The sequence below is a fragment of the Achroia grisella genome, unplaced genomic scaffold, assembly GCF_030625045.1.
Source record: "Achroia grisella isolate CSIRO2021 unplaced genomic scaffold, CSIRO_AGI_Agris_v1 utg2471, whole genome shotgun sequence".
Classification (NCBI taxonomy): Eukaryota; Metazoa; Arthropoda; class Insecta; order Lepidoptera; family Pyralidae; genus Achroia; species Achroia grisella.
In genome coordinates this window covers 860,599-922,445 of record NW_026712739.1, presented here as the reverse complement: position 1 = coordinate 922,445, position 61,847 = coordinate 860,599, and the positions used below count along the sequence as shown (strand labels likewise).

Sequence of the window (61,847 nt, the reverse complement as noted above, 5' to 3'; positions counted from 1 at the left end):
GTAAACGATGTTGGCATTTACTCGATTAAATACGGTATAATCGAACACTATGCATGGAATGAATCGATAATTTTTTTTTATTTAAGGATGTATAATATTGTGTACCGTGTCTGAGCTAATGGTTTACGCTGGCGGGGCACCAGTGGAGGATGATAGAATGAGCATGAAATTGTCAGTTAGGTCATCGTGATGAATATGGTTGAGCTCTGTGTTTAATATGCTTACAAAAATATACATGTTATTCTGGAGACGTCTTAGGTGCTTTAGCATTCTACCTTACCTTCGATATCGCAGATTCAAATACTTATGTGATATAAATTTTGGTATTGTTACTGGTCTGAGGATTATCTATGTATATTATGTATCTATTTAAAAAAAATACCAATCTGCGGTATTACCTAATGCCCAATTTACACTCGGCCCGAGTGGGCAGGGAAGTGAGCAGCGCGCGTGTAGACACGAGTGGAAACACTTCCCATGCCATTGGCGCTGCCCGGCGCTCCCTCGATTGTCGGTTTTTCGTGCGCGAGTCAAAGGACTGGCAGCGTGTTTTTATATTCACGCCTTTCGCTCGGTTGTCGCCCGGCAATATTTCCGGCAGCGCGAGTAGCAGGGGAAGCGGCTGAATGTAAACGTAGCATAATACTCACACCACATTCTGTGCTTGGTTTCGAGCTAGATGGCGCTGTGGGAATTGTCATGGATGTCGTTTCTATAAATGTTAATTTTATGTACTATTGCTCTCTCAAACCATGACTTAGGTAAAATCACCGATCGAAATTGGTGGCGGCCATTTAAAATAAAAAAGAAGTACTTGCTTCAAGAGAGTCATTATAACATTTCTTACTAAATATGTCGAGTATAAAAAAATCCGATTATACGTAGTTATTAGTCTATACCTATAGAGTAAGTTATTCATTACTATTCATATACAATGTTACATACATTTTGCCAGACTATTACTTTTTTTTGGTGCAATCATTAAGAATTTGCGGCCATAAGTAATAATTTTAAAAAAGAAATTTCGTTTTTTTATTTTTTGGTGGAAACATTGTAAAGAATTTGGCGCCATGAGTAATAATTTAAAAAAAGGAATTTCCTTTCAATATTTTTTATCTTGGTGGAATCATTGTAAAGAATTTGGCGCCATAAGTATAAATTTTAAAAAAGAAATTTCCTTTCAATATTTTTTTTTTGGTGGAAATATTGTAAAGATTTTGGCGTCATGAGTAATAATTTAAAAAAATAAATTTCCTTTCAATATTTTTTTTTTGGTGGAAATATTGTAAAGATTTTGGCGCCATAAGTAATAATTTTAAAAAAGAAATTTTCTTTCAATATTTTTTTTTGGTGGAAATATTGTAAAGAATTTGGCGCCATGAGTAATTTTCAATAATATTTAAAAAAGGAATTTCCTTTCAATTGTTTACAGCAAGTGTTGTATATTACACAAATGTTTTAGCATTAAAATGTATCTAAGATTTTAATGTCAATTTTTTTTTATTATTTGCATCAAGTAGAAGATTATGGATGTTCCATTTTCAAATTTTGGCGCGAAAGTTTTTTTAATTCTTTTGGCACCACATTGTAGAGTATATGAATGTTTGTTGTATTATTAAGAGCCAGTCTAGGCTACTATTAAATCTCTAAGGTCATGACTGTTATGGCATCTCAGTATATGATAACTAAATAAAAATTACATGACATTAACTTGTATACAATAAAATTATACAATGTACTTTAATTATAACATGTATATATATACATTAGACACACATTAAGCGTTTAGTGACTATGTATATGTATATACTTATGTAAATTATGTCGCTATTACTGACTTTGTAGATAACTTACACTAGATAGATAGATAGATAGATAAAAATTTTATTTACGTTAAAGGCACACACACACACAAAATACACTGTAATAATAAGAACAAAAATAAAACAGATATACACATTACATTAGTGAAGTCAAACAAAATACAATACACAACAATTATACAGATAAAATAAAATGCAATACAGATAACAAAAAACGGTATGAGTAACGTAGTGTGTGTGCATAGCCCATACGTAAAATGGCAGCACCTCAGTTTATTGTTTGCAGCATCAGCGTACAAGCAGCAAACCACTGATATTCAGGCACTGCCCAGAGACATACGCGAGGACGCGTGTAACAAGACCACAGCTTGTAATCAGCCCTATTACATTATCATAAATATTAATATATTAAAAAAGAAAAAAAAAAAAACTATATTAAAACAAGAAATAGGTATAACATATAGGCATAAAATATATAGGAAATTATTATCAATTCATATAATAAAATAAATATGAAAAACAAAAGAGAAAATAGAATTATTGCATAAGAGTGTGAAGTGTTTAAAAGGAGTGTTGAGTGTTGAGTGTTGAGTGTTGAGTGTTGAGTGTTGAGTGTTACCACTATCAAGCAACCAAAACCACTAATCAAATATTGGGGAAAATGAAGAAATATATGTACATTATATGTATAACGGTTACAAAGACAAATCAACTTGACTTTTGTTCCTCCAACAACAAATCTTTTAATTTTTGCTTGAAAGTAAGTTTCGAGGGAATACTTCTAATTGGAGGGGGTATATTATTCCAACATTTGGTCGCTTGATAGCGGAAACATCCTCTAAACGCCATTGTTTTATGTGAGTGCGCTGCCAATGGTGGCCTCAGAGTCCTAGGTGTACCATCTCCATATTGGTCGTGGAACGTGCGAAACCTTAGCTTTTGGTAAAGATACTCTGGGCTTTTCAGCTTTGTAAGGTTGAACATAAGCATTGCAAGGTGTAATTTTCGACGTGATTCCATATTTAGCATTGAAGCCCTATTTATGAACGGAGATACATGTGTACGCGGAGGAATATCAAAACAGAATCTACAGCATGCATTCTGTACACGTTGAATCATTCGACGAGTTTTGTAAAGTAATCGAGGTCCGTACACCAAATCTCCATAATTTAGCCTAGACAAAATTAATGATTCGCATAGAGTGATGCGCGTTTTTTCATTTACACAATTTCTTATTTTATATAAAACTTTCAATTTATAAAAACAGTTCTTTACAAGATTCCGGATATGGCTCTCAAAACGGAGTTGGCAATCAAAAACAATACCCAGATTCCTGGCTTCACTAACCTCCTGTAAACAAGTATTTAAAATTTTTACAACGGGGTCGCTATTTTTGATCATTTCAATCTGTTTTTTACTACCAAGAATCATAAATTTAGACTTGGACGGATTAAGTTTGAGACAATTATTAGAAGACCAATCAGCTATTCTACCCAAATCCTCATTAAGGGCCTTCAATGTTTCTCTAATTTTTGTTGGCTTTAACGAGATATAAAGTTGTATATCGTCAGCGTAACAGTGATATTTGCAATGTTCAATAACGTTAGGTAGATCTGCACAATATATATTAAAGAGAAGAGGACCCAATATGGATCCTTGGGGAACTCCACGCTTTACTGGTTTCGGAGTGGATACCGAGTATGAGCCATCATGTCTACGTAGTTTTACGGATTGCCATCTGTTGCTCAAGTAACTTGTAAACCATTTGATTGCATGTGCATCGAATCCATAATAGGACAACTTGGAAAGAAGCAACCAGATATCAAGACTGTCAAATGCACGAGTGAAGTCGAGAAGAACAAGTACTGAACCACGTCCAACATCTTGTTCTGCAAGTATATCGTCTGTCACGTCTAGCAGCGCTGTAACAGTACCACGGCCCCTGCGGAATCCTGATTGATGTGACGGTAGTATATTAGTAGCAGTAACATAATGTACAACCTGATTATATACAGCCCTTTCCAGAATTTTTGAGAGAAATGGTAAAATACTTATGGGTCTGAGATCGTTATAATCATTGGGATGTTCAATTTTGGGCAATGGAGTGATTAGTGCCCTTTTCCATTGGGAAGGAAACAAGCCAGTAGTGAGTGACTCATTTACCATATCTGTGACAATAGACAAAGTTTGTGGAAGTGTAAGCAGTACCATATCACGGCTAATACAGTCACTTCCGATAGCATTGGACTTTATTGATAGTATGTAACGAGCAACATCACTTTCAGTGACTGGTTGTAATTTAAACTGGGGTTTTTGTGTGTCAAATTTGTGATATTCAAAAAATGTTAATTGAGATAAAGATACTGTATCTGACCCAGCTTGTGTTAAGAAGTGATCATTAATAATATCGGGGTCACTAAGGAAGTCTGGCAGACATTTTGCTTTACTAGGATCCACTAATATTTTTTCTTTAATATTCTTCCAAAATACCTTACTATTGTCAGCATTAGAATTGATAAAGTAATTAAAATAAGCACACTTTTCATTTTTAATACTATTGATTACCATTTTCTTAAGGTCTTTATAATATTGCTTTTGCACATCAGACCCAGAACGTCGATAAGTGTCATAAGCCCTATTACGTAATTCTATCATACTTCTGATTGTGTCCGTTATCCAAGGAAGAGACTGATCTTGCTTCACTGTCATAGATACTATTGGGGCATGCCTATCAAAAAGAGTCATAAGGAAGGAACTATATTTATCCACCATACAATCTATATTAGGCAAAATCTGAAGTACTCTCCAATTTAAGGCCATAAGATCCTGACTGAACCCTCTCAAATTTATCCTCTTGATAGCTCTATATTCAAAGGTACTTGGTGTTGTTTTGAGTTTTTTTAATGTTACATTAACATTTATCATGGCATGGCCGAGTGATCCAGTGATGTTTGAGACATTTACATCATGTATCCGGCAATTAGTGCATACAAGGTCTAGTAATGTGTGAGAATTAACCGAGAGATGAGTAGGTTCAGTCACCACCTGTTGTAGGTCTAAACATTGCAAAAAGTCTTCTATTTTCAAAGTGCTACTATGAGATCTATTAAGCATATCCACATTAAAATCACCAAGTAGGACAACGTAGTCATATTTAGAAAAGTGTGTAACTGTGTCTGTCAATGCATCTATGAACATATCAATATTCATCCATGGTGGCCTATATGCTGTTCCCACAATTAGACTATACCCGTTCGATCTCGTCGATAGCCATAATTGCTCAATGCCGACGTCAGCATGCTTTTCAAATCGGACCCTTAAGTCTTTTCGTACATAGAATGCAACACCGCCTCCCCTACCACCACGTATGTTTTGAGGGCGTGGTGCGTTACGTAGGCAATAGCCGGGAACCACTGGCGCTCGAGCCTCTTGACCTACTGGTAGCCATGTCTCATTTATCGCAACAATATCAGCTTTAAAACGATCCATTGCTATGAGAAAGTCGTCATGTCCAGTATTCAGAGAACCAGCATTATATAGTGCTAACTTAAGAAATTTAGTTTTATGATTGAATTTTACTGGTTAATAAAATACGTATATTACGATAGTGTATTAGATTTGAGAAATAATAATAATTGAGCTTAAAATACATGTGAATATTATATACAAAATAAACGGAAAAAGAACAGCCAAATAATTGAAAGAGAACATGAATTCGTACATTAGGATCCCATAAACTTTGCAACATTGCTGTGCACACACACTTACGTTTCTGCATAACACTCTTAGATACAACAAACATAACAAAAACATAAGTAGTCCAACAATTAAATATACCACAACGAGACTTCAATGAACCAATATGCTTATTTGTAGACATATTAAATAAAAATGAATCAAAAACAAAGAATAAAGAATAATAGCTATATATATGTTCCATTAAAGTTTCCATTTTGCAAATATAGCACTCTAACTGCTTATATACACTTTCCATTGTACGTACAAAATTATTATAAGATTCCCTATTGAAGAGTTTAGATAATTTAAAATATATATATAGGAAAAAAGTTTTTCTAACTGGTGTTACACAAGTTGACAAATAACTGTAATTGTACTTCATGCTGATTATACTCTTACTTATTAAAAAAATGATAAAAACAAAGTGTAAAATATGAAAATAACAAGTAAAATAGTCATCGCCAGATACGTCACTGGAAACATATCCACTCTTTAACTTAGTTAATGGCTGAAGAACGAAATGGATCTGGACCAAAAATGCGTTCGAGATCCTCCTCCGTTTTTAGGCGGAATCGCGGACAGTCATGGCCATGGAATTGACGTGCAAATATTCGACCACCTCTCGTCCACACGTAGCGCCAGTTAAGCCGCTCCGCTAATTCACGCGCTCGTCGAAACAACATCCTGTTAACTCTAGTCAATCTCTCGTTTATGTAAAACCGTCTCGGAACCCCTGGGAGGTGCAACCCCTCAGTAGTTGCACCACGGCGCACTCGAGCAGCTCTCAACAGCTCATCCCGTACTGCACGCCGTGCCAACCGCACCACAATGGTACGAGGGCGAGTAGAGGTCTCTTGGGTCGGTTTCGACGTGTCTGACTGCTGAAACTCCAACACGCGGCCCACGCGCTCCGTACTGATGACATCTTGATCGCTTATAGTAACTCCTAGCTTACTAGCCAAAGTTTTTAATATATGTGGCAGGCTTTCGCCACCGGTCTCCGGAACACAAGATATATCCAAGTCATTCAGTAAAAGGTCTTGGTCCCTTTCATTTATTTCGGCCTTTAACTGCTTAATGGACTCTGCTAGGGATTTGTTGCCAGGTTCATTATCTGTGTTTGTGTTGCACTCTAATAGAACCAAACGGTCATTGAGTTTATCAATGCGGTTTTCACATTCAGCTACCCTGCCTATGAGCGCAGACAAGGTATCTGTCATAACTTTAAGTTGTTCGCGGTTGACTCTCATATCCTCCCTCAGTTCCTCTTTAAACGATCGCATTTCAATAACAAGTGACTGGTAATCTGTCATTTCCACTGTCACATTATTGGCAGTGTCATTAAGATTCGATGTGAGTGACAGAGGCTGCTCCACTATAGACATATCGAGCTCCATAGGACTTTTTACTGCTGCTCCACGCTGCATTGTGATACTATCTACAGCAACACGAACGGGTGTATTGGTGTTATCTCTTTTGGGCTTCTTGCTAATACATTCCACACATCTCCAAGCGTCCCTGTGCTCCTTTGTGAGGGTATTATAAAAGCGCTGCTCAGAAACGTTAGCGCAAATTAAATCATAATACCCATTACAACCACCGCACAACAAATATCTTCTATCTCGAATAGTAGTTTGGCATCCATTACATATAATACTGTTAGAAGACATTTTATTATGACAAGATGAAGAAATTAAAGAAAAAACAAATTTGGCTTCGGTGGGATTTGAACCAGGGCCACCAAATGCACTGAAAGTATCAGTCAGACCACTATGCCAATAACTGATGTTTAGGTTTGTCGAAATATGTAATCTCTTGCACTTGCAATCCTATAGCGGCTAATGAACTATTGAAAGGTCAATAACTTATTAGTTCAACGCACAGTTCACTGTCACTCACAAAGCTGATTCAATTTATTTATAACGTTCACTTTTAATAACACTTTCGTCCAAAATGATATTTATCCGTGCATCACACAGTTTAAAGTTCACAATTTCAATTAGTTATTAGTATTGGAATAATATTACAGTTTAAAATTATCTTAAAATTGCAATATGATTAAGATTCGAATTAAATATAGCAGAGCAATCAAAACAGACGTGATATCGTTACCGCGTCCCGCGCGAGTGTTCCACTATGTGTTATACACTATGTTGTCTTCTTTTGGAAATTGCATTTATTTTTTTATTGTAACGTGTATATTTTTTTTATTGTGGGGTTTGGGTTATTGTCAGGTACTTTGACCTGTAGCACTGCGTCTTGCATAGATCTATTGTGCTCGCCCTTTTCAGAGTTCGCTACCTAGACGCGTCAGGGACAAGAATTGAAGGTTATTCTTAGAATCCATGATTTTCATCTCCTCAGGATAGAGTGTAAACTTTCCAAAGGAGATATTTCGTTCATGCATGAGTGGGCTACAACCACATTGTAACGTGTAAAAACACATATAGATTCTGTGCTTTTATTCCTAGTATGTAAGTTCATTAGTAGGGCTTAGTTAGTCAAATTTTACTTTATTTAATAAAGTAATATTTGCTTTGCTGTGTTTTTACACGTTGTGACATATCCACTATATATTTATACAAAATATCAACGTGTTGGATCTTAGATAAGTGATTTAAATGCGATCTATATAGATCACATAAGCTGGGTATTATTATAAAATGTGCTATTGTAATATGTACTGTATTCTAGGTGTATACAAAATTATTAATTGTATACATATTATATATACATCAAATTTTTAAATTCTTAAATAATAATCATCAATGTTGCTATTTCTTGTTATTTCCATTTGTGTAAATATATTTCTAAAGTATACAACTAATAATTTTGTATACATGTATACAATATAATTTAAGGCAGTACGGTAAAAGTGTCTGTATTATAATCGCTAAAAAAAAAACGATGAGATAAATTTATGAGTATGTAATGCTTATAAACTATTTAATAAAAAGACTTGATTATATATATATATATATGTATAATTTTGTGAATGTAAATTATATTGACTATTTTTTTATGTGTAACATCTTTCTTCTCGTTTTCTCGCAATATGTGTGTGATTTGTTAAAAAGGGACGGAAGTAGTAGAGGATACGCGCGTTTTTAGATTTGTTGCGCAGTGGTTGTTATGATACTGAGAGATTTTACACATTTTTATTTGGTTACATAATCAACTATTACCATTACATAACTCACACACTCATCTGTTATGTCAGAAAAAATTGTAATACGAAATTACACGTTGTAATATTACAGCGTATAATTTTGTATTACAATTTTTATGTTACGTTACATTATATGAATGTAAATTTTGGTTATTCATATGTTTTTGTTTGCATATGAAATCTAACAAGGTTTCTAATGTGTTTTAATCCATTCTACACAAGATTAAAGTAAAATATACGTCTACAATGTCTATTGTATGTTTTATTTGTGTATTCTAAAATGCATAGACTAATTTCTTTTTACACTTTCACGCAAAAACTATTGATCGGATTTCGATGAAACTACAGTAATATAGCTTAATATATCAGAATAACATATAGGTTATAAATTTCGGGCAAAACTAGTTAAATATAAAACAATTTTTTTAAAATATATATTTATTTAAAAACATAACATTTCCAATATTAAATAATGCAACAATAGTATTGGTTGGGTATTTTATAATGCGATTTGCTTGGACTTTATTAAACTGTATATTTTGAGTTTGTGTTAGAAGAATAATGGCAGAAATATATATTTTTTTTTCGGACTACTCTAATGTTGTTGGTCTTTACAGCTTCACCGGACGATAGGGGGTGAGTGCAAATGGCACTCCAAACCCGCGGAAGGACTTATGGAGCGGCTGAAGGCCAACTCCTACCTGACGGATACGACTTTAGTCTGAGGGCACCACTAGGGGTTCGAACCTCGGCTCAGGCCGTCGTAATATCGATCCCCGTTTGAATTGGACGGGGGATCGATTGAAGGGGATGGTAGAAATAAAAAACATTCACGTTAACCTATTTAATTTGTTTTAATTTCTAGTTAAATCTTTCTTTTCAATGGCAACTAAACGTACTTTCCCAAGAATGTTGCGATAAATTTTGCGTATTCTGTCGCATTTAGATCTTCAGTTATATCTATACATATAAATAAAATTGGAGTGTCTGTTTGGAATATTGATATAACAGTTTTTTACTACATGTATATGAATATAAATACGATTACATATACCTAAATAACATTTTTTTAAATTTTTGTCTGTCTGTCTGTCTGTTTGTTCCGGCTAATCTCTGAAATGGCTGGACAGATTTGACGGGACTATTTTTGGCAGGTAGCTGATGTAATAAGGAGTAATATAGGCTGCTTTTATTTTAGAAAAATAAAGTTATATTCCACGCGGACGAAGTCGCGTGCACACAGCTATTATGTAAATAAATGATTAATAAATAAATAAATAAATTATTTCAGCCATTTATAGGACAACGGTGACTGTTTACCATCAGATAGTATGTACACCACTAAAGAAAAGAAAAAAAACTTTATTTATAAGTTTTTTTTTACCCACAAATTTAAACTTTACAACACGGCTTCACTGGTTCTTCTTGCTTCTTTATTTCCTTATTACAACATCCTGAACAGTTCTTCTGGTTATTTTCCTTCTCTTCTCTTCTCCCTCTCCCCGCTAGGGGTTTGTCTCTCTCGTCCCATACTACGACGCCGTCGCATGCGCATATGCGTTTTGGATTTTGGAATACACCCGCTGATCGAGCAATTATGCCACACGCGACTCTGGAAGAAAGAAAAAAGAAAGAAAGAAAGAAAATAATGTCAACTAGACCCGTCTATTATAATAGATGTTTATTTCGTGCGAAGAATCGAACCCCCGACTATCGGAAGTAAAGCGGTATGTTACAACGCTAGACCACCGAGGCCGTCATAATAATAGAAAATATCCAGAATAGAATAGAATAGAAAATCATTTATTCAAATAAACTTAATTTAAGCACTTTTGAATAGTTATCACAATTTTTTTTATCTACCACTCGTTCGGAAAGCTGTCTTATCACAAGAAGAACGAGCAAGAAACTTGTGTGTTGCTCTTTTAAATAATCCTTGTAAGTTTACATTTACATGTCGAAACGTGTGAATAGAAACTACCAACCAGCACTATTTTTTTGGGTCAAATATAAATATACAATAAGATTAAATCAGTCGTAGTGATAAGAGCAGACCAGTCCCTACAAGCAGCACTCGTTCACGAGTATGACGGATGAGCCAGCCATCGCTGCGCTCGACCATATTTTAGAGAACCCAATGACCTGGCCCGCCACACCGCCACATGTCTGGACATTTTAGTGAGCACCTACTGTATGAAGAGTCGTGACTCATTAATTACAATAACATACCAAAGGATATATTGTAATTACCCTTAAATAAATTCAAAACATCTGTTAAATCATATTTACTAAGCAAAGCCTATTACTCACTAAACGATTACTTGAATGACGAGCGTGCATGGCAATAGTTGTTCATGCACTGAATTTTCATTTAATGTTAGACATAGACACCTATATAAATATACATTATAAAAAAAAAGTAATTCAATTGATTTCTTGCCAGTTCTTCTCAATTGGATCTATATACCGAACTGGACGGTACGGAAAAATTAAAATTATAATGTAAAAATTTGACGTTCATAAGCGGCTAAAATGTCCTACATGAATAAATTAATTTGAATTTAGCATAACTACTCATTCCAATCAACCACGTCATAGCTACTTAAATACATAACGTATACCAGCCTTATTATTCGAGAAAGAGGTCAATCGTCGAATCCAACTCGGATGGGCAGTGTTCGGGAAGCTCCGATATATCTTTTCGTCCAAATTTCCGCAGTGTCTCAAGATGACGGTTTACGACCAATGTGTGTTGCCAGTGATGAGTTACGGAACAGAGACGTGGTCGCTAACTATGGGCCCCAACAAGCTCAGAGTCACTCAGAGGGCAATGGAGAGGGCTATGCTTGGGGTTACTCTGCGTGATCGAAACAGAATTGAGGAGATCCGCAGAAGAACCAGAGTGACCGACATAGTCCGAAGAATTGCTACTCTGAAGTGGCAATGGGCAGGGCACATAGCTCGTAGGACAGATGGCCGTTGGGGCAGTAAAGTCCTCGAGTGGCGACCACGGACCGGAAGACGCAGCGTGGGAAGGCCTCCAGCAAGGTGGGGGAGGCCTATGTCCAGCAGTGGACGTCTTCCGGGCTGCGATGATGATGATGACCAGCCTTATTAGGGCCTTAAACACTGATGGTCGATTTTATAGTACACTTACGGGCCTCCACTGTCTCCGTTTATCTTGGATTGAGCCGACCCGCCTCGTCCCAGGTCATCTTGCCTCTCTGTCACAGCTACAGATCTACCTATGATGTCCCAGATCTATCAAAAATAAAATATGTTTATTCATGTATGTTTTATGTGTGATTTTTTAACTGTGCCCGCGGTTTTATCCGCGTTAAGTTTCAATAAAAAAATATAGTCTATGTGTTATTCTGATGCATAAGCTATATTACTGTAAAGTTCCATCAAAATCCGTTTAGTAGTTTTTGCGTGAAAGAGTCACGAACATCCATACTTACATATTATCGCGTTTATGATATTATTAAGATAGATGGTGCACCCGCCTGCGCTAACGGTTTACGCTGGCGGGGCACCAGTGGAGGATGATAAGATGAACATGAGGTCAGGTCAGGTGGTTTCCAGGGGGAACCGAGGTAAACCGCACGCGCAACTTGTTATTTTATATGACAGTAGCTGTACCCGCGACTGCATCCACGTGAAATTAAAAAAAAGATGATTAGAGAATCTTTCTAAAATAAAAGTAGCCTAAGTTACTCCTTATTACATCAAAATCGGTCCAGCCATTTCAGAGATTGTAAAAAATGATATTTTGGTGTATGTACCGTATTTATATTAATATGCGTGTAGTAAAAAACAGTATAGAATAGAAAAAGAATAGAAAATCATTTATTCAAATAAACTTACATTGAAGCACTTTTGAATAGTCATAACATTTTTTTTTTTTTTTAATCTACCGCTCATTCGGAATGCTGTCTCATCACAAGAAGAACAAGCAAGAAACTTGTGTGTTGCTCTTTTAAATAATTTATTCTTACTTACAATTTAAGTTTAAGTGTGTGAATACAAACCACCGATTAGCACTAATTCAATTAAATACTCAAAAAGAAAAAAATATTGAATACATAACCAACTGGTTAAACAATTAATAAGAGGAATCAGTCATAGTGATTAGAGCAGACCAGTCCCTACAAGCAGCACCCGTTCACGAGTATGACGGATGAGCCAGCCATCACTGCGCTCGACCATATTTTAGGGAGCCCAATGACCCGGCCCACCACGCCGCCACAAGTCTGGACATTTTAGTGAGCATGACTACTCAAAACACCAGACCACGTCATAGCTACTCACAATTGCCATCTGATGTTTATAGTATTCACATTTCACATAAGAATGCATGCGGCAATTAATACAAAACCCGCTACGCTTTCATATTTCTAAAATAATTGAATCAAGAAAGCAATGAGATAAACAAATTATAACGTTGTATGCTAATAAACTAATTATTTACTTGATATGTTGTCTTCTATGAATTCGTCTATCCTGTAATAGGCTTTCTTACATAAAAATTGTTTAATATAAGATTTGAATTGCCTCTCTGTCAGATTTAGTGCAGATTCTGGCAGTTTATTATAAAATCTTACGCAATTACCATAGAATGAATTACTGACTTTGTGCAGGCGGCATTTAGGTAAAATTAGCTTATTTTTATTGCGTAAGTTTCTATTTGTACAGTCTTTAAGTTTTCTAAAACTGTCTAAATTCTTCCGTGTATGCATGATATTCTCATAAATGTATTGTGAAGTAACGGTGAGGATATTTGAATCTTTAAAACACTGACGTAATGAATTTCAATATTACAAACAGACACTCCAATTTTATTTATATGTATAGATATGATGAGTTTGTGTGTGTGTATATATATTAAGACAATACCTTCAAATACTTACTTTCAGTACACTATCCTGTATTCTGAACGTGGCCCTTCCATGCTCATCTGCGACAATGTTCCCCAAATCGCCGGCGTGTCTCAGCTCTTTGGGGTCTTGCGGCCCGCCGTGTGGTGAATCGTACGGATTGAAATGATCACCTATAGATTGACAACCCTGGAATAATAAACCTGTTTTAATTAATAAAAATTTATATGTGTTAGAATATACAATAATAGTCGGAACTCTGCTAACCACTTTATTTAATATATTAATTACTAGCTGTTCCCGCGACTTCGTCCGCGTGGAATTTTGCAACATTACTTTATTTTTCTAAAATAAAAGTAGCCTAAGTTACTCGTTATTACATCAGCTACCTGCCAGTAAAAGTTCCGTTAAAATCGGTCCAGCCATTTCAGAGATTAGCCGGAACAAACAGACAGATAAAAATTATGAATATAGCTAATTTGGTGTATGTACCGTATTTATATTGATGTGCATGTAGTAAAAAACGGTTATTTCAATATTACAAACAGACACTTCAATATTTATATATATGTGTAGATTTCTCTGCCTAGGTTCATAGGCTTGTCCTAAGACATAGGCCTCCTCCAAAAGACTCCAGGCTCCTCCAAGGTGTTGGACCTTCCTTCTCCATGTTGGTCCCGCCACTGCCCTTATATCAACCAACCACCTTTTTTCTATCGGCCTGGTTCCTTCTTGGATACCAATCTAAGACATTCTATTACTATCCATTAAAAAAAATTACCAACCCTGCTAAGGTCACCAACTTCATGAACGTGCAGACCATGAGGGCCGGTGGTCAGACCGTCGATGCTGCCGTCCGCTACCAGCGCACCGTCGCCCGCCTGCTGGAACCTGACCACACCTACCACTTTACCACTGCAGCATGACTGGCTGGTGACCATGGCCACCGCTGATTGTGTATCTGTGGAAAAATAACAGATTAGTAGAATAGAAAATCATTTATTCAAATAAACTTAATTTAAGCACTTTTGAATAGTGATTCTTTAAATCTACCGCTCATTCGGAAAACTTCATCACAAGAAGAACGAGCAAGAAACTTGCGTGTAGCTCTTTTAAATAATCATTGTAACTTTACATTTCCAAATCAAATCAAATCAAATCAAATTTATTTGCACTAAACATAGGTTTACATTGGTTGTTATTGTAATATAATGTCCCATTATGTTTTGCCTCATTAGGCATGCAAAATGTACAAATAATAAATATTATTTAATTATTAAATCAATTGTCATCAGAGAATTATAAATACATATTATTATTATTACACTATTATTAATTTAAAACCTCGTTTACGGAGTAAAAACATTTGTCGAGTAACCAACTATTTAATTTATATGTCAATCGTCCTCGTGGAAGTGACTTTATATCATCTGGTATTTTATTATAAATTTTTATCGCCATATGGAAGACATTATTTTTGACCATACTTAATTTCGTTCCATGTATGTACAGCTTCGTTACTTCCTCCAATTCGAAACGTGTGAATACAAACCACCAACTAGCACCAAGTTATTAGCTTCAGATATTAAGTACACAATAGGATTAAAACAGTCGTAGTGATTAGAGCAGACCAGTCCCTACAAACAGCACTCGTTCACGAGTATGACGTATGAATAGAAATAGAATAGAAAATAATTTATTCAAATAAACTTAATTTAAGCACTTTTGAATAGTCATAATAATTTGTTTTTTATCTACCACTCGTTCGGAAAGCTGTCTCATCACAAGAAGAACAAGCAAGAAACTTGTGTGTTGCTCTTTTAAATAATCCTTGTAAGTTTACATTTACAAGTCGAAACGTGTGAATACAAACCACCAACTAGCACTAAGTTATTAGCTTCAGATATTAAGTACACAATAGGATTAAAACAGTCGTAGTGATTAGAGCAGACCAGTCCCTACAAGCAGCACTCGTTCATGAGTATGACGTATGAGCCAGCCATCACTGCGCTCGACCGTATTTTAGGGAGCTCAATGACCCGGCCCACCACGCCGCCACATGTCTGGACATTTTAGTGAGCATGACTAGTGAGCTGTGTATAGCTAATAATAATAATCTCAGAACAATTCACACAGCGCCATCTAGACCCAATTTCGGCTAGCTAAAGCTTGTATTTTTTCGTAAATACACACATATTATACATAGAAAACAACCAGAGAGATGACTGCGAACAGTGATGAATGGAAGAGAAAAACTTATTCGACCACAATGATTGGGATAAGGAAGATGGTAAATGATGTTGTTACCTCCAAAACCTTGCAAGACAGTCCGCTTTCCTGATGTTTTAGCCACTAAATCCAGTATAACGGAATTCGGAAGTGTTGTTTCAACCATGATTGCTCCATCCTTGTATATTGCCTGCAGCAGAATAAAACAAAATAATTGTTTAAGAGGCCTTTCACATTTTTTGGCGTAAAAGCGGGGTCTTTGGGGTTCTGGTTCTAAGAAATTAAGAGTCGGATATACATTTTGATTCCTGAATTATATAGATAGATATCTAATCTTAAAAACAACATCTTTGAAATGTTAATTTTCTCTTTGTTAGTCTTCCTAATTTCTAAAATAGTTTATTCAAAAACGCTAAGAGACAGAAGTTTGGGGTCGTCGTTCATTAATAAACAAACATAAATTGATATGATATCTGTACTAAAACTTGATAATTACTTTATAAATTGAGACAGCATCGTCCTTTTTTTCATTTTCAACTTAAATATCTAAAAAATTGATCATAATGAAACCCGAAATTTCAACAAAACTTTGCCATAATCATTTCTAATTTTCTCATAAATACAACGAAATTTTTGCATAAAAAAAACATAATAATAAAGTTAATATACTTGTAAATTAGAAATATAAAAAAATATATAAGTTTCTAAGAAAAAAATAAACAATAATAATAATTTAAAGTTGTATAAATTCCGTTGCGCCAAAAGTAAATTCTCAGTGCTGCGCTAGCGCTCGTCGAGGTAGGACCTATGCTATTTTTTACGACACCGCTACGATAAGACATTCGTAAACATTTGTCAGTGAACATTAGTATAGTGCGACTAAACAATTTTGATAATTTAAGTAATATTTAATTAATTTTGCTAATATATACTTATTTCTACGAATATTAATTTAAAGTTGTTGTTACATATATATATAATATTTATTTTAGCATGCCAAAACAAAAGTACAGTTATGCTACAAATAAAACCTACCTACCCTGCTGCACTATAAAAAGCACAAGAGCATGGTATTTCGTCACACTAATGGCAATTAATTGTTAAAATTAAAAAAGAGAACATTTTAGTATTTTTAAAAATAACGCTTATCTGAGAGAAAAATGTAAGGAAATGTAAACCAATTTTACTTTATGTTTATTTTGTAGTTTTTTTCTAAATTAAAATAGGGTTATTGTTTATAAAAATACCATTATTATTTTTACGTACATTTGTCTTGTGTTATATCATCTATCTGCAATGTGGATTGTAAATAAATTACCAAATTATATATAAATTATATTCCTTAATGTTTAGAGATATTTTATCCAATTTACTTTATTTTATTTTACACAATACAGATATTTCTAAATTGCAGCCATTCTGTTATTATACTCGTTGGACTTTCATTACTGTACAGTTATGTCAAATAATTATGCGTGTTTGGGTGAAAAGTCAACATTATAAATGTTTTTATTTAGAGACTAGCTTTTAGCTCGCGGCTTCGCCCGCGTGAATATGGGATATATAGGTTATCGCGCGTTTAAAGATCCGTGTACAATATTGGGACGTTATATATAAACCTTCCTCTTGAGTCTATCTATTCTGTTAACAACGAATCAAAATCTGCGTAGTTTTTTAAGATCAAAATACATAGATCTATTACATGTGTAGATGATATTTTAACTTTAAAATGGTATTGGCAGATCAGTTGGAATCGTCGGTATTCTTGGTATATGAGCTGGTTGCCCAGCTAACGTACCGGTTATAATGGTCTACAATTAAATTGTCTTTCAATTCTTTAGTAAGCAACATATCCAATGGGACGCCATTGCACATGTTCGGCGGGCTTAAACTTCATGATTGGAGCATGCTTTTGAGAAATTCCTTCCTCAAGTTTGAGCAGTTAGTGTGGGAAATCACTATCTGTGCTTCCATAAAGATGGGTTCTCAAATTTGTCAGTAGTTTTAAACTTTCAATTAAAGTCCATAAGGGAGACGATGTTAATGACACAGAGAGTCTTTCAGAAATCTCCAGCAAAAGTATAAAAGTAATCCCGCCAATGAGAGCAGAGGTGTTTCTAAGGTCTTTTAAGGTTCTGTCCAAAATCTCTATAGCTCATGGTGATTTCATTCCATATAATCAATGAGGCGTCTTGTAATAATCTATAAAAAGTTTTGATATTAACATGTAATTATTTATCAAGAATCAAGAATCGGCCAACCAAGAACGAGAAGCTGCAATATCAGCCAATCATGCGGCGACGTCAATGATGCAGGAACAGCAATGATAGCAGTTGAAGGTTTTTTTATACAACTTAGAATGGCAAACAAGCTGACGGCCGCCCATGCATTGCCATTCCTGAGAATGTGATGTTTTATTCCTGAGGTGTTATTCCCCTGTACCCTGTAAATTCACTGCCATATATATACACAGATAGTCTATATAGATAGGTATGCATATACACAGATAGTATACCCTGAGAAAGGTCATAGACTACTTTATAGTGCGAAAAAGGATTGTACGGGATTGAAAGCTGAGATGAAAGGTTGTATAAAAGTATCATCATTGTTTAAGTGAAACAATGAAACTTTTTTGGGTTATAATCTAAATATATTTCCTTTATTTGGTCAATTTCATTATACCACGTTGACGAAGTCGCGGCCACATCTAATATACATATAAGGATGGGAACTTTAAATCGAAATAAAGCCATGAAAACACAACTATTATATATAAGTAAAATAATTATTTGCCTAAGTTTAATATTTAGAACAAGTGAATATGGCAATAATGCATCCGACTCTTATAATAAATTATCTTGTATTTATTAATAAATAAATTTAATTAATATATAATAAGAATTAAATAGTACATTTATGTTATAGTAATTTCATCTTCCTGTCCTTATCCCAATTATTTGTTACTCATATTACTTAAGGTTTTGGCTTTTAGTTATACAATCGGCCAGCATCCTGACTTCAACCCTCTAGGAATAATATAATAAAAAAATATGGTCATTATTAGCACTTTGATAATTAAGATAAATCACGTTATTTAAAAAAATCCAATAAATAGTTTATGTTACTCAGTTAAGTAAAAACATATTACATTATTAATTAAAATATTACAAGGATCAAAATGGTTCATACTAAATCCACACCGATTGCGCTACACGGTTATTTGCGTCTGTGTGCGTGTACTACTGTGTGTGTGCGTAAATCCATACGATTAAACCTAAAGTTGAGCGGCATCATTTTGTAATAGTCCTCTTAAGAGCTTGAAGTGTAATATATAAAAATTCACATATATATGTATGTAAGTGTGTATTTAATTATAGGAGCCAACAGAATATCAGCGCTGCAGAGTTATCTGTAGCTTCATGCTGAGTTGGTTGCCTCTTCTTCATTGCGACACATAGAGCCACCTCCTCATTTTTATTTTATTTTGTAATATTTTTGCATTATTTAATTTGTAAACTTTATTTCTATTTATAAAATGTATCTCATGTATGTAATTGTTGAATAAAGCATTTATCTATCTATCTATGAAGACCTTTAATATAATGCCCTCTGTGATTATTTATATAAAAAAAACATCTATTAAAAAGAGCACACACAAGTTTCTAGCTCATTCTTCTTGTGATGAATCTGCGTTCCGAATGAGTGGTAGAATCAAAATATGACTATTCAAAAGTGCTTGTAATGAGTTTATTTGAATAAAGATTATTTCTGTTTCCAAAATATTTCTCTATCTTCACGCAACTTCTTTTATTGTTACTATTGAAACTCACTCTATATTTATCCCGGGAAAATAAATTTTAATCATATCAGATACAAACCTCTTTGACTCCATCCTGTGACTTCAGTTCTGTCAGTGTTTTGTCTAATAATTTTGATACGGGATTTGTTCCAAAATCCACAAGGACTTCCAACTGAAATAGAAAGTTTGTTTGTAGTTTTGAACCTAATGGTAACTGCACAAAATTGGTGAAGTTATTCAGAAATGGCAAAATTCAGAAATTTATGAGTTTTAATGTTATTTATACTATACCGAACCCTAATAAAATTGCCAAACTTCACTGAGCAAATAGAAATAAGCCACAGCTACATATTAGACTGTGTTTAACGGATCCAATAAAATAATACCACTTCCTTTCAGCCACTAGTGTTTAATATTAAGTAATTTACAAAATAAAAAATGAATTATTAATACGCCATGTTATAGTATCAAACTTTTGTTATAATAATTTTTAAAATTTCGAATTTCGAATCATTACGTAAATAAAAAGTAAAATATACTTAGATGGCCAAGACGGTTTTAAAATTCATACTTAATCAGACTGTGTCTCTCAAACAAATCACCGATCAAAATTGGTGGCGGCCATTTAAAATAAAGAAGAAGAAGAAACATATTAATCTTAGAAGATTAAAGTTCATAAATGCATAGACAAACAGACAAAGCACTGCACTGCAACCTGCATAGATATATTGTGCTTGCCCTTTATTTCAAAGTAAGATAGACTTACATATATATAAATTAATAATATAAATTATTGTTATAATGTTAATGTTAGTCTATAAGGTATCTAAATATATATAACTCAAAGGTGACTGACTGACATAATGATCTATCAATGCACAGTCCAAACCACTGGACAGATTGGGCTGAAATTTGGCATGCAGGTAGATGTTACATGTACATAGGCATTGTGTGAAACTTTGTCAATTTTAAACCGATCGGGCTGAAGCATGCATAAAGCTACTATGACATAGTATCCCCTAAGAAAGGATTTTGATAAATTCCACACCTAAGGGGTGGAATTAACGTGAGCGAAGCCGCGGTCAAAAGTTTTAATTTTCAATATGGGTCATTAGTAACCTAAATTGAGTAAATAAATAATAAATTAAAGTAATTATCACACAGTAAAAAAAACTAAAAACTTTGGTCCAACTTAAAAGAAGACTTTTAATATTTGAATTACTCAGTTACAGAAACTCGTGGCCGGGGCATCTTAGTTAATTAAAAAATACATTTAAATAACATTGTAATGGAAATTTCTAGAATATTGAAATTAGGGAGCCGGGTTAAATAGTAGATATATAAGTAAGTAATCAACTAGTTTACTTTTAAGTTACTGTATATAGTATGATAAAAGTGATTTTATACATGTTAATTATAATTAAATAACTACATTTAAACAAATAATTATTTGTCAAGGACATTTTCAGTTTTAATATTCTGTATTTGATTTGTTTACAATGTTAAACAACACTAAAATACTCAACATACCTTTGAAGTAATCATCTCTGGCTCTTTATTATGCAGAACAGATATATAATAATATTTTATATATGTTTAATTAAATAATAAAGTACAAATCAAGAATGTTTATTTAGAAAATGTGTAAATTATCAAAACAAAAAATAACAAACGTCAGTCAAAGTTATGACCTTGACACTTCTAACCTAACTTAATTTTTATTTTGGTACGGATTTCCCGTCTATGGGTAAGGCAAAAGGATGCAGCTCATACAGCCTATTGGGTAGTACAGCAAATCCAATATATATATAATAATAGATATTGAATTATAATTAGGTTCTTAGAAAGGGCATCAATAAAAGAGGACAGTAAAATATGCTATATTCACAGTTATATTTAATTTAAATTTACAGTCTTTATTTTCTATTGTTCTAACGATGACAAGGAATGTACAATTTTCAAATTTATATTTTCTTTATATAAAGTAAAGAGTTATTAATACAGCCAATGTCTTCAATAGTCTTTACAAATGATACCTCTTGAAATGTTTTTATTACGTAATCGAATATATATTAACTTATTGATAAGTTTCTATGTTCTTCAATAAATAATTTCATTCAATAGGGTGATTTCTTTTTTTTTTGTTCGATTTTCCCGTTTCAGAGAAAGGCAAAAGGAATGGGCCCAAACAGCCACTGTGCTCGGTAGTCTTCTGATATTATATATCCTTCAATTTATTGTCTTCACAATTCGACATATATTATTTTATGTATTATTGATAAAATAATATATATTGATAATATTATAAATAAAACAATACTTATAGTTCACAATCACTTTCTTATTTTTCAACAACAAAATTTTTGCCACATACACAAAAGCACACAATTCGCAACGCACGCCCCAATTTTATCATCTTAACTAGAGCTGTTACCGACAACATCGTCCGCGCAATATTTGACTTTATTCATTAATATTAAAAAATTTAAAACAAGTGAAGCTTACGTCATAAATTACCCCCTATGTCAGCTATTTGCAACGGAAAGTGCCGCTAAAATTGTCCAGTACATTTTTTTAGAATACATGTTATTTTTTATAGTTAAGTCGTATTGTGCACTGACTACACATCTAAATTAAACAAATGGAAGGGTGCCGAGTGTTGATAGATATATGCACAAGTATATACATACATTTACTAGTACCTGGAGTTGATTTTATTATAGTAGCTACCTACCTACCTTATCTTTCATCCTTTATAAAATTGAAGACTTTGTAAACGATATTTTTTTGGTAGAAAAATATAAAATTCATAGCGTTGACAATATTAGGTATCCGATTGCAGTGCGTAGCGGTTTCTATATTGATTATCGCATGCCGCTTACTTGTCATTGTGTATTATTTAAAATAGCATTTATTCAAAAGATCACACACAAGTCTCTTGCTCATTCTTCTTGCGCGTTCCGAATGAGTGGTAGAATAAAAAAATATGTATTGAGTTTACTTGCATAATGATTATTTCTATTTCTATTACATTAAAACAGCAAACACAGTTTGAAACAATATTTATTTATCACAACAGAAACAATAGAAAAATGGAACACAAAAGAATACAAAATTATATATAGAGTTGGCAGTTACCAATATGACTATCTATAACATTTGTTTGTTGTTATAACTGTATGTGTATTAATTTATTTTATTTCAATTTCATATCATATTTATAGTAACACTCTCTGCATACTCCTCAAGGGCTGACGTCAATGTAAATTAGTTTAAATGAACATTTCTTGTGGTTTCGGTTAAAACGAGGAAATCAAATGGTCAAAATAATAAATAAATAGTAAAAAAAATAATCTCAAGTTCACCATATTGGTTTTAGAGTTATGTAATTTTATTTTTAGTTGTCTTCTCAATACGCCTTTGCATTTCAAAACTCATCATGGAAGTGCATTAAAAAATTATTAATCCGCCATAATGGTTGATCGGCCATTTTGAATATTAGATCGACGCCATTAAGCATATACGCTATTATTATCCAAACCAAATATTATACATAAATATCAGCGCAATCCGTTGAATCCATTAGAAAAAAATAAATCCAATCGGTTGAGAGTAAACAGTTTAAAAATATATCTGTGAGATTTGACCACAATTAACATAAATATTGAAATTTAAAAATAGTTTGTAAAAATGTTGGATATAGCTGATTAATACTGATTTTAAGGCTGCAATTGTTGCGGGATGTCAAGATGGTGTTCGTTACTCATTCTGCCGAGGCACGGAGATATTGAGCGGCATTTCTATAAAAAAATTGTAATTATTAAATAATTTATCAAAATATAACAATTAACTAATAAAATTTATACAAAGTCTTCTGCCATTTTATTGTGAATTGTCGGGTGTTCTATGACTCATTTCCACTTAGATACCCGTCTATAGTCGACGGTCGACTATAGATAGGTAGAGGGATTGACATAAAATACCCGATCGTCGACTATAGACAAGTAGAGGAATTAACATAGAATAGTCGGGTATACTATGTTAATTCCTCTACTTGTCTATAGTCGTCCGTCGGGTATTCTACGTCAATCCCTCTACCTGTCGAGTATTCTACGTCATTTCCTCTACCTGTCTATAGTCGACCGTCGGGTATTCCACGTCATTTCCTCTATTTGTCTATTGTCGATCTCCGTTACAATAGGTGTAAGCGTATCATATACATAACTAGTAAAATAGAGTTTAGTAACAGGATTTGATAAGCTAGTGTCGGGTATTCTACGTCAATTCCTCTACCTGTCTATAGTCGACCGACGGATATTTTAAGTCAATTCCTCTACTCGTCTATAGTCGACCGTCAGGTATTCTACGTCAATTTCGTCTACCTGTCTATAGTCGACCAACGGATATTTTAAGTCAATTCCTCTACCTGTCTATAGTCGACCTTCGGGTATTTTAAGTCAATTCCTCTACCTGTCTATAGTCGACCTTCGGGTATTTTAAGTCAATTCCTCTACCTGTCTATAGTCGACCTCCGCTACAACAGGTGTGAGCATCTCAACACGCTTCACCGGCGTCTGATCCATGTTGTGGACCAGCTTGTACACATCGGAGTTCTGGAGGTGGTCCAGAGAGACTGGAGGCTTTTCGTACTTCATGAAGTTGATCCTATATAGAAAACAAATTGAATGAATGAAACGCCTATATAAAAATACATTGTAAATAAACTGGCTTTAAAAAAAAAAAGTAATTCAATTGAGTTTCTTGCCAGTTCTTCTCAATTGGATCTATATACCGAACTGGACGGTAGGGAAAAAATAAAATTATAATGTAAAAATTTGACGTTCATAAGCGGCTAAAATGTCCTACATGAATAAATGATTTTTGATGATGAAAAAATCTTTATTGTTTTCAGAAAAAAACAATGATTTATATAAACTGTTATGTATAAATATAGCATATATATATTTATAAGTGACGCAAAAGCTTCGTACCACTTTTTGCGAAAACTGCGCGGTCAGAGAAGTATGAAATTTAGCACACTTATAGTTCATATAGAGAAGGTGCGCAGAATGCATTTTTTTTTATTATGTATATAAAATACTATAAATTAGTAAAATAAACATTACGCACACTAGCCTGTATTTGACGCAGACATTATCTTTGGCAATAGAACCTTAATAATGTCCAAAATTATAATTTAATTATGGTCGAATTTCATTCATTGGGCGATCACTTCTTAATAATAATAATAACTCTTTATTGCGCATACATAAACATAGGACAGTAAGTACAATACAATGAAAATACACTTCTTATTATCTATTATTATTTATTTAGTTGTTAAATAATAGAATATACTTTAAAATTGTTCTAAAATTGATTATTTTTACAATGAAGGTGTGAAATTTCATTTATATACAATACATTGGTGCAATTTGTTTAGTGGACGATGAAACAAATTAGCAGAATTGTAATTGTACGTTAAAATTATTGACTTCTGTTTACGCTATAAAGATTTTTTTTTATCAAATTGTTGTTAACAAAATAAAAACGAAAAACAACCTATCGTATTGCTACAACAAATGGTAGAAGTTATTTATTCGATGTGATCTTAACTCGATTGCGTGCCATTCGTAGATCACTCGAATTTTCTGACTTTACAAAATATTTTTCAGTGTGCGTAATGTTTAGTTTTAATATGAACATACAAAACCCATGCAAAAACTACACTCACATTGACAATATTATTAAAATTGATCACATATTTGTCTTGCAGTGTATGAAAATCCACTAGGTGGCAGTTCGATTCCCTGGAATGGATTTAAATAAAAAATCAAACGATACATTTCTCGTCTATTTATAAGTGCCTATTTCTGAATTCATCCGTGTTAAATAATATTTATACTTTGTTTTCGGACTACTCTAATGCTCTTGGCCGCAGGTGGCCTTTATAGTTTCACCGGACGATAGCGGGCGAGTGCAGATGGCACTCCAAACCAAAGGAAGGACTTATGGAGCGGTTGAAGGATAACTCCTGCCTGACATTGATAGGTTGCCTAGGCTCTAGCGTAGGCAGACTAAAGTCCACCCTTGGAAGTAGGAAAGAACAATATAAAATAGAATTATATAATTATTATTATTTAATTACTTTGTATTCATAGAAAACATCAACTTAAAAATTATTCAAAAGAATTATTCAACATTAATCAAAAGTACAACACGCAAGTTTCTTGCTCGTTCTTCTTGTGATGAGTCTGTGTTCCGAATGAGTGGTAGAATAAAAAATATGACAATTCAAAAGTGCTTGTATTATATTTATTTGAATAAAGATTATTTCTATTTCTAAACTTACCTATTAGACAGTTTACAATTTGACTTAGTATCACGCCACGGCCAAATCTGATTCCAGTTTTCGATCTGCACCAGCGGACAAACATGCAAACAAACAGACAATAACAGTTAGTGACACTCACACCGACTGATCAACAACACAAAATGTTAGATGACTACAAAATATTTGTAATATCTAATGATAGAGCCAGTGACGCATACTGATACTGAAATGATATCATTTCTAAGTAATTTTAGGATGTCTGAGAATATAAATAATAATGCTCTATTACTTATATTCTCAGTTAGAATTCTATCCGCTAGTATTTACATTCTCAGAGCACCATTCGCTATTATTTATATTCTCAGTTAGAACACTATCCGGTAATATTTACATTCTCAGAGCACTATCCGCTATTATTTATATTCTCATTATATAATAATCTGTTATTATCTATATTCTCAGTTAGAACCCTATCCGCTAGTATTTACATTCTCAGAGCACTATCCGCTATTATTTATATTCTCATTATATAATAATCTGTTATTATCTATATTCTCAGTTAGAACACTATCCGCTAGTATTTACATTCTCAGAGCACTATCCGCTATTATTTATATTCTCATTATATAATAATCTGTTATTATTTATATTCTCATCGAACCAGCGATCATTAGAAGTAAAGCGATGTGCTAACCGCTAGACAACCGGGGATATCAATTACACTTGTACAAATATATAATCATCATATATTCAAAATATTAAGTTATTATTAAATATGTAAGTTATATTTCTAAGTTATATTTTATGAATTATGCTACATCTATACACAATATTAAAATACACTGTACATATTTATATAATGGTTTATGTATAACTATTCTAAATTATTAGTATATACAATATATAAGTATATATGAATTAACACGTTCACTAGATCGTCTCGACGGACCTACCACCAATGGTTGGCATTCGATTGTACTATTAGACAATGAATTAAAACTAAAATAATCAATAATTAAATAATAATAAATAGTCAATAAAAATAAATAATAATAAGTCGCACAATTTTTGCCTTGTTAAAATAATAATAAGGCAAAAATCGCGCGCCTTATTATTTTTTATTATTGTTTCATCGGGCGGCGCGTACCAGCGATGGTACGCATTTGATGGTGCTATTCGAAAAATAAATAGAAACTAAAATAATCAATAATCGGGTAATAATAAAGAATTAATAAAAATAAATAGATAATATAAAATAAATTTAATCAAATAATAATAAATAACTAGTACTAATGGTAATAATAAGGTGCGATTTTTGCCTTATTAAAATAATAATAAGGCAAAAATCGCGCGCCTTATTATTTTTTATTGATTATTTATTATTATTGTCTCATCGGGCGGCGCGTACCATCGATGGTACGCATTTGATGGTGCTATTCGTCAAATAAATAGAAACTAAAATAATCATTAATCGGGCAGTAATAAAGTATTGCATCATCTTTCCTTATGCGAGCAGCTAAGGAGTGGAACTCTCTACCAGCGTCTATTTTTCCTGCCTCTTACAACATTGGGTCTTTTAAGTCAAGAGTGAATAGGCATTATTTGAGCTTGCGTGTAACAGCTTAGACCACATCATCACTTAACATCAGGTGAGATTGCAGTTATGATATAAAAAAAAAGTATTAATAAAAATAAATAGATAATATAAAATAAATTTAATGAAATAATAATAAATAGCTAGTACTAATGGTAAAAATAAGGTGCGATTTTTGCCTTATTAAAATAATAATAAGGCAAAAATCGCGCGCCTTATTATTTTTTATTGATTATTTATTATTATTGCCTCCTCGGGAAGCGCGTACCAGCGATGGTACGCATTCAATGGTGCTGTTCGACGATGAATAGAAACTAAAATAATCAATAATCGGGTAATAATAAAGAATTAATAAAAATTAATAGATAATAATAGGGCGCGCGATTATTGCCTTATTAAAATAATATTGAGGCCGAAAGTTGCGTATGTTATGATTTCTCATTTTTTGTTATTCATTCATTATTATTGCCTCATCGGGCAGCGCATAACACCGGTGTAGGTGGTACGCCTTCGTTTCTGCTATTGGACAATGAATAAAATTAATATAATCAATCATCAAATAATAATAATGGTAAACATAAGGTGCGATTTTTGCTTTATTAAAATAATATTGAGGCAAAAATCGCGTGCCTTATAATTTTTCGTTTTTTTGTTATTCATTCATCGTTTATGCTATTGGACAATGAATAAAATTAATATAATCAAACATCAAATAATAATAATGGTAAACATAAGGTGCGATTTTTGCCTTATTAAAATAATAAAATATTTATAAATGATAATAATGGCAAAAGTTGTTATCTGATTGAACATTCCGGTTTCTAATTGTCGCAGCCTAATCCTTGTTGTTAATTAAATATAAGAATAAAAAAAATCTTGACTGTTTAAAAGTGCTTATATTAAGTTTATTTGAATAAAGATTATTTCTATTTCTATTTTCTTTTTTTTTATATTTAATAGCTAAAATTATAACCTTAAATTCAGCCAGAATTGAAACAAATGTTTTGCTGTTTTGGCGGTATTCAAGACTTTCCGGCGTAAGTCGAGGTAAGAATACACTAAGATACTAACTCTAATATAAATATTATTGAATATACAGATCAGTATTTAAGAGGTAAAATATAAGAAGAAAGTTTATATGAAAGGTACATATTATTTATAATTTATATACATATGTAATCGTTATAAACCCGTGCGAAGGGAGCATCCATTAATAACGTCATATATATTTTACGATTAAATGATCCGTCATCGTCATTATAATCATCCTTATCCTTGTCACAGTTGGTCACATTTGTGAGACTCCACCCCATAGTGTAACGTCACATATTTAACGATTTTAAATATGGAAATTATTTAATTTACCAATAAACACCACTATCCTAATAATATTTAGATTTTTCAATAAGACGTCACAAAATTCACTCCTCCCACTATTTGTCACTCTTTGTCACACAGTGTCACACTTCGTCAACCCCTTAAAGTGTGACGCAATTTATGGATGATCCCATAGCAGGGGCGTCTCAACTAGTATAATACAATTATAATAAAAATTTACAATTACATAATAATAAAAATAAATCTATAAATACATTTACATAGATAATTAATACATGCAAATGCTTCACATAAAATGACCAACCTCTCGTCGAATGGTAGCAGTGCACTTTCGTATGATATCCTATAAAAATGGTATACAATGAATTTTAAATAAAATGAGTCTAATAATGACTATCAATTGTAAATGTTGCATTGATATTAGTCCATCAATTTGTGTATTACGATGCCTTGCTACAGACAGATCTACTGACAAATGATTTACACATAAATGAGCAAATAGTATATTTTACTGTATGATATAATCTTATCTGTTTACTAAGAGGCCATCCATATAAAACGTCATAGGAATTGAATTAATTTTGAGCCTTGGATGTATTACACTTATTGAAAATGTTAATCATTATTACATAGTATAAAACAAAGTCGCTGTCGCTGTCTGCCCCTATGTATGCTTAAATCTTTAAAACAACGCAACGGATTTTAAAGCAGTTTTTTTAATAGATAGAGCGATTCAAGAGGAAGGTTTATATATAAATATTAGCTGTCCCGGCAAACATTGTTTTGCCTTAAAATAAAAAATAAAAATTAGGGGTGGGTGGTAGGGTGGGTACTACCCCTAACATTTAGGAGGATGAAAAATAGATATTGGCCTCAGACCTACTCAATAGGCTCATAAAATTTCATGAGTCGGTCAAGCCGTTTCGGAGGAGTATGGGAACGAAAACTGTGACACGAGAATTTTATACATAAGATAATACATGTACATCCGTACGAAGGCGGGGCGAGTAGCTAGTTTTACTATAAAAATTCAATTTAACGTTTTACTACTTAGATATTTAAATGTTAACATGTCACGTCATTATACTTTAGACTCCTCCCGTCTTTTGTCACACTATGTCACACTTCGTCAACCTCCTCCCCGTCCACTAGAGTACGACATAATATGACATAAATACAGATGGCCCATTATTTATATCTTAATTAAGAGTTTCTATAATTGAAATGCGAATGAACATAAATATTTTGAAATTATTTCTATACACTACATTATAAACCAATATTTTTTCAACTATAGAAAATAAATAAGGTCTAACTGAAATGGTGGTAAATATGGTCAAAATCAATTAACTATACTGTACGACTAAAATAAATATACCTAAATACAACCAGATTCCAAAAATACTTTGCACTCATCTAGTCTTCGGGCAAATCTGATAATAAAATATAATATTTAAAACAATATATATAGCTTAAAAACGTATATATAATAAAATAGCTGTTCCCGCGACTTCGTCCACGTGGAATTTACCTTTATTTTTCAAAAATAAAATTAGCTTAAAGACCTAAAAATTATTTTGTTCTTCTTAATTTATTCGTTCCATTAGGTACTGATAGGTTCAAACTAATACATTTACATTCTGCATCATCCCTTATTTTATCCCCATGGGGGTTGAATTTATCAAAATCCTATTTAAGCGAATGTCTTCATCATAGTAGCTCCAATCTTTAATTTCAGTTCCATCTGTCGAAAATCTAAGAAGATTTATTATACAAACTTTCAAGCCCTATTTTATCCCTTTAGGGTCCACCCCTAAGGGGATAAAATTAATCAAAATCCTTTCTTAGGGGATGCCTACGTCATAGTAGCTTTATGCATTCAAAGTCTCAGCCCGGTTTAAAATTGACAAAGTTTCGTACAATCTTTCATCCCCTATTTTATCCCCTTGGGGGTAGAATTAATCAAGATCCTTTCTTAGCGAATGCCTACGTCATAACATCTACCTGCATACATGCACTGTATTTCATTGTAAATTGCTGTGCCCAGGGTCTTTCATGCGCTTAGAAGATACTAGCTCAGTCCTCAAACGTTGTTTTGCCATATAAATTAAAATAGTTATTAAAAAGTAGAGGTTGATCGTAGAAGGGTGAAAATTTAGGGTTGTAGGGATTTTCTGTGCCACAATATTTGTCCAAAAAATAAAAACAATGTTAGGGGTGAACCCTTAATATAACTTAACTTAAGAGGTATGAAAAATAGATAGTAGCCGATTCTCAGACCTACTGAATATGCATATAAAATTTCATAAAAATCGGGCAATCCGTTTCGGAGGAGTATGATAACTAACATTGTGACACGAGAAATTATATGTAAGATTTTTATTTAGAATTGTTACTGATCATTGTTCTGGTAGCAATCGTATGTTCTCGCATATCTTATGATCTATCTTTATCACTTTATCAAATGTCAAACTAACTATACACCATACATAGGAATGATGTAATAAGGAGTAACTTAGGCTACTTTTATTTCCGAAAAATAATGTTAAATTCCAAGCCGACGAAGTCGTGGGAACTGCTAGTAGGTCAATAAAATCATGGATTAAAGAATATAATAGTTACTACTATAGACGCAGCCGAAATCGCGGTTAACAATTAGTTCTGTGTAACAACTGAATAAATATTTCCACTTTCTTTCAAAATAACCACCATTTTTGTTAGACCCCACACAATCAACTAAATCAGAACAAACCCTTTAGTTTTCCCTTGTATAAGCTCAGCTTGGGAGGTCAAGGTTTCAGCGAAGAATTGTTCGTTGTAGGCGTCCTTTGGCCCCCTCCATTTCCTACCTCCAGGTAAGACTAGAGGACGCTCTTGTGGCACGATAGGCCCAAACGCTGGTCTAGGCTTCCCAACACGAGGCGTGGGCCTTTGTTTCAACTGCCTAGATTCCTGTTCTTGCCTCATTTCTTCTATAATATCCTATTGAAGAATCCAGGCTACCTTATGTTAGGCACTTTCTTACATATTTTGGAAGAGCAAAAAACTACCAACTCAGCTGATTGTAAGTGGTAAGCGTCGTATATACATGAAGAGGACTACGGATATTATGTTATTTTATGACACCCGTGAGATTCCTGCGTTGTCATTCCAGAGTACTAACATGTTACGCCTCTTACCCTGTAATTTCACTTCCTAATCTGCACTCTACAACCGAAACTGCTTACAAAGCAAGCTGCTTGGCTGAAATAGGTGAGACTGAGGTACACACGCAGAGGAGTTTTAATTGTCTAACTCTGGTAACCTAATTATTTATTTTGTAGGCTTTAAACATTATTTAATAGTAAAGGACTTGGAAGACGTCGTTTTGTTCGGAAAAGCAACGTCAACTACCGGGTCCAAAATGTTTCTCAAGCATTCAGAATCCATTGCAGTATTCACATAAAATTTCATTCACATCGGTTCAGTAATATATAAGGAGTTAAGTTACAAACACATACAGAATAAATTATATATTAAGAAAAGTAACGTCAGCTGCAGGGTCCAAATATACGAGTATTATCATATCATTAAAAAATCCATTGAAATATTAACATAAAATTTCATTCAAATCGGTCCAGTCGTTTATGAGGAGTTAAGACAAATACACGTACAGAAGAATATATATATATACCTATATATACTAAGATTCTCCAATTAGTTCCAGTCCTATTATATAAAAAACAACTACTACATACCTTCTTCTGTTTCTCAATTCTCCTTTGCTCTTCCAACATTTCAGCTTCTTCTTTCCTCAATTTCTCTAACTCTTCCTGCGTTAGACTTGGCTGTTTCATCTCCGGTATTACATTCTCTTTCTCTTCTTGAACTATGTTTTGTTCTTCGACGCTTTCTTCTATGCCGTTCTCGTTTACTTCTTCTATGATAGTTGGTTCGATGTGATTTTCCACTGTGGAAATTAAAAATCAAAGTTTTATAAAGAGAAAATCTTTGTCCTATAGTTTCACGAATTGAGATTCTAAGATAGTCAGTTTTGTTTATTCTACCACTCCATCGGAACGCGGACTAATCACAAGAAGAATTAGCAAGATAAATAATAAATAAATAACCCTGGACAATTAACACAGCGCCATCTAGTCCCACGGTAAGCAGAGCTTGTGTTATGGGTACTAACAACTGATATAAATAAATAAGTAATATATTTTTTTAGTAAATACATATAAATAAATAAAAACCCTGACAATTAACAAACAATTATACTCATGAATACAAATGTTGGCACCATGCGAGGAATCGACAACTGATATAAAAAGTAACCGGTGTGACAATCAACACAGCGCCATCTAGTCCGTCAAAGCAGAGCTTGTGTTATGCTCTTATAAATAAATAAATAACCCATAAGACAATTAACACAGAAAAAAGTATTTGGGTAACAAAATATATCAATCATAGTTATTAGAGCAGACCATCCTACAAGCAGCACCCGTTCACGAGTATGACGGGCGAGAAAACGATCACTGCGCTCTTTTAGTGTCACTGCAGCTCTGATTATTTTAATTAATAATTATTATTACTGATTATCAATACGATTTCTTAATACATCAACTTACCTTCATTTTGCGCTATTACATTTTCAATCAACTGCTGATTAGCCACAGACTCCTGAAATAAATAGAATAGAATAGAAAATCATTTATTCAAATAAAAATAATTTAAGCACTTTTGAATAGTCATAACAATTTTTTTTATCTACCGCTAATTCGGAAAGCTGTCTCAACACAAGAAGAATGAGCAAGAAACTTGCGTGTTGCTCTTTTAAATAATCCTTGTAAGTTTACATTTACAAGTCGAAACGTGTGAATACAAACTACCAACCAGCACTAATTTTTTTGGGTCAAATATAAATATACAATAAGATTAAATCGGTCGTAGTGATAAGAGCAGACCAGTCCCTACAAGCAGTACACGTTCACGAGTATGACGGATGAGCCAGCCATCATTGCGCTCGACCACATTTTAGGAAGCCCAATGACCCGGCCCACCACGCCGCCACATGTCTGGACATTTTAGTGAGCATGACTACTCATTCCACTCGACCACGTCACGGCTACTTAAAATTACTATATGGTAGTTACAGTATTCGCACTTTACATGAGGATGCATGCGGCAATCAATACAAAAGCCGCTACGCTATCATATATCAAGAAAGCAGTATATTATAACGTTGTCCGCAAATAAACTTATTCTTGCTATATATTGCTATCATCTATAAATTCATCTATCCTATAATAGGCTTTTTTATATATGTTTAATATAAAATTTAAAATAATTTATACCTAAAAAAGACGTGACTTTTTTAGGTATAAATTATTTTAAGTCGAGAATAGAAAAGGTTGCAATTTTTTAACAGTACATTAACCGCTGTACCGCAATCGAAAATGGAAAATGAAGTTTGCTATTATGTAAATAGCAATACATTTTCTATTTTTATGTAAATATATAATTGATTTTCTTAGATTTATTTTTATAAAGCTCTATTCATTTTTAGTTTACATAAACGATCTTCCTTATATGGTAGAAAAGATAGCTGACATAGTTCTGTTATATATGTATTCAATCAATAACATATTGATGATATGGACGAAGTAAACGGTTCTCTCTCTTATGTTTTAAAATGGTTTACGGCAAATACCTAATGCTAAAATGCACTAAATGTATCAAATTTTCTCCCCAATGTAAGGCCGGTAGATTCAAAAATCGTATTGGACAATAAATCTATTAATTTTGTTGACGATACTGTATTTCTAGATCACATTAGATTCCAAGTTGCAATGGGGTTTTTACTAAATTGGCGAGTCGACATTAGTTCTGCCGCTTATGCGGTAAGAAGAATCAGACAATTAACATGGAAAAACTTGTCTATTTTAGCTATTTCTAGCATTATGTAAATTTTGTTATGGGGCAAAGCAGCTGATATAAATACAATATTTACTTTACAAAAGAGGGCCATTCGCTTTTATGGTATGGGTTCCAATATATAAGTGTTTTAAGAATCAAATTTCTTAATACATTTATGAAAATATCATCTATGCCAGAAGGAATATAGACAGTTTCAAAAGAGTTAGTGATTGCATAATAAAAGCTTACAACAATAACAAACTGATTTTACCTAAATGTCGTTTGGCTAAAGTTAGTAATTCGTTTTATGGCAATTGCGTAAGGTTTTACAATAAAATACCAGAGTCTGTTATAAATCTGCCAGAAAAAAGATTTAAATGTCAAATAAAACAGTTCCTTTGCAAAAAAGCTTACTATAAAATTGAAGAATTCGTTAACGATAATAATGTTTTTATAGAAAAACTTTAAATCTATGGCACTGACAATATTATCTGATTACATTAATAATGAGTGCGTAGCGACTTATATGTTGATTATCGCATGCCTCTTATTTGTTATACTGTAATTATTCATATGAAAAAAACATCTATTAAAAAGAGCAACACACAAGGCTCATTCTTCTTGTGATGAATCTGCATTCCGAATGAGTGGTAGAATCAAAATATGACTATTCAAAAGTGCTTGTAATGAGTTTATTTGATATATATATTTCTATTTTTATAAATACATCATTATTACATAGTATAAAATAAAGTCGCTGTCGGTGTCTGTCCCTATGTAAGTTTAAATATTTAAAACTACGCAACGGATTTTGAATAGAGTAATTCTAAAGGAAAGTTTATATATATAACTAACTAACCCGCGATATTGTCCGCGTGTAATTTAACTTTATTTTCTAGAATAAAAGAATTTTCAAAAAAAAAAATAGCCTAAGTTACTCCTTAACACCATCTACCTGCCAAAAAAAGTGCCGTCAAAAAAAATCGATTGTACAAAAAGAACTCTCCGGCGGGGAATCGAACCCCGGTCTCCCGCGTGACAGGCGGGGATACTGACCACTATACTACCGAAGATGTGAACATTAACCTCGAAATTACAAATGTCATTTAGATGGATGACTTTTTATCAGTATTGAATTATTTTTATCTCCTAACTAGCTTTTGCCCGCAGCTTCGCTCGCGTTAATTTATCCCCTTAGGGATGAAATTTATCAAAATCCTTTCTTAGGGGATATCTACGTCATAGTAGTTTTATGCATGCAAAGTCTCAGCCCGATCGGTTTAAAATTGACAAACTTTCATCCCCTATTTTATCCCCTTGAGGGTAGAATTAATCAAAATCCTTTCTTAGCGGATGCCTACGTCATAACATCTACCTGCATGCCAAATTTCAGCCCGATCTGTCCAGTGGTTTGGGCTGTGCGTTGATAGATCACTATGTCAGTCACCTTTGAGTTATATATTTTTAGATTATTAACGCCTGCATGTTTGTTAAAGGCAATACTCATATTATGCGTAGCAGATAGTAAGCATATAAATAAATAAATAACCCTGGACAATTAACACAGCGCCATCTAGTCCCACGGTAAGCAGAGCTTGTGTTATGGGTATATACAATGATATAAATAAATAAATAACCCTGGACAATTAACACAGCGCCATCTAGTCCCACGGTAAGCAGAGCTTGTGTTAGTACTAGACAGCTGATATTAATACATAGATATTTATTTTTTCGTAAATACATACATATTATACATAGAAAACACCTAGTCCGATACAAACAATCATACTCATGAATACAAATGATTGTACAGTACGAGGAATGGTACCCAGAACCATCTGATGTAAAGCGGTGTGCTAAATCTATATATCTACATGAAGAAAGAAAGAATTTAAATTAATAAAAGGTATACCTGGATCGTAATCTGGCTTAACTGCTTCGTCACCATTTCCAGGGTCTGCTGGATGACCCCTGGCAACTGGGCCAGTGCTGCTAGTTGAGCCCTCATTTGAGACAACTGCTGGTCCAGAGTAGCATTAGGGTCTACGAAAAATATATATATCATTTTTGACATGTTTTTTGTTTCTATTTTATCACTAGCAGTTCCCGCGACTTCGTCCGCGTTGAATTTAACTTTATCTATACATATAAATAAAATTGGAGTGTCCGTTTGTAATGCATGACTATAAATACTGTACATACACCAAAATAACATTTTTTACAATTTTTGTCTGCCTGTCTGTTTGTTCCGGCTAATCTCTGAAATAGCTGGACTGATTTTGACGGGTCTTTTATTGGCAGGTAGCTGATGTAATAAGAAGTAACTTAGGCTACTTTTATTTTTAAAAAAATAATTTAAATTTCACGCGGACAAAGTCGCGAGTACAGCTAGTGGGTACTAAACTAGATATATAGACACTTAAATACAGACGACCTCTGGAGTCTAGCGGTGTAGCACGATAGGGGGCGAGTGCAGATGGCACTCCAAACCAAAGGAAGGACATATGGAGCGGCTGAAGGACAACTCCCGCCTGACGGATACGACGCCAGTCTGAGGGCACCGCTAGGGTTTCGAATTTCGAGTCTAAGGGCACTAGGGGGTTCAAATCTCGGTTCAGGCCATCGTAGTTCCGTTCCACGTTTGAATGCATTCTAACTAACTAACTAACTAAAGGAAGGACTTATGGAACGGCTGAAGGACAGCTTCCGCCTGACGGATACGTGTATGTTCTCTTAACTTCTATCACCATTCAACTCACCAACAATACTTTGAACGCTGGCTATAAGCTGATTAGCTATTTTGTTCTCCATATCTTCTGCTTTCTGCGTCTCTTCTACCACCGGTTCAGGTTCTGTTATATCTTCTTTTACTTCTGCAATTTCTTCTGATTCGTCTACGACTTCTTCCGGTGGAGCTACGTCTTCGGTTTCAGGTTTTGGTGGTGGTAAGGGAATACCTGAAAATTTTCAAAACTTTAAGTAAATTTTTACTACCCCTTTTTTTTAGTTTTCTAGTTTTTACAACTTCTTTGAGGTGTATGAAATGCATATAAATAAAATTGGAGTGTCTGTTTGTAATATTGAAATAACCGTTTGTACTACATGCATATGAATATAAATACGGTACAGACACCAAAATAACATTTTTTACAAGTGTTGTCTGTCTGTCTGTTGTTCCTGCTAATCTCCGAAATGGCTGGACCGATTTTGACGGGACTTTTGTTGGCAGGTAGCTGATATAATAAGGAGTAACTTAGGCTACTTTCAATTTAGAAAAAATCTCTAATTAACTATTTTGTTCAATTCCACGCGAACGAAGTCGCTGGTACAGCGACTAAATAAATAGTTACCAGTCTCTTCCAGATCCGGAACTTCACTCTCTGGCAGCGGATCTACTGCTTCTAGAAACTCTGGTACTTCTTCAGGCACTAATATTGGTTCTTCTGGCTCTATAGGTGGAGGTGTTGGCTCGTTTAGAGCTCTTTCCTCCCAAGGCAGAGGACCGGTGTCGAAGTTCTGGAGAAAAAAATGGTGTTTGATGGTATGGGGTGATATATATACATATATATCTATGTATGTGATATGTGTTTTATTTTATTTACATGTGAATGTAACGTGATATTATTTCATCGATATCATGGTATAGTAACTTTAATTATTAAAACTTAAATGGTATCTCTTAGCCGCCATCTTGAATTATTGGCGGGAAAATGAGATGCAAGATGGCGACGATCTAAATATTCTTTATTGTGACGCAAAGAATAAACCAAAGATGGAAAAAACATATGGATTACGGTTTTCGAAATACAAGTGCATGAGTAAATAGCTGTATAAATTTGAAATTAGAATTCCTAACCAAGGAGGAGATAATTTGAGATCAAAGTGGCCAGTACGACAAAACGCCAATTTCGTATATAAGGACCTAATACTAACTTAATTTATTAAAGCTTAAATGGTATCTCGTTTGCCGCCATCTTGAATTATTGGCGGGAAAATGAGATGCAAGATGGCGACTGTCTAAATATTCTGTATTGTGTTATGACTAAATACTAAATACAAATAAACATTTTTATTTTTTTATTAGTAGTATAACTATATATGTTTGTAACTAAGCAATCAACCAATCATCATTATCATCACTATGATGATTAATGTCACCATTGATTAAAAAGTATAGCTAAATAACTGCAAAATCAAGTCAATATTTGTTATTCTTTTTAATGCATGTTAAATTAAACAGTAAGTTATAAAATCTACGTGAATGAAGCAGGAGCCAGCGAAATTATGGGTGACTGTATTAAATCTCTACTAACCTTATGGTCAATGAAAAGATATCTATGGTTAATTAGAAAAAAACCGAAATTATGGTATCGAATTTATGATTATATAATGCAAATGACCATCGATAAAATCAATGTGTGTGTAAAAAATAAAAAATGTGTTAAGTATAAAAAAAAATTGTAAACCTCTTTGGTAGATTCTGAAATGTCAGTCCCTCTATTTGTAACATTTACAGAAGACGGAAAATTACTTTTAGAGTTAAGTTTTTTTAGACATCAATCAAATCGTCTCATGACTTTTAGTGTCATGATGACCTGTTATGCCCAATTTACACTCAGCCCGAGTGGGCAGGGAAGTGAGCAGCGCGAGAGTGTAAACACGAGTGGAAACACTTCCCATGCCATTGGCGCTGCCACACGCGCTGCCCCGCGCTCCCGCGATTGTCGGTTTTTGGTGCGCGAGTCAAAGGACTGGCAGCGCGAGTGGCAGCGTGTTTTTACATTCAGCCCTCTCGCTCAGTTGTCGCCCGGCAATATTTCCGGCAGCGCGAGTGGCAGGGGAAGCAGCTGAATGTAAACGTAGCATTATAAAATGTCAATTTATTTTTATATATACATTTTATCTCCACTTTTACAATTATATATAATAATAATAATATAATAATAATACCTCAGGACAATTCACACAGTGCAATCTAATCTCAAGCTAAGCAGAGCTTGTGTTATGGGTACTAGACAACTGATATATATACCAGTATATATATATATTGAAAAAGATGAATTTTGCAAGTGTTTTTTTGAGCTATACTTTTTTAGATTCGAATCGTTTTAAAAATGACAATTTATTTTTATTTATTTATTTTATCTCCACTTTTACAATTATTAATTGGATGATAATATGACGTGATAACGCTCCCAGTTTGATAATTAATAATATTAATAATAGGCCGAGAAAAAAAAAATAATAATCTTTATTTATCTCAAACAACACTAATACAATAATATAATTCAAAACTAATGATTGAGACAAAACAGACAAATGTCAAACGACAGACAATAAACCCTCTCTGCTATTCTGTTATAGCCTTTATCAGTATGAATTGAATTTTGAAAATTTTTTTTAGAGTTATGCTGTTCTGGAGATACATTTCGTCTCTAAAATGCCAATTAAGATAATGCAACTAGCGTAGAAATAGAAATAGAAATCATCTTTATTCAAATAAACTCATTACAAGCACTTTTGAATAGTCATATTTTGATTCTACCACTCATTCGGAATGCAGATTCATCACAAGAAGAATGAGCAAGAAACCTGTGTGTTGCTCTTTTGAATAGATGTTTTTTTTATATAAATAATTACAGTATAACAAGTAAGAGGCATGCGGTAATCAGCATAGAAATCGCTACGCACTCATTATTAGTGTAATCAGATAATATTGTCAGCGCTATGGATTTTAAGTTATTCGTCTTCCAAATAGACTCACTTGAATGAATATTTTGTTTGTTGTATTAATTATATCTAATTGCAATATTATACTTGCATTGCAATTAAAAATAACTGATACAATGTATGCTGGCGACCGACAGCCGAACTCTTTTGAAATTTTTATTATATTTAAATTTATACTTTTGTAGAGTTATTTTTTTCATGTCACGTTATTTGATATACTTCCTTTCAGTTCGCAATTGTATTTAAATATATTTTACTATCATATTATATAAGTGTTTTCATCATTTAACATACAGTCGACCGATCCATTACAATGTAAGTAATATATAAATTGCAGATCCATAAGAAACCTTAATATACCGTTTTTGAAAAACCCCAGGCTGTAGTCTCTATAGAAAACCACGGCAGGTAGTTCACGCTACAATCTAAGTGTACGCGGGAGGAAGCTCTATAAAAATGGGGATGTAAAAATATTAGAGGGATGACATTTCAAAATTGTTTTGTTTAATTATTATACCTGGATACTTATATGTCTAAAATATCAACCTTATATACCGAATGACTTTATATATAAAGAAGAATATTTTGTAAAAGGTCATATACGCTAGCTTTTGCCTGCGGCTTCGCTCGCGTTAATTTATCCCCTTAGGTGTGGAATTTATCAAAATCCTTTCTTAGGGGATGCCTACGTCATACTAGCTTTATGCATGCAAAGTCTCAGCCCGATCGGTTTAAAATTGACAAAGTTTCATACAAACTTTCATCCGCTATTTTATCCCTTGGGGGTAGAATTAATCAAAATCCTTTCTTAGCGGATGCCTACGTCATAACATCTACCTGCATGCCAAATTTCAGCCCAAATTTCAAATTAATTTAGGAATATTTCAGAGTATTTTATCAGAACCTGCATCAAAACAATCGGTATTAATTTATAAATTTGTAGATAAAATTAGGTAAGATTTGTTTTTATAGTAATTTAAAGTTTAGATGTAATGTAATTGATTAAGAAGTCAACACGAAGCTAACATGGTCACTATTGTGATACTGAACTCCTAAATAAATAAAGAAAAAAAAAATAAGCTAATTCATAGTACATGTAACTAATGAATTAGTCACTTGCCAAATATAATAAACAAACAATCAAACCCTCTTCAGGAACCTATAATGTCATATTGTATTTTAGACACAGATATAAAGTCATCCGGTATATATTTATATATAAAAATTACGTGTCACGTTGTTTGTCCGCGATGGACTCCTGAACTACTGAACCGATTGCAAATTTGATTTGCACATTGTGTGCAATTTGATCCAACTTGAAAGATAGGATAGCTTACATCTCAATTTATAGTCGCAATATTGTTTTATTCAAGAACCTTAGTCACAGCAACGCGTGGCCGGATCTGCTAGTATAATATATATATTTATATAATCTATAGTCAGTTTTGAAAACAATAAAAACTAATATAAAAATATATTTTTTAATTATCTATTGACAATTTATTAAATACATCATAAATAACACGATAAAAATTATTTAATTGTGTAATTGTTTAAATTGTTGTATAAATAATAAATAAATTTATATGTTTATTGAAATACAAAGTATTAACGATAATAAATTACGTAAATTTACATATATAAATTTATAAAATTAGTATATAAATATAATTTATATATTTATAATGAATATTTTGATATTTGCAAATAAATAAAATTAAGTATAAAGTATAATATCTTATAATTGTACAATTTGATGTATTATTTAAATTTCATATTTTTGACATTTGTAATATTGTTATGTATTACAATAATTGTAATATTACTTGTATTGTCAGTGTATAACAATCTAAAATTTATTCACTTTGTTTTGTAATTTATTGTTTTATTATTCTGTACTATATTAACAAAAAATTTAGCCATATTTATACTCTACATATATAACATTAATTCACATTTAAATTATTTTTTTATATAATATTTTACTTTCAATTATTTATACAATTACCTCTGGTTTATAATCGGGGGCAACTTTTGGTTTTGGTTGTTTCACTATTTTCACTTTATAAGGTTCCTGAAATAAAAAAATAAACATAATTATGTATTAAAAATTAATCGACATCCAAAAAAATTAAGCGCAAAACTTAGCTAAAGCAATAATAGCTATGATGTTACTGTCTGTATACGGTTTAATATATATTTGTCGAGAGAAATAATTTTGAGAAAATCGCTACTAAATGATATTGCTTAAGTACGATTTTCTCAAAATTATTTTTCGCGACCTATTACTACCTGAGACTAGACTAACTGATATGCATTGTGTGGCAGAAGTGTAATTAAATTAAAAACAATAGCTACAGCAATAATTGCTATAATGTAATGATTGTTATATACAATTTAATATATATTGGTAGTAAGTTGAGATAAATAGTTTTGAGAAAATCGTACTTTAATAGGTTGAGTGCGATTTTCTCAAAATTATTCTTCCCAACTTATTACGGATATTCGCAGAAGTGTAAATTAATTAAAAACAATAACTAAATCTTGACTCATATATCATTTTATTTTCGTTTTGTAATTCATATTATATTTCTCAATATTCGCTGTATATTTAAGTTAAGCTGCAAGTTAACAAACAGACATAGCTGTATGGGCACAGTTCAAGGATAAACAGAACAAAAATAAGTAAAACGAACAAAACAAAATTACAAGTACTACCGTTTTATCTTATTTTATAAGTTGTAAGTATGTTGGTAATATAATATATAATAACTACCATAAACAATCTATATTAATATTATCTTAAAAAATAAATAGCAACAAAAGTGACAGAAGCTTGAAAGCATACAGCTATAATTTAGCAATAATTTAAACCAAAATAGCAATGGCTAAATAAATATAAAAAAAAATAAATACCAAATTTAATTTCACACGATCAGCACTACACTGTTTGACAGATAAAGAATTACTGCAAAACATTTTTCTGTACACCATACTACTCTGCCAAATATTATCTGCCCAATACCTTGAAATCAAGCCAATCAGCTTAAAACTTATGGCATAATTTGATATAAATAATGCACCAATGTCAATAATAGTCAATAATAAGGAAGTAAAGATACATGAAAAATTATTATGACACGATTTGGCGCCAAAAACATATTTGGCAACAGTTAATTGCTCTGTGGTATTACAAAATGGCTGAGGTTATGGCTAGAGATTCAATTGTTTTGTTTTGTAACATTAATATAATAGATTATGCTGCTGATCACTATGTTTATATTATATTCTCTTTATGTACGTATGTAAGTGCCAACCATCTTCTATATACTTCCATGTACATTTTATCTATACATATAAATAAAACTGCAGCGTCTATTTGTAATATTGAAATAACCGTTTTTTACTACATGTACATGAATATAAATACGGTACATACACCAAAATAACATTTTTTACCATTTTTATCTATCTGTTTGTTCTGGCTAATCTCTGAAATGGCTGGACCGATTTTGACGTGACTTTTTTTGGCAGGTAGCTGATGTAATAAGGAGTAACTTAGGCTACTTTTATTTTAGAAAAATTATCCAATTAACTTTTTTGTTAAATTCCATGCGAACGATGTCGCGAGTAGAGCTAGTCATCATATAAGATGAGATTAGATGGACCGTCAGTTTTTTTAGTTATTCAAGTTAAATTAATACCAATTTTGATTATCTTTTGGTTATGTTTTCAGTCAATTATAATTCCAATAATTGTAAATTGTAAGAGGAGGCAATTGTAATGGTAAGAGGAGGTAATTGTAATTGTAAATTGTAAGAACTGGTATCTAAAATACAGCTTTCTACATAGTTTAGGTATCAGAGAACAATGTAAAATGTAAATATTTTTATTATTCATCGTCATCTGGTTCAACCTTATCCCATTTATTTGTGGTCGGTGTAATATACTTCTCTTCCATTCATCCCTGTTCGCAGTCATCTCGTTATTTACTCCCTTTCTTATTATCTTTCACACAGTCCATTCATCTCTTTCTCGCTATTCCTCTGCCTATATAACCATTCATTTTTATTACTATTATAAAAAATAACACTGACCTCTATTTCCGGTTCCTCGGGTGCAACATACGCATAATACCCATATTTGGCCCTCGGCACCGGCCTTTTCGGTTTCTGCAGGAACGTAGTCCATTTCCTCTCCTCTTCTTTCCGTTTGGCCTCCTGTGTCTTGATCAGCTCCTCATTCAAAGCTTTCAGGACTTCGGAATTGTGCAGAGATTCCACGATTGGCTTGATCTTGTTGAAGTCGACGCTGGAATCGTCCTCATTGGTTCGGTGCATGTGTGAGGATATCACTCTTTTCAGGCTGTTTTCAACCATTTTGTGGGAGGAGAAAAGAGAAGTAGGAGAGAAGACCAATTAGTAGTTGTAGATAGAGAATGTATTTATTACTAGTATTTGGGCGACTAGGCATTGCTCAACGTTTGAGTTATTTTAAGAAAATGGATGGACGATTGGGCTCTATTCAATTGTCATTGGGCTCCCTAAAATATGGTCGAGCGCAGTGATGGCTGGCTCATCCGTCATATTCGTGAACGAGTGCTGCTTGTAGGGACTGGTCTGCTCTTATCACTACGACTGATTTAATCTTATTGTGTTTTTATATTTGAGCCTAAATAAATTAGTGCTGGTTGGTAGTTTGTATTCACACGTTTCGATTTGTAAATGTGAACTTACAAGGATTATTTAAAAGAGCAAAGCGCATGTTTCTTGCTTATTCTTCTTGTGATGAGACAGCTTTCCGAATAAGCGGTAGATTTAAAAAAAATGTTGACTATTCAAAAGTGCTCAAATTAAGTTTATTTGAATAAATTATTTTCTATTCTATTCTATTCTGTGAGAAAATGGATACTTGAGGAGTCGACGCTGACGGAGTCTAGTCGTCCTCATTGATTTGTTGCATGTGTGAGGATATCACACTTATAAGCCTGTTTTCAACCATTTTATGGGAGTAGAGTCAGTCAGAGGAGGACCAATTAGTATTTGATAGTGAACATATTTATTACTAGTATCTAAGTAAATGAGCTTTGAATAATGGATGTTTAAATGAATTGAGAAGCAAAACGTAAATTATTTTATTATTATAATCTTAGACGAATATGTTTTTTAACGGGATAACAAAAAGGTTGAAAATGCTCTGATAGTAATTAAGAATCGGAAGGTATTCATCGAAATGTTATAATAAAACCAATGCAACCTAACATAGTGGTTAATGATTTAAGTCTGGTATTTTATTTAGACGGTGGACAATATATTATAAACTGAATTGTGTTAATTAATCTAGTTCCACGGAACATGCATTATGGGTACTAATCTAGTCACAAGCTGCGCAGAACTTGTGTTATCTAGTTCCAAACTGAGCAGAACTTGTGTTATGGGTACTAATCTAGTCCCAAGCTGAGCAGAACTTGTGTTAAGGGTACTAATCTAGTCCCAAGCTGAGCAGAACTTGTGTTATGGGTACTAGACAACATACAGAAAACAGCCAGATGGATACAATCATACTCATGAATACAAATGTTTGCAGCGTACGAAGAATTGAAAACGCGGTGATCGGAAGTTACAAATGCTTGTACCGTGCGAGGAATCGAACCCACAACAATCAAAAGTAAAGCAAACCGTGATATGTGCTAAACCGCTGGCCTATTCTATACATATAAATAAAATTGGAGTGTCTGTTTGTAATATTGAAATAACCGTTTTTTACTGCATGCATATGAATATAAATACGGTACATACACCAAAAAACCACTTTTTACAATTTTTGTCTGTCTGTCTGTCAGTCTGTTTGTTCCGGCTAATCTCTGAAATGGCTGGATCGATTTTGACGGGACTTTATATTTATATTTATTTTAGGAAAATAAAGTTAATTTCCACATTATAAATGTATATCGTCTTACCCCATAACGTGTGCCTCTCTCAGCATCTCTGATTCTCCAGATATCAATTCTGCTATCTTATCCTCAGTCATACCAGGCTTGCCTAATTCTTCTGCAATTATATTATTGAAATTATTTGCATTTTCAACCAGCACTGAAAGTAACTGTATAACCTCAAAAAAAAAAATCTTTTTAACATATAAATTATGACTTCCGGTTATTCGAGAGTAGTGGGGCACAAGATGGCGGCCTATGAACAGTGATACGGAAAAAAGGCATTATACGAGCAGATCGCGAAGGGAACGGACGTGTTGAGCGTGTGTGTCAATATATAGTTAACAATGTTTCTAACGTATACAACGCTATTATAATAGTAATAATAATAATCTCAGGACAATTCACACAGCGCCATCTAGACCCAAGTTAAGCTAGCTAAAGCTTGTGTTATAGGTATTAGATAACTGATACTAATACATAGATATATATTTTTCGTAAATACATATATATTATAAGTAGAAAACACCCAGACTGATACAAACAATCATACTCATGTAAGTGCTGTGCGAGGAATCGAACCCGCGACCATCGGAAGTAAGGCGGTCTGCTAAACCAATACGTCGTATTATATATTGTTTTATAAATGATTATTAATTAAATAAAAATATTGCCCATATATATAAACTAAATTTTATATAAATTTTATTAACTAAATTTTATATAAATTTTACTAAATTTTATTTTTTATACAATATAAACTAAATTTTATAAACGCAACGCAACGCAAAAATTACTGAACGGATTTTTATGAAACTTCAATGTAATATAGCTTATATATCAGAATAGTGCATAGGCTATAAACGTGCAGGTGAAACTGCAGGTACAGTTAGTCATCATCATCATTACATAGTATAAAATAAAGTCGCTGTCGCTGTCTGTCCGTCCCTATATATGTTTAAATCTTTAAAACTACGCAACGGATTTTGTTGCGGTTTTTTTAATACATAGAGTGATTCGAGAATAAGGTTTATATATATAATAATTCATGTACACCATGGACCTGTTTTTGATGAAATTTTATATGTATTTTCAGCTGGTCTGAGAATAGATTTATAACTAATTTTTAAACCTCTAAGAGTTAAGGGTGGATCACCGCAAAATAAATATTTTTTAAATTTTCGATTTTTATTATGTAGCATTAAAAATACATTCAAATTTTTAGTGATTTAGCGATTCAAGAGGAAGGTTTATATATATTTGTAAACGACATTTCTCATTTATATTAGTGCACCGCCAACAATCTTTCTCTGCACCACTCATGGTTGCCTGGTAGATAACGCCGCAAGGTGTTAAGTCCGCCGTGTGTACACATTGTTTTTGTGCATTAAAGTTAAATAAATAAATATATAATACATGTACACTCGTGCGAAGCCGGGGTGTGTAGCTAGTAGGTAATAAATGTCACGCTAGTGATAAAGCGGCTTTACAGCAATATAGCTCAGCATCACAACAGCGTCAAAAATTATTTATCTATCTTCTATCTAAATATATATAACTCAAAGGTGACTGACATAGTGATCTATCAACGCACAGCCCAAACCACTGGACGGATCGGGCTGAAATTTGGCATGCAGGTAGATGTTATGACGTTGGCATCCGCTAAGAAAGGATTTTGATTAATTCTACCTCCAAGGGGATAAATTGGGGATGAAAGTTTGTATGAAACTTTGTCAATTTTAAACCGATCGGGCTGAGACTTTGCACGCATAAAGCTACTATGACGTAGACATCCCTTAAGAAAGGATTTTTGATAAATTCCACCCGTAAGGGGATAAATTAACGCGAGCGAAGCCGCGGGCAAAAGTTAGTAGATTATATATTATACACAGTTAGTTATCTTCTATACATATAAATAAAATTGGAGTGTCTGTTTGTAATATTGAAATAACCTTTTTTTACTACATGCATATGAATATAAATACGGTAGATACATACACCAAAATAACATTTTTTACAATTTTTGTCTGTCTGTCGGTCTGTTTGTTCCGGCTAATCTCTGAAATGGCTGGATCGATTTTGACGGAACTTTTTTTGGCTTGTAGCTGATGTAGTAAGGAGTAACTTAGGCTACTTTTATTTTAGAAAATTGAAGTTAAATTCCACGCGGACGAAGTCACGGGAACAGCTAGTTAAATATAAAATTAACAATTTACTTACTAGCAACTTCTTCGTCCACGACTGCTTCTTCTAATCCATCGACTATACCCTGAACTGTACCCAAAATCTCTCCTGTGGGTGTCATGTACAAACTAGAAGGTTGCTCAGGTTCCTGCTGTTCCTACGAATGGATTTTCTAATTGTTATTGTTATGATAAACAACACGGAAATTGCCCAACTGATGGAAATTTGATCATGGGGCTCCCTAAAATATGAATTGAATAGAAAATCCTTCATTCATCATCATCGCAGCCCGGAAGACGTCCACTGGACATAGGCCTCCCCCAAAGATCTCCACGACGATCGGTCCTGCGCTGCTCGCATCCAATCCTTCATTCAAATAAACTTAATTTAAGCACTTTTGAATAGTCATAATATATTTTTAATCTACCGCTCATGCGGAAAGCTGTCTCATCACAAGAAGAACAAGCAAGAAACTTGTGTGTTGCTCTTTTAAATAATCCTTGTAAGTTCACATTTACAAGTCGAAACGTGTGAATACAAACTACCAACTAGCACTAATTTATTAGGGTCAATGATGGAGCGCAGTGATGGCTGCCTCATCCGTCATATTCGTGACCAAGTGTTACTTAATGGGATTATTTAGTTACTCAACCAGTTGATTGTGTATTTAATATTTTGACTCTAATGAATCAGTGCTTGTTGGTAGTTTGTATTCACACATATCCACTTAAAAATGTAATGTTACAACAATTATTTAAAAGAGCAACACGCAAGTTTCTTGCTCGTTCTTCTTGTGATGAGTTTTTCGAATGAGCGGTAGATTAAAAAACATGACTATTCAAAAGTATTTAAATTTAAGTTGATTTAAATAAAAAACAATCTATTGTATTGATATCCTCATGGAAACTGCTTCTATCCACACTATATTTGATTTATCATAAGTAGCTGTAATAGAGTTATGAGTAAATATATCTTAGTTTAAATTAATACAAAACATAATTCTTCTTACCTCAACCATTTCGAAATGTCTATGTTTCACAATATCTTCTGGATTAAATACAACAGGTCTGTAACCTAGTAATGGATCTACCTTCTCTTCTTCTTTTAAACTATCATTTTCATTATTTAATGCGATTTCATATAATTTCCCATCACCAGATTCTACATTTTGTGTGTTAATTTCAGTGGTTTGACAATTTTCTTTACGTTCAGAAGTGTCTTTACTGAAATCAATAACCGTGTCTGTCTGTTTACTATCAATAATAGAGAAATCTGACACAGCATTGAATTTCTCTTCTAAAGTAGTGCCATTTATTTGAATTTCTGATTGTTCTGTCTGTTTACCATCAATAGTAGAAATATCTGACACAACCTTGAATTTCTCTTCTAAATTACTGCCATTTACTTGAATTTCTGATAGTTCTTCGACTTTTCCGTTGATTCCTTGCTTAGAATTGTTTTCAATTTCAGATTTTGATTGATCATCGTCGACTTCTACGATATCAACGTTATCGACTTTAGAATGCACAGTATCACTTTGTGCATTATTTATTTGTTTATCGATAGTAGGCAACTCAACTTTATAGTCTGTTTCAACTTTGGACTGTTTGAATTCTACGGTGGTTTCTTCTTTTGAGAAGCTCTCGAACGTTCTCGCTGCAGTATATTCAGTTTTTGATTCTTCAACGTCGTCGTCCATGTTACTTGTTTCTATACCAGCTTGCTCTTTATATTCCTCTATGCTTTTAATGGTTTCGTCTATGGCCGATGCTAAAAGGGACGATTTTCTTCCAATTTCCAAAATTTCTTCCTGTATATATTAGTTATTATATTATTATAAAATTAAGATAAGAATGTAAAACATACCTGCTTACTGATAGGCGCTCAATGATTAATATGAAACTAGCTAAAGTAATTGATACTATATCACGCTAGTAGTATGGTTGCCAATTTTAGTTGGCAAATTTCCAGATGAATCAAACAGCATATATTGCAAATATATAAATTGTTATAAATGGAAAAAAACATTCTTTATTAAAGAGAGTAAAGAACACTTAATAATAAATAATGATCATAAAAATACATACCACTTTAAAATTGTCAGCACCTCCCCGTAATCCGGGTTTTGTATAAATCGGAGAAAGGACTTTATCCTCTGGAGGAGTTGGTAATGGAGGGTCATAAATAATGGGAGATTCCAAATTTGTTTCAATATGGGGTACTAACTTCTTTTTAACTATGTTGGGATCTTCATGAAAATCTTCTTTCTTGACAATATTTGGGTCTTCATCCTCTTTTATTGGGATGCCTTTGTTTTTAGGAAGTGGTATTTGGAGTTTAAACACGTATTCATCAGTTAGAGGGGTAGGCGGAACAGTGGATGGTGTGGGAGTATCTATATTATTATTTTCATCACTTTGCACTGATGATTGTCTATCCAAAACAAGTTGTTGAGCTAGATCGGTCCTTAGAGTGAGATTCTGTGATGATAATTTTGATGAAGACGATTTCAGAGATTCTTCTTTAAATGAGGTTTCTTGGTGCTTGATTTCTGATTTATAATTTTCAGATTTCTCCTGTATGAATTCACAAGAACTAGACTCGGATATGTCAATAAATTTGCTTAAAGATACTGCGGTGTCTTGTTTAGATAAGTCAAGTGACTCTTCAATTTGTACCACTTTAGTTTGCGACTTTTGTACAATTTCAGGAGGATTGTCCACCTCTATAACATGTTCTTTCACGACTTTTAATTCAGTAGATTCAACTTGAGGCTCTAACTCTTTGATTACATTTTCAACCTTAATATCGGCAGATACTTCTACATCTAGTGATTGTTCTGTTTTCACTGAAATAAATTCTTCTGCAGGTAATTCAATGCTATTTGCTACGTTATCGTTAACAGAAATATAAGAGGATTCATTAACTATTTCTTCAATTTCAACGTTGTCGTTTTTATTTGCATTAATAACTTCTAATTTTTCGACTACCGACTTAGTTGTACTTTCTTTTTTGACTGACATTTGTTCCGTTCTAATATCGATATTATTTACATCTTTTACACTTTTTATTTCAGTTTGTACTGAATTTTGGTTGTGTATTTTCTGCTGAACCTCTTCTAGACTAGTTTTAGTAACTTCTTGTGCAACCTGAACTTTAGCTTCTTTTATTGTATCTATAGATGAAGTAGCGTGAGCTTCTTCTACTGTAGAATCAGCTACTTCTTCTGTAACTTCTCTGTTTTTCATTGCCACATTTTCGATACTCACAGCTTCATTAGATTCGATAGCAATGTTAACTTCATCAGCACTTTGAACAGATGCAGTTTCAGAAAATTCTGCCAATTCTTCTTCAAAAATTGCATCCTTATTTGTAAAAACGTGAGCTTCGACTATCGCCACATACATTTGTTTCTCTTTCGGCGTAGGAGTGGATACTTGTCTTGACTCATGAGTTACAGACTTCTTTTGTACTGTAGAATGTAATTCACTACTAACGGCTTTAGTACATGTTATTTCAGTTACATTTTGTGCCGAACTGTGAATCTCATTCTTTGCAAGCCATTCCAATGGATCGCTCTCTTTCATTACTTCTTCTTCAACCTGACTACGACTTCTAGATCTTCTTTTACGACGTTCCGTAATTTCAGATTCTTCTATACCAGTTTTATTCTGAAATTCTGATATTACGGCATCCATTTTATTAGTTAGTTCTTCGGATTTTCTATCGCTCAATTGTGCCATTTTAGAACCCGATATATTACGCTTGTCATCTACTTCTATTCTTTGTTGAATATCTTCAATTTTGTTTTCTTCAATTGTTAACTGTCCCAACTCTTTTGCTAATGTTTTTGTAGATTTATTTTCCTCAATGATATATTTCTTTTGTTCTTTTACCATTTTATCCGCAGATATTTCTATTTTTTCATCTTTTTGAGTATTTGTTTCACTAGATATTTTAATATCTTTTTGAGTTTCTCTATGTCTCTCTTCTTCTTGTATTATTTCTTTTTCACATTTTTCATTTTTACTTACCGTTTTAGTAACTTTTTCCTGACTTTCGTTTGAAAATACTGGCTCACTCAGTATAAATCTGGATAAAGCTACCATAACGTCAGTTAAATGAATGAAAAATGTTTTTAATAGCAAATTGTAATGGTAATTTGTATGTATAGTTCCTCTAATATTCGGAATAGTCTGTAAACCAATTGTGTAGGCTCTCTGCTCTGCTAGTAATTTAGAAGTAATATTTTCATCAGTCACTTTTGATCTACTAGTTTTTTGATTAGTTGTTTCAAAAGTAATTGATTCTTGAACATGAGATGACTTATCTTCCCGAAGTGATTTCTTGTTTTGATTATCTTTTTTGTTTGTACTCTCTTCGGAAACTGTTTCCTTGTCGAAAATTGTAGATTTCCTTCTAACACTCCCAGTTTCGATAGTTTCTTCTATTTCTTGCTTAACAGAATGTCGCCTCTCGTCAATGGAATGATCTGTAATATCAGAAGATTTGAACTTTTCGACTATTTTAGCTACTTTTATATCGGCATTGTCTCTTGCATCAATTTCATTGGTAGCCTGTTTAGCAACAATAGTATCTTTGTTTGGTGATACTGAAGTTGTAGAATTTAATTCTATCATATCACTTTTTATACAGACTTCATTAGACTCGATATTAACTTTTTCAGTACTTAATTCAGTATACTCTTTATAAGATTTCGCTTCGACGATTTCTTGATTTTTATTACTTACATCATCTATGAGTTCTACGTCTATTTCTTTCTTTATTTCTTCAGCAACAGTCATTGCCGTTTCAATGCTTTCATTCACAATATTCGTTGCGGTCATTTCAATTTTATCAAGATCGATTTCCTGTTTCATTTTCTTTGTAAATTCTATTTCTTCTTTTGTCATCTGTTGTGTGTCTACTTTATACTCTTCAATTGTTGACTTGCTAACCTGTTCAATATTTTTCGTCGTTACAGTTTCTATAGTCGTTCTTTCTGTTATCTCTTTTACACTGGTCTCTACTACGTCTGTTCGTTTTCTAACTTTATCCTGATCCTTTTTCTTCCAATCTGGATCATATTGTTCAGAAATAGGTAATTTAAACCTGGTTTCAATGACTTCTTCATCTTCACCATGTCTTCCGAACTCATCACTGTAGTTGGGGTTTAATATTATAGGATCCTCTAAATCGGGGATATCACATAAAGGTTCAGTTGAAAAGGGGCGGTAAGGTTTCGGAGTTAAAAGAAAAGGGGAAGCAGTTAGTGATCTGGATTCAGAAAGTTTTGGGGTTCCTAACAAAATGTAGCTAGGATCATTAATATCACCGTAGCCATTGACTTTGTTAGGATTTTGTATGTCATCATACAAGTTTGCATTTGCTTTAAGGTCCGGTTTATCATAGTCGGGGTTGGTTGGGTCGAGGAACTGTTGTATTTGGAATACCTCAGTCGGTTGAGATGGTCGGTCGAAATCTTCCGGGTCTATCGGCTCGTAGATCGGCTCGGTGTCGTCCAGCACCGGATCGTACAGCCCGCTGGAACAGATAATACAAACTCTTTTTAAACCATGAACAGAATAGAAAATCATTTATTCAAATAAACTTAATTTAAGCACTTTTGAACAGTCATAACAATTTGTTTTTTATCTACCACTCGTTTGGAAAGCTGTCTCATCACAAGAAGAACGAGCAAGAAACTTGTCTGTTGCTCTTTTAAATAATCCTTGTAAGTTTACATTTACAAGTCGAAACGTGTGAATACAAACTACCAACCAGCACTAATTTATTTAGGTCAAATATAAATATACAATAAGATTAAATCAGTCGTTGAGCCAGTTCGTTCAGTTCCGATATATGATTAATAATAATATCTCAGGACAATTCACACAGCGACATCTAGTCTCAAATTTAGCAGAGGGTACTAAATTAGGTAGGCCAGTTGCGGCCAACAGCATTAGAGTTATACGAAAAAGTTTTTTTTTTCACCTTTTATTTGTTTCACCGTTTTTTTTAACGTATATATTTTGATTTATTTTAAATCTTAGACTCCCGCTGCGATTTGATACAGGGGAAGTTTTTAATAGAAGTTTTCACTGTAGGGATATATATTATATTATACATATTTTCATAATTACACATATATTATACATAAAATATTATATTAAAGTATATAATAGATTTAATACTAAAATATAAAATATAATCATAAAAAGTTTTCGCTTGTATGTAGTGTACACTTATGTATTGTTAATGTGTTTTAACTTATAAATAATAATTTTAGCCAGGGCATCATAAGAAGCAAGAGTTTCCGGCTTCTTAATGCGGCTCATCCGAAAAAGATTAAAAAAAAACGGCCAAGTCAGCTGGCAACTGGCTCAGTTGAGTAGAACTGGTAACTCGTCAAGGATTGAAAGAGATTAGGGGTAGTAAGGATCCCTGGAAACCACCATGATAACTTCTTGGTGAATTTACTACGGCGACCTGACCTCATGCACATCTTATCATCCTCCACTGGTGCCCCGCCAGCGTATACCGTTAGCACAGGCGAGTGCACCATTACATTATCAACATAAGAAAAAAAAAACGGCTTTACCAAGACGAATTATAGATACAAATCCTTGTTTTATTATTATAGTTGCGAATTAAACTGTTTTTTTTTTATAAAATAAGGTTAAGGCTGTACGACTACAAAAGACGCCATCTTTAAAAAAAATAATATAACTGTATACATACAACACTATTATAGTCATTCCAATAGAATCTGTGAATCACTCGCGCTAGAATCGACACTTCACTTATATTTTCCCCACTCATAGTCACTAAACTTAAAACACTTCCAACTAAAGAAACTAATTATAATTATTTATAAGCTATCGACATACTAATAATAACCATTGATTTCACGTATCTAATTGTCTATGATATGTTTTCTAACTAATCTGTGGTAATTTTAATTAATGGCGGGAAATATATACGATGCGAAAAAATGTTATAATTAAATTCTAAATATTTATATATAATTTTTAGATTCCAGTTGTTTAACACTTTTTACATCAATACTTTCAGCAGCAAATATAATTAATTTAGTTAAAATTAATTCGCGCCAAAATACTACGGTTATATTTTTTTAACGCACAACAAACCAGATGAGAGGCTAAGAGCAAAAGTGTAGTCTACTTTAAATTTCTTAGAACGCGTAAGATTTTATACATAATTGAAAAACACGATATTTCGTTGCGGCACTTTAAGGGTATTTAATACTAGTATTTATTTTCAGTCTTATTAACCTAGTTAAGATTTTGTCAGCGTGCCATCGTTTATAAAACTATAATAAGACTAAGGTCACGAGGTTTGTACGTACTATATTGTTTTACGTTATTGAACTAAATACCGATTTTGGAATTCGAGTTGTCGAGTTCGATGCTCACGATCGATCCCCCATCCAATTCAAACGGGGATCGAAATTACGACGGCCTGAGCCGAGGTTCGAACCCCTAGTGGTGCCCTCAGACTAAAGTCGTATCCATCAGGCAGGAGCTGGCCTTCAGCCGCTCCATAAGTCCTTCCTTTGGTTTGGAGTGCCATCTGCACTCGCCCCTATCGTCCGGTGAAGCTGTAAAGGCCAGCTGCGGCCAACAGCATTAGAGTAGTCCGAAAAAAAAATCAAAATATTATTCATCTGGTGGACTAGCGGTTTAGCACACCGCTTTACTTCCTATGGTCGCGGGTACGATTCCCTGTACGGTGCAAACATTTGTATTCATGAGTATGATTGTTTGTATCGGTCTGGGTGTTTTTTATGTATAATATGTATGTATTTACAAAAAAAAATACAATTTATAAAAAAATATAACTAATCATTTCTCTGTCACATAACACAAGCTTGCCCTGGGACTAGATGGCGCTGTGTTAATTTTCCAGAGTTATTATTATTATTAACCGTGAATTGAAAACACGATCCGTTCATACTGTATATTGTATATATACATATAATATATTGTATTGAACCACACTGCAACTCAATTTGAGTTACAATATCCGATGTATTAAAATAAAATATATGGTCGCCATCCAAATCTACATTCTTTTATAGTATAATTTGAAGTTTATTTCACACTAGCTGTACTCGCGACTTCGTTCGCGTAGAATTTAACAAAAAAATTAATAAGAGATTTTTTCAAAAATAAAAGTAATCTAAGTTACTCCTTATTACATGACCTACCTGCCAGTAAAAGTCCCTCCAAAATCAGTCCAGCCATTACAGAGGTTAGCCGTAACAAACAGACAGACAAACTGACAAAAATTGTAAAAAATGTTATTATGGTGTATGTACCGTATTTATATTCATATGCATGTATTAAAAAACGGTTATTTCAATATTACAAACAGACACTCCAATTTTATTTACATGTATAGATGTAACCATACAACTCAATTTATGTTACAATATCCGATGTATTAATGTACTATGACGATGTATTAAAAAAATATATATGGATGTCATCCAAATCTACAGCTACACTCCTTCTATAGTATAATTTGAAGTTTATTCAACATGAATTTGTAAAAGAAACAAGTAAAGTAAAGTCTAAAGTAAAAAAAAAAGTAAAGTCTTATTTTTGTAATAGATTTAAAAAATAACATAATATATAACAATAATAGTTAAAATTATTTAGGTATATCGCATATAATCGCGTTATCTAACTGTAAAATCTTGTTTCTACATAAATTATTAGGATTACAAACAATTTTGTATCAATTGTAAGCTCTCAAAATACTTGAAAACGAATAACAAACGAAATATAGTCATATCATCATCAACATTCATAATCATCACCAAATTTTAACTTCCTACTGAATATAAGCACAGATAAGATAATATATATAAGTCACTGAAATCATATACTCTCTCATTCAATTCTTGAGGTTTCTATTCAAAGCCACAAAACTAAACGCATATAAAAAATTATAAATCATAAATATAACCGAATTAAAAAATAAAATTCCATGTAAAAAAGTAAGTATTCCTCCCACAGATTAAAAATAAAAACGTCAATTTAAATTTATAAAAATAAAATCTTCCAAAAAGTTGACTACACACAAATAAGTAATTAAAATAAAAAAAAAATACTTAAAAAAAGTAGCGCTTACTTATTTTTATAGACCAGGTAAAACTTCATTTCGACCGACCACAGACAACAGCAAATAAATAAATAAATATCGTTTCAAACTGTCGTTTTCGTTACCGATTCGCAAATGAAAAAAAAAGCGAATGTTTATTTGTCATCGCCGTTTATTTGACCCCCAAAAAGGTCACGCATTATTTAATTAATCTGTACTCAATATTGGCGCGAACTTGTAACATATTGATGCCTGTCATGATCTAATTTTGTATCTGTGCGTTTATTTTAAGGAACACGATTTCATAGGGATCATTGTTTTATTCTATACTAGCTTTTGCCCGCGGCTTAGCTCGCGTTAATTTATCCCCTTAGAGGTGGAATATATCAAAATCCTTTCTTAGCGGATGCCTACGTCATAGTAGCTGCATGCAAAGTCTCAGCCCGATCCGTCCAGTGGTTTGGGCTGTGCGTTGATAGATCACTATGTCAGTCACCTTTGAGTTATATATATATTTAGATAGATTGTCTTTCTCGAAATGTTCCTAAGTAGTAATTTTTCATTTGTTTTTATTTAAATTGTATACAATTCTCTGGAGATGAGCGCAAATAACTGCATCACAGTTTTTAACACACCACGGGCGCATCCAGCTTTGGCGCCAGGAGGTCACATAATCGTGGTCAAGTCATGAACTTATAATTTAATTTTGATAACAATAACATTAACAAGTAAAAAATTCATTAATGTACGTAATTACTGTACTTAAAAATATTAATAAAATCTGTATGGTGACAAAATATATAAATAAAATCATTATGTTCAATTAGTGGTCCACCTAAGTCTTAGGCTTAGGGGGGGCTTGACCCCCATGTGGGGTCATGGGTATCACCCTGGATCCGCCGTTACTAGCTACTCGCTCCGGCTTCACCCGGGTGTACATGTATTATACATATAAACCTTCCTCATGAATCACTCTATCTATTAATAAAAACCGCTTCAAAATCCGTTGCGTAGTTTTAAAGATTTAAGCGTACATAGCGTCGGAGAGACAGCGACAGCGACTTTGTTTTATACTATGTAGTGATGTAGATGTTTATGTTTAACATGTTATTGTTGTAATTTTGTTTTAGTTTGAATAAATTCTTTAATTCATGCATAAGTTGCGACAAGAATTTTATCTTTTCTTTCTTCCTTGAGTATTTTAATTTTTTTGATCCTCTTATATCTTTTTTATCTTCTTATATCTTTTAAATTACGCAACGCATTTTAATACAGTTTTTAACAATAGATAGAGTGATACAAGAGGAAGGTTTATATGTAGGGTTGCCAGTTTTTTTTCAGCCGGCAAAAAAATACGAGAATTTAGTTTTTTCCCGGGACAAATTATCAAAACATAAATTGTGTAATGTAGATCGATCGATTAAAGAATAAAAAATAGGAGCACGATTCGAATACGGGACAGAGACAGTCCCGCCGGGACATTTTAAACTAATCCTAAAATACGGGACGTCCCGGGAAATACGGGACGTCTGGCAACGCTACTTTTTTTTGTGGATGATAATGGAATGGTGCACCCGCCTGCGCTAACGGTTTACGCTGGCGGGGCACCAGTGGAGGATGATAAGATGAATATGAAGTCAGATCAGTTAGCCCAACGTGACAAATTCACCGGGAATTTATCACGATAGTTTCCAGGGGGACCGCGTGGAGGTAGACATGACATGATACATTGCTAGCAATGGGGTCAAGAGTCCACATTACTAACAATCCCCTGCCCCCTGGCAACGCTATTTATAAGTATAATACATGTGTGTTATACATATATATAGTATAATATATACGTGTTATAGTATAGAATAAGCTGAGAAATTCAATGGTTTGCAATGCATCCGTGCGAAGCTAGGACAGGTCACTAGTATCTGATGTACATATCTATTATGAGATAAAAATAATTCAATACTGATAAAAAGTCATCCATCTAAATGACATTTGTAATTTCGACATTAATCTTCACATCTTCGGTAGTATAGTGGTCAGTATCCCCGCCTGTCACGCGGGAGACCGGGGTTCGATTCCCCGCCGGAGAGTTCTTTTTGCGGAATATTCTTTTTTAATTATACCAGTGGCACTCAATGAGGAAGTAGCCATTATTATTGCTAAAAGTTGCATATAGATGGCGTGATTGGTATCGATGGAATTCTTCATAGTTTTGCAAACGTTTTAAAAAACAAAACTGTGTTTTCAAAAATGTTTAATCAATTTTTAAAAAGTTATATATACATGTTAAAATGAAATAATGCGTTTAGAAAAGTAATTTTCATATATTTACTCATTTTGTTATTTTCCAGTACTTAATTACACTTTAATCAGTGCTAATATGGGGCTCAATGTTTTCAAAATGCTTTCATAGATGGCATTGTCGTCATTTGTATCGGCCTAATTAAATGTCTTTTTTATATTTTCCAATAATAAGCACTTAATATATTATTATTGTAAATTAAACATATAAAATTTTTTTAAGTAAATTAAAAATAGCCGAACAAGCAAGTAATACTATTTCCAATAATACTTATGTATGAAGTGTTGTCATATTAAAAATAAATACATGTATTATCGATTTTTTTGAATAATCGATAACAGGATTTTATTACAGCGCATTATTCGATGATGCTTTTAATGAGTCGTTGTGAACAGTAAATTTTCATTATTATGTATTATAGCAGTGTTCCGTTTCAAAGAACGGAATATAGTAGTACATTATTAGTGTCGTTGGTTATTTACATTTGTACTGAATAATCGATTACATAATAATTTAAAATATAGAGTACGAATCGTAGCTGTCTTCGAATACTGGCAACTGGTAAGATTGAAATAGTATTTAAAAAAAAGAGAGAAATCGACCCTAACTCGAATACCATAAAGTTGATTTTCCTTTCTCATTAATATATCATAGCAGTTTGTTTTTAACTTGCGTATGACTCTGTGGTATGATGTTTAACGTGTATTGTTATTGTACGGTGCATACATTTCAAAAATTATATTTTAATGTAGGTACATACATTTCTTTCATACATTTCATACATGTCAAAAATTATCTTTTAATGTAGGTACACACATTTCATGCATGTCAAAAATTATCTTTTAATGTAGGTACATACATTTCATTCATACATTTCATACATTTCAAAAATGAACTTTTTATGTAGGTACATACATTTCTTTCATACATCTCATACATTTAAAAAATTATATTTTAATGTAGGTACATACATTTCATACATGTCAAAAATTATCTTCTAATGTAGGTACATACATACATTTCTTTCATACATTTCAAAAATGAACTTTTTATGTAGGTACATACATTTCATACATGTCAAAAATTATCTTTTAATATAGGTACATACATTTCTTTCATACATTTCATACATGTCAAAAATTATCTTTTAATGTAGGTACATACATTTCTTTCATACATTTCAAAAATGAACTTTTTATGTAGGTACATACATTTCTTTCATACATCTCATACATTTAAAAAATTATATTTTAATGTAGGTACATACATTTCATACATGTCAAAAATTATCTTCTAATGTAGGTACATACATACATTTCTTTCATACATTTCATACATTTCAAAAATGAACTTTTTATGTAGGTACATACATTTCATACATGTCAAAAATTATCTTTTAATGTAGGTACATACATTACTTTCATACATTTAAAAAATTATATTTTAATGTAGGTACTACATTTCTTTCATACATTTCATACATGTCAAAAATTATCTTTTAATGTAGGTACACACATTTCTTTCATACATTTCATACATGTCAAAAATTATCTTTTAATGTAGGTACATACATTTCTTTCATACATTTCATACAAAAATGAACTTTTTATGTAGGTACATACATTTCATACATGTCAAAAATTATCTTCTAATGTAGGTACGTACATTTCTTTCATACATTTCAAAAATGAACTTTTTATGTAGGTACATACATTTCTTTCATACATCTCATACATTTCAAAAATTATATTTTAATGTAGGTACATACATTTCT

The 61,847-nt window shown here is 32.9% G+C and overlaps 2 protein-coding genes and 2 non-coding genes across 4 annotated transcripts; 1 reads left to right on the top strand and 3 right to left on the bottom strand.

Moving 5' to 3' along the window:
* Window positions 1-6,020: 6,020 nt before the first annotated feature.
* On the bottom strand, window positions 6,021-7,674 carry LOC131842778 (uncharacterized). The gene has a single exon (XM_059191346.1). The coding sequence runs from the start codon at window positions 7,229-7,231 to the stop codon at window positions 6,059-6,061; it is 1,173 nt and encodes a 390-aa protein (XP_059047329.1). The 5' UTR covers window positions 7,232-7,674; the 3' UTR covers window positions 6,021-6,058.
* Window positions 7,675-10,076: 2,402 nt separating this feature from the next.
* On the bottom strand, window positions 10,077-57,895 carry LOC131842787 (titin-like). The gene is made up of 22 exons (XM_059191354.1): window positions 57,805-57,895; window positions 50,733-54,189; window positions 49,655-50,455; window positions 48,682-48,802; window positions 46,489-46,579; window positions 44,627-44,840; window positions 43,446-43,475; window positions 42,538-42,603; window positions 38,150-38,315; window positions 37,559-37,756; window positions 36,712-36,842; window positions 33,512-33,563; window positions 32,639-32,850; window positions 31,654-31,883; window positions 29,206-29,244; window positions 24,150-24,300; window positions 19,715-19,807; window positions 15,915-16,026; window positions 14,393-14,568; window positions 13,641-13,796; window positions 11,888-11,991; window positions 10,077-10,342 (listed from the first exon to the last, which is right to left on the bottom strand). The coding sequence occupies exons 1-22, from the start codon at window positions 57,831-57,833 to the stop codon at window positions 10,123-10,125; spliced, it is 6,849 nt and encodes a 2,282-aa protein (XP_059047337.1). The 5' UTR covers window positions 57,834-57,895; the 3' UTR covers window positions 10,077-10,122.
* Window positions 35,801-35,872, bottom strand: Trnad-guc (transfer RNA aspartic acid (anticodon GUC)). Its single transcript has one exon. It is a non-coding gene; the product is annotated as a tRNA-Asp (tRNA).
* Window positions 57,896-59,789: 1,894 nt separating the features above from the next.
* Window positions 59,790-59,861, top strand: Trnad-guc (transfer RNA aspartic acid (anticodon GUC)). Its single transcript has one exon. It is a non-coding gene; the product is annotated as a tRNA-Asp (tRNA).
* The last annotated feature ends 1,986 nt before the right edge of the window (window positions 59,862-61,847 follow it).

Excerpts from the sequence above, each read along its gene's own strand:
- LOC131842778 (XM_059191346.1), bottom strand. The coding sequence starts at position 7,231 with ATGTCTTCTAACAGTATTATATGTAATGGATGCCAAACTACTATTCGA.
- LOC131842787 (XM_059191354.1), bottom strand. The coding sequence starts at position 57,833 with ATGAAGTTTTACCTGGTCTATAAAAATAA. Across the intron at positions 42,604-43,445 it reads ATCGTGTGAAATTAAATTTG|GAACCTTATAAAGTGAAAAT; the intron begins GTATTTATTTTT and ends TTTTTATTTCAG. Across the intron at positions 10,343-11,887 it reads AACGGAGACAGTGGAGGCCC|AGTCGCGTGTGGCATAATTG; the intron begins GTAAGTGTACTA and ends TCTTTCTTCCAG.